At 49.6% G+C, this 70,783-nt stretch overlaps 3 protein-coding genes across 3 annotated transcripts; all 3 read left to right on the top strand.

Moving 5' to 3' along the window:
* Positions 1 to 6,245: 6,245 nt before the first annotated feature.
* CD5L (CD5 molecule like) lies at positions 6,246 to 15,653 on the top strand. The gene is made up of 6 exons (XM_080825062.1): positions 6,246 to 6,392; positions 8,627 to 8,653; positions 11,169 to 11,519; positions 12,573 to 12,890; positions 13,581 to 13,901; positions 15,007 to 15,653. The coding sequence occupies exons 1-6, from the start codon at positions 6,365 to 6,367 to the stop codon at positions 15,012 to 15,014; spliced, it is 1,053 nt and encodes a 350-aa protein (XP_080681188.1). The 5' UTR covers positions 6,246 to 6,364; the 3' UTR covers positions 15,015 to 15,653.
* A 13,211-nt stretch (positions 15,654 to 28,864) lies between these two features.
* LOC308355582 (Fc receptor-like protein 1) lies at positions 28,865 to 38,778 on the top strand (the record flags this gene model as incomplete). Its single annotated transcript, XM_080823900.1, is given in 12 exon segments — positions 28,865 to 28,891; positions 29,227 to 29,253; positions 30,094 to 30,288; positions 31,171 to 31,609; positions 32,078 to 32,128; positions 32,654 to 32,941; positions 33,100 to 33,378; positions 33,717 to 33,835; positions 35,835 to 35,916; positions 36,121 to 36,189; positions 36,738 to 36,769; positions 37,689 to 38,778. Coding segments are annotated over 12 exon segments (1,680 nt in total). The 3' UTR covers positions 37,761 to 38,778.
* Positions 38,779 to 47,212: 8,434 nt separating this feature from the next.
* LOC308355581 (Fc receptor-like protein 2) lies at positions 47,213 to 60,932 on the top strand (the record flags this gene model as incomplete). Its single annotated transcript, XM_080823899.1, has 11 exons — positions 47,213 to 47,218; positions 49,240 to 49,294; positions 49,430 to 49,696; positions 49,942 to 50,226; positions 51,499 to 51,786; positions 52,168 to 52,446; positions 52,753 to 52,869; positions 59,109 to 59,225; positions 59,476 to 59,541; positions 60,774 to 60,805; positions 60,894 to 60,932. 11 exons carry the CDS (start codon positions 47,213 to 47,215, stop codon positions 60,930 to 60,932), a joined length of 1,551 nt encoding a protein of 516 aa, XP_080680025.1.
* Between the last annotated feature and the right edge of the window lie 9,851 nt (positions 60,933 to 70,783).

Here is a 70,783-nt window from a genome sequence, read left to right as displayed (position 1 = left end):
TTAACATGGGAACGTCTGTCTTTCATAGGAACTAGGTTTAGGATCAGGGATGTTCAAGGAATGAGTTTTGGGTCAGAGGAGCTAATGAGGGCTACTTGGCACTAGGAGGCAAACTGGCCTTCCCTGAGGTGTAACTTCCTCTGAGGTGTAACCCCATAGACTACTTGCTTTGCTGTCGTTTTTTATTTCCCATTTAAAAGAGGAACTCGAAAGTGGATTAAGCAAGATTAAATTAAATATTAATTCAATAAAAGGCAGAAACGAAAGCGGATCATTCAAGCAAAAAAACGAAAATTAAAAAAAGGTCTAAATCCTTATCAAGAAAGCTACTTGCAAAGGGCCAAAGTATCTTGCCGGAGGTCACAGAGTTATTGACCAAGTACATTAGAACCCTTAGGAGTACTGTCTCTTGCTGGTTACATCCACATTACCTTGCACAGGCTGGGGGATAGGGGCCATGGGGTCTCCAGGAGGAAAAACTGGTGGGAAATAAGTATTCTGTCCATGTGGGGTTTGCATGATCAAAGGAAGATCTGAAGGGCTAACAGCATACTGAGGTCCACGTGCCTCCAAAGCACATGCTCTGAGCCTCTGCACTGTGATGCCTCTTTGTAAGGATGGTTCTGGGCAAGTGGAGAAGAGCATGGGCCCACATTCCAGGCAGAGCACACCAGAGACATCAGGACAGCCTGGGCCTGTTGTCTTGCCAGCAGGACATGGACAGCCAGGCAGGATACAGGGGAGGGGAGTGGCAGCCAGGTTTACAAGGCTTCCTCTCTGCGGGCCACAATCTTCTGACCACCACCCCCTGTCCTCCTCTCTCTTGGATTTCTCATTTCAGGTGCCTGAAGAATGAGAGGACTCTATGGCTTCTCTGTTCTCCTGTGGGAAGCTACAGCGCAGGTGTCCTGCCTGCCTCTCAGCATGCACACTGGCCCCCAGACTCACAGGTTGTTGCTTGTTTTCAAAGAAGTTTTTAGGAACTTTTTCCTGACACTGATGAGAATGTTTTTGTAGTCCTGAGACTTGGGGACAAAAAAAAATCATTAGTAATGATCAACAAACATTAATAATGGAGTATCTATTGACAGGCCATGCGACTAAATATCTACGATTATGGACAGCTCATGTTCTCTGGGATGATCTATTCTGTCTTTAGATTTTTTTCATGAATTGCAAACACATATTTTCCTATAGTTTCCATATATAGGTCTTCTTATCTCTTCAGGAATCTCATGGAATGATTTTATTTTAAATGACTGAAGACTGTGCTTACACCCCCTCAACCCCAAGTCTCAGATGTATTCCTTGTTTTGAGTTCCTTTTCAATCCTGGACACTATAGGGGGAGGGAGGCAGAGAAACATACTAGAGGAGCAGAAGGAGATCGGTGGCACTAGTTAACAGGTGTTGACCGTTATACAGAGGGAGGAGCGGCCAAACCCACCAGAAACCTGTGTCCTAGATCAATTACTTTTGGAAAACCAGCCCAAGAGCAACCTAGTCATTCTGGCAACCACCTCAGAATACTAGTTCTTGCCTTCTCCACCCAGAAAGTACACCCCAGTGACTCTCACCTGTGGGCTCAGTCCCACCTGTCCCAATGCCAGACCTATGTAAGATAGGTACACATTAAAGCCTTGTCTCCCAAAGAGTGACTGCAATGAGTCTCCTGGAGAAATAACGCAGCCATCATTATGGTGGTAGACTCCTGTAGACTTGGTATCCGGTTAGAGTTTCAGATCTTCCTTTGATTATGCAAACCCCACATGGACAAATTACTTATTTCCTGTCAGTTTTTCCTCCTGGAGACCCCATGACATTTATCCCCTAGCCCATACAAGGCAATGTGGGCATAGTGGGAAAGACATGATATTTCTCATGGTTCTAAAGACTCGGTGATGTTCTCTGGCTGCCAATAGTCATTCACTCATTCACAGAGCCAACAGTCATTTATTGCCTGCCAAGCTCTGGAAATATGAGTGGGGGACAACTCAAGTAGTTTCCTGCTCTCATAGAGATCACTAGTAATTGGCGTACTCATTACTATAGACAGGTTTCACCTTGGCACTAAGACCGCAGAACAGGTAGCTCATCCCTCAACAGAGTTCCCCAGAGAGCATCTTCTGTGCTCTGATGTATGTCATGGATCACCGTCCTCCAGACAATGATCCATTGTCATACAGCCTTGGGCTTCCCCACTCCTCACACCCCAACCCATCTCCCTATCTGGACAAGCCTCTTACTGATAGCCTCTTCTCAATCCCCCAAACTCCCAGCTCCTGAAACTCTCACCTGTGCTTCCTCCCAGTCCCCTGACCTGAGCCTTGTTATTGTCCAGAAGTGCTTCTCCTCTAAGACCTTAATCACCAAATCTCCCAGACTTTCCCATCTCCGTCCTTCCTTAGCGACATCCCTTTTCCCGTGGCTCGTTTCTCTTCTCACTTTTCCTCAGCCCATTTCCTGGCCTCCTCATGTCTCGCGCAGGCCCCTTAGTTTGCTCTCTGGGTCTGCACCCTAGCTTGATCGCCACCCAGCTTCCCTTAAGAGCCTCCAAGTCCAGATCTGTGAGGCCCACATCTCACCCCGACCCTGTGACTGCAGCTGGAGAGGGCATCATGGCCAGGTTTATGGTGCCCCTCACACAGGTGGGTTTCCAGCGCCCTGCTGAAAACAGTCACACTGATCGCCCTTACCTGTGTCCCCTTCTTCTCCATGACAGTGTCACCTTTCACCACTCTTCAGAGGCCCCTGTCCAATCCGGCCTCCCTGGCTCCCCAGTAGCAATGTATCCCCCCGGACACCCCCAGACACTGTGCCCATGACATCCAGTCCCCTACTTGCCACCGGTGGTTGCTGGCATTTACCTGTATGCTGTCACATTTTTCCCTTCTAGAAATCTGAGAATGACCTGAAACCACTAATTACCCTCATGTTCATATCCAAAGAGCAAAGTCTTCTCATGGATTCTACCATTAACTAGGTCTGGCAGCCCTCACCCCACCCTGAGAGCCCTCACTGGCTCCCCCAGACATGGTTTCTTCCCCAGCCTCCCTGGGGCCAGACCTCAAGCTCCCCTTGAAGCTGCAGTCAGAACTTGAGCTCCCTGTGGTCCCATCCCGCTGTGGCTCCCTATGCCTTTGGGGTAATGCTCTCTCCCTTCCTCGCTTCACACTCCTGACGTTGGTGGTAAAATATCATATTGGTGAGAAAGCTTTTGTCTTTATTTTTTTCTTCCTTTTCTTTCATCCAGTTTTCGCATGGGTGGGAGACATAAATCTGAACCTGGGGGCTGGATCTCCCTGCTGCTTGGTGGGCCAAGGGCCACAGGGAGTCCTTTCTCCTCCAAGTGCAAACTCAGTAGGGTGAGTCTGACTCCTATAGCTGAACATAAATGCACAGGATATGGGAATCTAGTCACAATCTAACCAAGATTCATCAACAGGAAAGCTGGTGTTTTGAGCCTTTTCTGCATTCTGAGTCTGTTACTGCATCATTTCAGAATGCAGAGAGTGAAGGTGTGAGGAATTAGTCTTTACAACTCATTTGTAATAGACCCTCCACTATGTGTACCTTTATTTATTTCGTTAGTTAGTTAAATTTCACCACCATACAGTACATCATTAGTTTTTGATGTAGTGTTCAGTGATTCATTAATTGGGTATAACACCCAGTGTTCACCATAACACCTCAAAACATCATGCCATCCTTAATACCCATCACCCTGTTACTCCCCCCACCCTCCTCCCCTCTGAGACCCTCAGTTTGTTTCCCAGGGCCCATAGTCCCTCATGGTCTGTCTACCTCTATGATTTCTCCCCCTTCGGATTTCCCTCCCTTCCCCTATGGTCCTCTGTGCTATTGCTTATGTCCCACATATGAGTGAAACTATATGAAAATTGTCTTTCTCTGCTTGACTTATTTCACTTCACATAATCCCCTCCAGTTCCATCCATGTCGATAGAAATGGTGGCTATTCATCCTTTCTGATGGCTGAGTAATATTCCATTGTCTACATGGACCACATCTTCTTTATCCATGTATCTGTTGAAGGGCATCTCAGCTCCTTCCACACTTTGGCTATTGTGGACATTGCTGCTATGAACATTGAGGTATGTGTGCCCCCCTTTTTTTTTCACTACATCTATATCCTTGGAATAAATATGTTGCCTGACTTCAAGCTATATTACAAAGCTATGATCACCAAGACAGCATGGTATTGGCACAAAAACAGACACATAGACCAATGGAACAGAATAAAGACTCCAGAAATGGACCTTCAACTCTGTGGTCAACTAATCTTTGACAAATCAGGAAAAAATATCCGATGGAAAAAAGACAAGTCTCTTCAATAAGTGGTGCTGGGAAAATTAGACAGCCACATATAGAAGAATGATACTGGACCATTCCCTTACACCATACACAAAGATAAACTCAAAATGGATGAAAGACCTCAATGTAATAAGGAATCCATCAAAATCCTAGAGGAGAACATAGGCACTAACCTCTTCAACATCCACCAGAGCAACTTCTTTCAAGACACATCCCTAAAGGCAAGGGAAACAAAAGTGAAACTGAACTTTTGGGACTTCATCAAGATAAAAAGCTTCTGCACAACAAAGGAAATAGTCAACAAAACAAAGCGGCAACCCACAGAATGGGAGAAGATATTTGCAAATGACACTACAGACAAAGGGCTGATATCAAAGATCTATAAAGAACTTCTCAAACTCAACACCCAAAAAACAAATAACCCCAGTCAAAAAATGAACAGAAGACATGAATAGACACTTCTCCAAAGAAGACATACAAATGGCTAACGGACACATGAAAAAGTGTTCAACATCATTAGCCATCAGGGAAATACAAATCAAAACCGCAATGAGATACCACCTTACACCTGTTAGAATGGCTAAAATTAACAAGACAGAAAGCAACAAATGATAGTGAGGATGTGGAGAAAGGGAACCCCTCTTACCCTGTCGGTTGGAATGCAAGCTAGTACAGTAACCCTCAAAAACAGTGGTTCCTCAAGATTTTAAAAATACTCTTTGACCCCGCAATTGTACTACTAGGTATGTGTACTTTAAGACACTGGTATCCCTGACACCTGACCACCAAGCAGGCTGAGACCCAGCCCTTCCAGACCAGCCTTCATCTCTGAGATGGATGACACCATTTTATTCATTTCCATCCTCAGAGCAAAACCTTTCCTGCTCCAAATCCCCAGGTCACTCACCCTTCACCTCCCGCTCACATGTCATCACTTCTGTAAAGTCCCTGATTAACCCCAAGTAGAAGTAACTATTTCCTCCACTGTGTTCCCAAAGTGTCATGTACTTTCCTCTCTCACAGCTGCCTCCCTGCGCTGACACAGCCATGGGACCACGTCCCATGGAGCTCCAACTCCTCCATTCATGGGTGTGTTCCCTGCACCCCTCACATTCCCCTAGCACTCAGGCTGCTCAGAACTCTTTCCTGAAAACAATAATAAGTAGGTGAAGAAAGACAGGACTCAACAGAGAGGTCTGTAATGAACCAATCTTTATGCAGAGTGACCTGAATACTACAGAGAAGTGAAAATGTGTAGTTGTGGAAGGAAAACTACCTTGTGGGGAGCAGCAGGAGCATTGTTAGTGGATAGAGTTGAGTATTCCCAGAGTCTACTGCTGAATAGCTCTTGAAACACAGTGGTGCTTAATAACTAGGTGGGAGGGGCTTGGGGGCTGGGAAAACTGGGGGTCTTACTGCTCAACCATTGTCCATCAGATTCTGGTTCTAAGAATGACTTGATTTCATTTCCACAGGAACATCTTTCCACTCAGCTTCCAAAGATGGGCATAAACCAGGACAAGGACAGGAGAAGAGCAGATCCATGGGCTAAGCCCTCTGCTTTGTACTAGAAAAGTTGATTTGAAGGAAAAGCCAGCCCTAGATGCAGAGATTGACACCTTGACTCTGGATTATGGTGCCTCCAAGGGCAAGCTAGATGTGTTCTACAGTCTCTGGCTTTTCTCTTGTCCAGAGGTGGATGGAGCTGGGGTACAGCAGAACCCGGGCAGAACAGCTTGGGGTTTTTTGTAGTTTCCTTTCTTTTTCTGTGTTTTTCTGCCCTTTCTGGCCACCTCCCTTCCTCTGGGGATATGCTGAACTCAGCAAGTCCAGCTCCACCAGCTCTGCCCCCTGTGCCCATTGGCTTCCGGTCATCTGGTCATCTGATAAGGCTTCTGATAATGCTTCTGCTGCAGACAGGATCTGCCTTGCTCTGTCCTGCCGGCACACTTGGAGGCCAAAGCTGACTACTGCTGCTCCAGGGCCTCCTCCCAGCCTCAGACTTCAGCTCAGCATCTCCAGCAGCCTGGCTCATGGCTCTGCTGTTCTCCTTGATCCTCGGTGAGTATCTCTGTCCCTGCTGGTCAAGACTTCAGAGACTCCCTGGAGCTCTGATCGGGAGTGTGCTCTCTCTGCCCAGTTGGTACGGATCCTGCTACCTTTCCAGGAGCGGCTTCACCTGCTCTCCTGCCTTCTCTGTGTCTGGCTAAGTTCTAAACTCAAGCCACTTAATCCATACCTGATCTATAATCCACTTTGATCACCAAAGCCTTTTCTGTTTCCCTTTATTTGCACTGACAAATTTATAATAGTTTATCCCATTTCCCTTTTTACATAAATTTCCGTAAACATTTTCTCTATAAGAAGACAACTGAACCGTGGGTGACAGCAGGTAGAGCAGGAAAAGGAAGAGAGCTGCAAGACAGACACTTTCACAGGTTATACTGCCCAGTTTCCCCTCAAAGGTGTTCCATATAATGTTTCTCTAGTGTCCCCCAGTTTCTCATTACCCAGATTAATGTACTGTAAATGGGGATTTTGGAGTCAAAGGGACCTGAGTTTCAATCCTTGTTCTGGAATTTCTTAGCTGTCTGAATTGTTAAATTACCCTCTCTCTCTGGTATCCTACCTTCATCTGTGAAGTGAAGGTAATAGTATGTTCTTTGGAGGTTTGTTAGGAGACTTTTCATGAGATAATGAACTTGGGGCATCTAACAATCCTACAATGTTTCTTCCCTAATCAATCACATTCATTTTACTGTCTTGATGATCCCATGCATCACCAAGGCTCACACTGGCATTTATGTGCTGTCTATAGGGTGCTGCCAAGTTCCCAAACACCAGTACATTCCCTGTATCACCTGACAGCTAGCTCTACCCTGTCAGGAGCATCCTATCACCTCCCCCCACTTTCCTTCAGCCCCATCTCCTTCATGAAGCCTCTCTGGTCTGGCTACCCATCATCACCCTGCTCCAGAATTTTTAAGTTCCTCTTGGGCTCTATCACTTTCAGAACCGCATACCAGGCATGACACATTTGGTTTCCATTGTGTATATGCAGACTTTGTGCTCTTTACTAGATATGTGGGGTGCAATATAATCTTGAGTTTTAGACAGTTACAGACAAGGTCATACTGAGTCTGAGAGAGGTCACATCCTGAAGATTAAGGGCTTAGAGTTACTTAGAAATTATTGGGAAATGAAGAAAATATTCCAGAATAAGACACTGAAATTTTTGTATCTGCCTGACAGGCTCTAGACCAAAGATATTAGCTCCTTCAGAAATATTTCATAACGTGCTGGGGGGAAAGGAGCATGACTGTTCTGCAGTTCAGAATGCCTAGGACCTTGGGGACCACTGATGGGCACAGGGCTCAGGACTCTCATTGGCATGAGAAGGGATCCTAACGCATAGAGGAGCCTGATCACCCAGGGGTCCTATAGGAAGAAATTATGACGTCCTTATGATGTGCTGATGCTTAAACTTTTGGGTTTGGAACCAAATTTAGAGCTGTTTTCTGACCTGTTGAACCCACAAACTAACAATGGTTTTCACGTTTTTAAACAATGGGGAAAATCAAAAGAAGAATACTATTTTGTGAAAGGGAAATCTAAATTTCAGTGTGTATAAACAAAGGTTTATTGTAGCTTGGCCATGCTCATTCATAACATACACACACATGTTTGCTCTCATGCTACTGTGACAGAGCTGTATGGTAGTAATAGACCAGGTAGCTACAAAGCCCAAATTGTTTGTGATCTGGCCCTTTACAGGAAAAGTGTGCTGGTGGTGGCCTGAGCACAGTGCCAGTGACACAGAAAAATCCTTCGCTGCCCCCATGGCATTGCTGTCTTCTTCATGAGAGCCTTCCCAGTGGCCTCCAGCATGCCTTGCTGGGGAGCCCAGAGGCTGCACACCACCTGTCCACTCCAGGCAGTAATCAGTTAACATAGCTGACTAGAATAGAAACTATTCTATTCACTAGACTATTCTATTCCCTAAACTATTCACTAGAAGTGCAACTATCCGTGCCTGGGGCAGAGCAACATCATGCGTACAGGGAACAGGTTGGGCTGTGGTAAAATTGGTCTCTGTGGTTCGCAGTCAGTGTCCGTGTCCTCTGGGGCTGGTCATTGCAGGAGAAGGTTTCTCTAGGACTGACTTTGGAAGCTCTGTACCCAGCACTCTAGCTGCCCCACAAAGTCTACCAAAGACTTTCTAGAGAGTTGTGTTATTTGAACAAAGCCTTGGGATTGACTATATGATCTCACTCGCTTCCTTCTTCTCTCCTCAGCCATTTGCACCGGACCTGGTCTCTTAGGTAAGGCTTTTTGGGCTCCTGAGAGGGCGGCCTCCAAGTTCTTGAGATGGAAATCTTGATGCTTGCTTGGGACTTGGATGGAGGCTCCAGTTCAAGAGAACCTCAGTAGATTTCCTCTCTGGGATCTCAATCCACCCACTCTGTCTGATGTGGATGGGTTTCCACCTCCAGAGCCTGGAAGGGACTTGGGTGGTGTTTCCTGCAAGGGGATTCCCCCCAACTTGGACTCTGTGGCCTAAAATTCTTGGCCACCTCCAAGTAACAGATGGCTTTGTTTGGGGGCTCAGAAAGTACCTCTCTCTTCCTGGCGTATCTGGGAGAGGAACTTCCTTTTGCCCTGCTGGGCTCTACCACTTCCAGGTCCCTGTGCCGACCTGCACAGCTCCTGTGAACTAGAAATGTATCTACTTGTGTCCAGCATGTGGTTTGGCCAGCAGCAAGCAGGCTAGACTTCAGCCTCCACTGGCCACCTGAGTAAGGAGTCCTTGGACCATGCATAAGCTGCACAGAGAATGGGTCTGTCAAGAGGAAGGCTGTGATCTCCAGACTCAAGGTGGTTGGTCGTGGACCATCAGCTTCCTATACATTATTCCATTGGTCTTTTTCTCTTGATGGTAGAGGCTTGACCAGAGAGGGACAGCCATAGACTCCGCAGTGGACCTGGGAGACCCCACACCAGCAGGATGTAATTCAATTCTTTCAACATTGCTGTCCTGGGTTGTCAGTGCATCAATCAGATTTCATGGTCTTTTTCCCGTGGTATCCAGGGTTGTCCTAGCTGTCGGTACAGGGACCACAGCTCTACAGCTTTCCCACGGCCCAGGTCACTGCTTCTCCACCCCCAGCCCTGCTCTCGAGCTGTCAACCAACAAAGTAGGCTGAAGACACTGCCCAGGAGGCAGCTGTCCCAATGACCCCTCTGCCCTTCTCTCTGGCTTTCAAATCTCTTCTCAGCTGGGTTTCTTTGACACTTAGGCTGTTTCTTTCTTATGTGTTTCTTCTTTCTAAGGAGGTCTTCTAATCCTACTTTCCCTGGAAAATAAAACTCATTCAAAGCCAGAATTTTACAATTCAAAACCAGATAACATGTGCATCATCATCATAGCTAGAGTTTCCTGGGGTACACAATAATGCCTGTCTAAACTCAAATCTTGCAATGACCCAAATGTTATTTCGGGATGATTCTTCTTGAGTTATATTTGTACCCTATAAATGTAGGTGTGCAAAAATGAAAACTTTTCTTAGTTTTTTTGTAGTTAAATTTTAAAATCTATTTCTAGGCTCCATTCCTCTCATTGCTTCCCTCAGAAAACATGGAAGAAAAGGTGACAGAAAAACAGATGAACAAACCAAATGTCAACTTCCAATGTACTCTAAAATCAACCAGCTCAGGGTTTTCTCACTCAGAAGCTTCTTCTGGGGTGGATTCCTGGTTCTAGGGTGTTTGTGCAGAGCTGAGGCAAGATAGATGGTGAAAGACTTGGTCCTCTAAATTCATGTTCCATTTGTGCAGGTGCCTGAGTCACCCACATGTCCTACGTGGTCATAGGTGACACTGCTCGAAATAGGGTAGGCCACAGACCAGCTGTCACATGCGGCCCCACCATGCGCCCCAGACTTGTCTATGTCAACTACCCCACTGCATGGAGCCGTGGACCATTCACCTCCTCTGTAACATGCTGTCACCCAGGGACAGCTGGAGTCCTTGTGGGTTTGCCCCAGACCTCTTAAATATAATGTCATGGAGGGCAGCACTGCTCTGAGGTCATAAACCAATACCTGGAATGTAGTATATACATGCTCAACAAAAGTGTGTTGCCTGCTAGGCTCTTTTCTGCTCTCCCACAGCCATCTCCACTCTATGTCTGTGTCTTGGTGGAAGAACGAAAAAGATTTCCATTAGCCTTTCCACCCTCAGAGTTACGGTTGGGAAGCAGAACCATGTCCTGGATTCCTCAGAACTTATCTGGAGGCTCTGGGGAGGCTGTCTTCTACCCTAAGCCCTAGAACCCTCTCGACTAATAATCTGACTGGTCAAGGCTCTGACCTTTCCTTCACCCACTGCTCTCTGCATTCCTCCGAGCTGGGCTCTTAGGCATGGGAAGATGTCATGAGAAGCGGCAAGGATGGGTAACAGGGGATCACGGACATTGGGAGAGAAAGAGAGTGAGGTTGTTCAGCCCAAATTATATCTAGAGAGCCTGCCTCAGTCTGGCTGCCATGGGGAGAGACAGAGTCAAGAAAAGACAACACAACAGATCACATCTCTACACTTATGTTCTGACCCGGGGCTCCCACTGCTTAGCAGTGTGAGCATATATACCTAGGTGACTTGAAGCGGAGGTTCTCAGCATGTAAGGTAGGCGTGGAGCAGAATCAGAACTTAGGGATGGGGTCCTGAAGATCCTCTCCCTCTGCTCCCCTTCCAAACCCTCCCTTTTCAGCCCCCAACATCCCACCCCTCTGGGAGTGATGGAAGTGTTCTGAGATGCCTGAGTCCTCTCTCATCCTCCAGATGCCCAGTCAAACTCTCATCCTTTCGGAGGGTCTTTGTCCAGAGTGCGGCTCGTGGGAGGTGACCACCGCTGTGAAGGGCGGGTGGAGGTACAGCGGGCTGGCGAGTGGGGCACGGTGTGTGATGACGGCTGGGACAAGGACGACGCAGCTGTAGTGTGCCGGGAGCTGGGTTGTGGAACGGTCAAGAAGGCAATCAGCGGTACTGCATATGGGCCACTGACACAAGAAGATCAAAAAATCTTCGTCCAAGAATTCAAATGCAATGGCATGGAAGAGAGCCTGTCTCAGTGTGAAAGGGAGGATTTTTTCAACTGCAACCACGAGGAGGACGCAGGAGCTGTATGTGGGTGTGAGTACCGTAGCCCCGCACCCTGTTCCACCCAACCCGTGGGCCACGCTCACCTGTCTTAACCTCCTGTGGACCTCACAGGTGGCTAACTAGCTCCTCACCCTTCACATCTCACCCTTCTCAACTGCAGGCCCTGCAGAGTCAGTATTTTTCCTGTTCTTTGACTGAGGTAATGAATTCAGCTTAGTCTCAACTACATGAGAGCCTGCTTCTCTCCTTCACACACACACAAACACACATACACACACAGGCACACCCAGACCCATCTACCACTAAGTGTTCGTTGAAGAACGTAGCCTGTGTTGGGAGCTTAGGGGAATGTGTGGGGAAGAAAAGAGCTGGCAATGTATGATATATGTTTCCTGGGTTTCACTCCTAAGAAAACCAAGGACAATGCACGCTTTTCCAGCTCTCAAAGATTCCACCAATGAAAAGAGTGGGCAAGAGATGCTTTTAGGAAACCAACACACTTTGCCTTCTGTGCATTAATAATCCCTTCTGTGCATGCGCTTCCCATTAGACTGTGATTTGCCTGAGGGGCTGCTCCCTGTCTTCTCTTTGTCACCAAGCAGACTGTTACCAGGGACACAGCCAACAAATCTTTGGACTTGATGCTGAGATCTCATTCCTGCTTGTTAGAGAGATTGAACGTTGGGAGCACTAAACCATGGTATTTGGGTGATAATGCTGAAAATGAACCAGAAAGTTTTGGGGTTCGGACACATTGTGTATGTCACTCTTGCATTTTATTTTTTAAAAATCTATGCAATCCATCTACTTGCCTCTTATGAGGAACAAATGAGAATATAAATGTGAAAATAATTTGAAAAACTAAAAATGTTACAGAAATAATTAATTCACTTGGAAGCGAAAAATGACATTCATTCTGTCGATTCACTCATCCAACCCTTTCAACAAGCACCTGCTGGACAATGCCAAGCGCTCTAGAACATTGGACTAGACACCAAGAGCAGAGGGATGTGCCCATGGGTCTCTATTCTGGGAAGGCCATGTTCTTGCTTGAACAGACACCTCCTCTTTCCTTTCCCACAGTCCCAGAGAATGTGCGGCTGGTCGATGGCCCCAAGCGCTGCCAGGGCCGGGTAGAGGTGAAGCACCAAGGGCAGTGGGGCACCGTGTGCAAAGCAAGCTGGAGCTTTGCAGCCACCAAGGTCGTGTGCCGGCAGCTGGGATGTGGACGGGCCATGCTGACCCGGAAATGCTGCAACAAAGCCACCCAGGGCCAAGGGCCCATCTGGCTGAGAAAGGCGTCATGCTCAGGAAAAGAAAACAGCCTTGACGAGTGCCCTGCTGGGGTCTGGGAGAAGAGCAACTGCACCCACGATGACGACATGTGGGTGGAATGTGAAGGTAAAACCCACAGGGTCGGACACTACATTCATCCCTGGGTTTGGCTACACTGGTTTCCATCTAACCAGCGTCCACGGAGAGCTAGTCACGAGTCAAGGGACAGGGACAGAGTCGCTTAGTTGTGCTGCTCGCTAGTTCTCACCTATTTATTTATTTTTAGGATTTTAATTTATTTATTTGAGAGAGAGAGAGAGAGAGAGCACACGTGGGAGGAGGGGGAGAGAGTCCCGAGGAGGCTCCACTCCGAGCGTGAAGTCGATGAAATCCAGAGTCGGGCACTTGACCGACTGAGCCACCCAGGCGTCCACTGGTGCTTTTACAGATGCTGACACGAAAGCCTCCCTTCGTACAGGAACGTGGTTTCGGCAGCAGTAAGCCCTAGAGTACTGTGGACTATTAGCACACTGAACTCTGCCTAACAGGACAGAGCATGCCCTCCGTTGTTGAGCTCTTTGGTTTTTAAAAGCGATCACAAATTCATTATAAATATTAGAGTTTTATAAATTAGACAGAGAAGTGGAAAATCCTGGTTAAGGAAGGGACCTGGGCCTCACGGTCAGGCTGGGAGAAGCGGATGTAGGCACGGGAGCTCGGCCGAGGGTCTCACGTGCCGGTGGGATCTGAATGTAGAGCAGTTCTTCTCTCTGTCCCCCTGCTTCCCTCCACCTTTCCTCCCTCCTGTACCTGCAGATCCCTTTGAGCTGCAGCTGGTAGGAGGAGACGGCCGCTGTGCCGGGAGGCTGGAGGTGCTGCACAAGGGCCAGTGGGGCACCGTCTGTGACGATGGCTGGGGAGAAGCCGCGGACCGAGTGGTATGCAGGCAGCTGGGCTGTGGGCAGCCCGTCTCTCCACATACTAAATTCCGGAGAAGATTTGGCCCCGGGGCCGGCCGCATCTGGCTGGACGACGTGGCTTGCTCAGGGAAGGAGAGGTCCCTGGAGGAGTGTCCACACAGGTTTTGGGGCCGACACAATTGCAACCATGCAGAGGACGTGGCTGTGGTCTGTGCAGGTAAGTCCTGGAGCAGAGTTCATGGGGACATCATGGGGGGAGGGGAGGGATGGCGGCCCCTGCTGCGGTGCTCACCTGCTCTACTTCAGGGGATACTAGTAAGGCATTTCAGCAATAATAGAAATAAGGAAGAAACTGATAATGAGCCCCATACCACAGACTTAACTGATGTGAGGGCAAGAGAGGTTTTAGAAACTACACCCTTAGATGAAAACATGAACAAAAGTGAGAATTAGAGAAAACAGACAATTTTCCAAAATCATAAAAAATTGCTTTGGAATGATAGAACATAACCAAAGTGACCAGTCCTGACTCTGAACTCAGGGGGTGTTCGTCCAGAAGAAACCAACCTTCTCACCCAGAGTTTAAACCACGGGAGACGGTCCCGCCTCATTCTACCTGACGTCTCTCCACGGATTTTACGTGAACCTGTGGGACTGCGGCTGGGGGGGAGGGGCTCTTTGGGAACGCCCAGGAGACAGTCTTTCCGGACAGTGGGAGGACTGTAGGCCTCTTCAGGGGACGAGAGGAGGAAGCCCTGCCCCAACTTGAGCCAGGAAATGTAAGCTCAGTCCCTGGGGGCGGAAGCCCAGCTCGGGGAGCGGGGTGGGAATGCAGGACTGCTTGGTTTAAGCACCCTGCTGCGGAGTCCGGTGAGGGCGGAGGCTGACCAAGGGCCGGATGAACAACCAGTGCCCAGGAGAGGAGGGGTTGAGGCATGGAAGGCTGCAGGTTGAGTGCTGATGCTGCCATCCTGAGGCTCTGTTAACTTAGACAGTCACTTAACTACTCAGGACCTCATTATTTTCATCTGTAAAATGGAAAGACCCTGGTCCCATTGATCGTGAAGAGTTCCGTGATCATGCGAGGGCGAGATGTGTTCACATGTGCGAACACCGTGGCCACTGGCTGAGTGAGCCCTGGGGAGCCTGCACCGGACTCCACCCCGGTTCACGTCTGTGCAGGACACATGTATGGTTAGGGTCTGGGAGGGCTTCTCTTTCCTATTCTGGGCCCAATATTCTTTCCTAGCCTCATTGAACTTGAATGAGATCATCCTTTCTGACATGTCCTGTCCTTACTATACATCCTTTTCTCTTTGCAGAACAGTAGCCTGGCCTACCTGATGGTCGACCAGAAGCCCACAGGTCCCAAGTGTCCCCTACTTCTCATGGACCCTGATTGGTCTGGCCTGAGCCCCGGGCTGCAGGCTGTACCTGCCTCCTGCTTTGCCCCCAGCATACATCTGAGCCCTGTGCCCTGCCTTGCTCTAGAGCCAAGCACTCCCATCGCCGCCTGGAGATAGGAGCTGTTGAATGCCCTCTGCCGGGAAGACAAGCTCACAGTCCCCCTCTCCTCACCGTGGACCCTCCACACTGGCTCTGGCCTGTGCTGCCTCCTCTCATCCCGCCTGGGATCCCCAGTCCTGTGCTCTGACCAGTATGGGCCACCGCTGGGCACCATCTGTGTCTGTAGAGAGCATGAAAGGAAGCAGACCACTACATGGAATTGGGGGAAAGCTGAGAGTCTTCTAGCCCTGTTTCTCATGCTTCAGGTGATCGCAACCACGGCTGGCACCTCTCTGCCCTCTGCTTCTTGGTGACAGCACGTTCTTCCGGGAGCAGGGCAGGGTCCTGGAGTTCCGGATGCTTCCATGGTACCTGGAAGCCACGGCACGCCCCCCTCCCAGTATCTGCAATAAAGCCCCTCTGGTGACTGTCTGCCACAGCCAGCCATCGGGGTTGCTCTTTACCAAGGAGAATGTCACAAGTGTTTTCTAAAAGATCCAGGGAAACGTGTGTTGGCAACGGGGCTGCCTCTGGAAGGAGGGGAGGCTGAGGCAGAAGGAGTTTGGGAGGGTGGGAGTCGGGCCCCCTGCCAATCAGATGATACCACTTTCACTGCATCCCCTCGGACACTGGCACTTGCAAGTGTGAGGCAAGGCACAGTGGTGCCACGCTCAGGACTTAAGTCTACAGCGCGGCAGCCTTGGACTCAGGCTAAGCTGAGCCCCTGCTGCAGGCCTGCGTCTCCGCTCCCTCATGAAGCAGACTCAGTCTCTGCGGCGGCTCCCGAGCTGTGTGCTTTCCCTGCCGCCGGGAAGCAGGTGTGTCAGCTCCTCCGCGACGGCCTCGGGGGCTCCGCTGGGCAGAAGAGAACCTGCCTGCTGACGGGACCAGGCGTGTTACAGAGCCTTCTCCTCCTGGCTCTTCCCTAGCGTGGGAACTAGAACCATCGGGCTCCCCAGTGGAGAAGAGAAGGCCTTGGGAAACATTTTGGGATCTACCCTATATCCGCGAAGAGATTCCGCCTTTATCTGATCAGCTCTCTTTATCTGATGAGTTCCTCCTGATTTTCCCTACAGATGGGGGTCCTGTTCCCTTCACCCCATAGTAGCTGGAACCTGGAGGGCCCCTGGGCGGCCAGAACCGAGTGCCTGAAAAGCCGTTTTATCCTCGGTAGAGTGGACAGGGTTGGAGTGTCACGACTTCAAATCTCCCTCAATTTCTGTATTAAAGTTTCATTTGCTTCCATTCCAACAAGTCCCCTGAGAACCAATCAGGCAAAAGGAAGAGCCCCTGGGAGAGACGGGGAGTCCGTCCCGGGAGCAAGAGCTGATGCAGTTTGAATAATGTCCCTGAAGGACAGCAAGCCGAGCAGCTGACCCCCGCCTGTTGTCAGGGCGGAGGGCACATCCGCGGCGGGCTCGGAGGAAACCGTGCATCGGAGCCCGGGCAGGCCAGCATGTGACCCTGGCGGCCAGCGCTCAGACACCGCTGCGTCCCCCCAGACACGCCCCTGTCTCCTCCAGCGGCCTCTTACCAGGAGGTATGCCAGCCCGCACCCCAGCCAGGCCCGGGCCAGTGGGGCGCTCACCTGGAGCTCTGCATTTGGGGGGGGTGGTTACATCCTGGGCAGGTCAGGGGTTGTGAGCTGGTTTACACCTTCTCCTGCAAGAGACCCCCCTGACACCCTTGCGAGGGTCCAGGTCCGTAGGCGCCCCACGCTCCTGGGCCCACACCTGTGCAGCGTGCACCCATTCCTCTGGCCTGGGGCTGACGGGGCCCTTATAGGCCTGTGGGGCTGAGGACTAGCCACGGCCTCCCGCAGATTCCCCAGTACACAGAGAGCCCCCACCCTGAAAACCCCCCGAGGAGCCACGACACGCTGGCCACAATCAGTGCCCACCTGGACTTGCTCTCTGGCAGGGTCCGGGGCCTCGCCAGCAGACAGGGCTCCCAGATCCGTCTTAGTAGAAGACGCTGTGGGCAACCCCCTCACTCTGTCATCAGTGGAATACTGTCCCCTGGGTAGGCAGGTAGGGCTTGCGAGCCGCATGTGCCTTGGGACCCTGCTTGTCCCGCCCCCATCACAGCACACACATCGTCCCGCAGCCTGGGGCAGCTGGGCGCCGTCCCCAGTAGAAGAGGACCAGCCCCTGAAGCCACCGTGAGGCCGCTAGAGTCGCCCCCCTCGGCCCCCACTGGCACCTGCTGCCTTACAGTGCCCAGCTCCTCCAAGCGTCCAGGGCTCCCAGAGGTCTCTCCCACGTAGACGGGGTCATGCGGCCAGTTCTCAGAATGGACGGGACACCTTCCCATCAAGGCCATTGACAGAGCTTGGCTCCCTCAATCTCTCTCTCCCCGTCTGCTGGCTCATCAGGGAAGACCCCAGCGACACAGGGGCTGGCGGGGCCCTCTGAATGACCGGCTAGGGGGCCCTCACCCCGTCTCCGCTGACTGTGAGACAGAGGAGACCTGTGTCAAGCCAGGGAGATGTTTGGAGGGCTTATTAAAAGCACACAGCTTACCCCAACTCACGCAGACATGAACAGGGTTTTTTCAAAATCAGTCCCATTCCTTCGGAACCCTCCGACAAGCGCCCGGATGCGCACTCTGCTTCCGTGGGCGCCTCTGACTGTCTCATATTTGGTGCTGATCAGGCGTTGGGCCACCTGTGCCACTCACAATTGTATTTTTCGTATGAAGGAATCATATTTTGTTTTCGACGGTCTCCCGAGCCTTTGTTTTTTAACTGTACCCAGCATGTCCGTTGTGGACATTGTGTGTGTGTGTTTTTGGACTTCTTTTTTTTTTTTTTTTTTTTTTTTTTTGAAGAGCAGTTTTAGGTTCCCAGCAAAATACAGAGGAAGACACAGAGAGTTCCCACACACCTGCTGCCTCCACACGTGCGCAGATCCCCCCATGGTCAACATTCCTCGCCGGGGAGTGCTTTAACGCATCATCACCCAAATTCCATAGTTTACACTGGAGTTCACTTTTGGTGTCGTTCTATGGGTTTGGGCAAATTTATAAACATGTATCCAGCATCATAATGTCACGCACAGTAAGTTTATTTCCCTAGAACTCGTCTAAAGTCCTCTGTGCTTGCCTGTTCCTTCCTCTCCCCCCCCAAAGTCCTGACAGTGCCGATCCTTCTACGGTCTCTCACCCTTTCTCCTTTTCCAGGACGTCACGGAATTGGAGTCAGCCGTACGTAGCCTTCACGGACTGGCTCCTTTCGCTCAGTGGTATGTGTTTACGTTTCCTCCGTGTCTTTTCATGGCTTGAAGGCTCGTTTCTTTTTAGCACCAAGCAGTATCCCACTGCCTGGACGGACCACAGTTTGTTTGCCCATTAACCTCTGGCAGAACATCTCGGTTGCTTCCCAGTTTTGAAAACCATGAGTGGACTTGCTATGAAGATCCATGCGCAGACTTTTGTGTGGACGTGTTCTCAACTCCTTTGGGTAAAAACTAAGGAGCATTTTTAAACAACACCGTCCTGCCCCCTCCTGGCCACAGTTAGCTGTACCGTGAGTAGGTCTCTCTCCCAAGCTGGGTGGGTCAGCCCTTCCCAGGAGGTGGGAACTGCGGCTGAGAGTCGCTGGACTTGCAGCAAGTTAGCCCAGGAGCGGCGGGTGGCCGTTTTCCACATACCGCGAGGATCAGAGAATGAGAAGCAGCCTTTCCACAGACACACACTGGAAGTATGAAACAGAGAGGAACAGAGACGAGAGATGGAGAATCCAGACAGCATCTTCTGGTTCTAGTTCTTGTCTCTTTCTCTTTTGTGTCCAACTGCATTCTTAGTTTTGGGTTCTGGGACACACGGTTGTATACTTTTAATATACATTTTATGTATAGATATATGCAAATAAACATATATAGATATATATGCAAATTTTTTCTTCCAAATTTTTATTTAAATTCTAGTTAGCTAACGTACAGGACAACATTGGTTTCAGGAGTAGAACCCAGTGATTCATCACGTACATACAAGACCCGGTGCTTGTCACAAGAAGTGCCCTCCTTAATGCCCCTCCCCCACCTAGCCCATCCCCCACCACCTCCCTCCGTCGTCCCTCAGTTTGTTCTCTGTCTTTAGGACTCTCTTGTGGTTTTCTATATGTATTATACATTTAAAATTTGGATTGAATTAGCTCACTGGTCTTGGTACTGCTAACCAAAATTACCCTAACCAAATTTCTGGTTTAAAATTAAGAGAGCGACAATTTATTCATCTTGTGTGAGGTTAGATTAGCCCGTTTATTAGTTATAAATCAGTTCTCACTGCACTTAGAGCATCAGGATATGGATCTGAAAAGGCGAGGGCCAGGACCTATAGGAGAGTCCCCACTACGACATGTAGTTGGCTGCATATCCCTGAATTCTAGTCCTTAGCCCAGCTCGAGGTCACGGCCTCTCTTAAATCATCAGAAGCTGATGGCCCTCCAGCCACGTCCTGTCCGGGCTGCTCTCTCAGCCTCTTTCCAGGACGTCTGAAGTTGATCTGCTCTTGACCGACTTCGCCTACCCAAGCCACACCAACATCCCTGGCGAGTGGACAATGCACAGTGACAGCCTGGAAAGCGGCTCGGTCTTGCTAACTCTGGGAAGGGAGAGGCAAACATCGGTCTCTGAGTGACCCTTCTGTTGGACTCCCTTTCTGTGAGAAATTCCTCAGGAATTGTGACCTGATGCATTTCATCGGTAGCAGTAACAAGACTTGCCCCCAGTGGTTATCCCAGAGACACAGGAGGGGAGCCCTGTCATGTCAGAAAAGCAGGAGGGGAAACACTGGGGGTGATCCTTGGTTATCTGAGGAGAGAGGGAAAGCCTGAAAGCATGAGTGTAGAGGAAGGCTTCCTGGTGAAGTCATAAAAAGCGTTGGTCCCTGTTTTCTTAGGACAGGAGGGTTGATGTCTGCTGAGGGCCAGCTAATCTGTTAGTAATTTTTAGTGGACATTTCCTCTCCCCAAAGTGTCCTGGTTTGGATGATAAAACTCTGTGTCCATTTTAGCACTGAGGGTTGGTTAATACTTGAGAACTGTATTTGGCAAGACGGAGATGTATGGAAAGTGGGATGCTGTTGCCCAGAGCCCAACAGTCTCTTCCCCAGAAGAGCAAACTCCCACGGGCCCGGGGGGCTGATTCCGGCCGCCTCCGCCAGCGTTTCTCCACCACTTGTTCAGCAGGACCAGCCAGTAGCCTGCTCTGGGGGAGGATGGCTGAGGCCACGCGCAGTCCGTAGGACGGGCCCACAGTGTGATCTGAAGTCATGGCGGCGCTCTGGAAATCGCAAGAATGTCCTCATCTCTGATCTGCTCCTGATGCGGGACCCCGGACCCAGCACGTTCCGTGGAGATGCTGCCATTTCTGCTCTTCCCCGAACTCAGACTTTCCCTCTCAGTGTTCTTCTTCTACTCTGACGTGGGGCATCCCATCAGGTGGGAGCTGGACACGGGCAATGGCCAAGGCCAGTGTTGCCTGCCTTCTGGCTGTGGGCTGAGTGAGAAATCCTCCTCCTGCCGGGCACCAGGGCTGAGCCGCTCCGTCCGGCAGACACGTAAGAGGGGCCGCACACAGAATGTAGACTTTGCTAGTAGCCATACTGGAAAAGAGTAAAAAGAAAAGGAAACAGGTGGAATTAATACTTTAGTTTTAACATTTTTAAACTTATTACATATAAAGTATTATCATTTAACATATAATTGATGAAAAATTATTAATGAGACACTTCAAGTTCTTTTGGGTTTTTTTTTCTCAAGTTTTTAAAACCTAGCGTGTGACCTGTGCTCACAGGGCCTCTCGGCTTGGACTGGCTCGGCTTCAAGTGCTCAGAGGCCACGTGTGGTCAGGGCTGTTGTCTCGGCCAGCGGACACAATCAAGGGTAAGGTGAAGTCAGGGGGTCACACAGCTATATTCTCACCACCGGTAAAACTTTGAAAATTGCCCAACATCTTTGAGTTGCAGATTCCTGATTTGTAAAGTGAGTAAACTTTCTACTTCAAAATGCGCAGACTCAGTATGTCTCCGGATTTTTCATCTTCTGTGTGGTTAGTTGTGTCTTCCCTTACGGTCCCACGTGCCAGCCAGGGCGGAGGTCGCACAGCTGTGGTGCTGTACAGAACTGCTTTGTTTTAAAACAATTTTTAAATAGTACTCTCAGGCATGTAGAAGTTAGTAGGTTTTACATAAAATCGCAAAATTCTGGCTTCAGGGAACGATCAGATGGTCAAACAGCGTGTCCTTCGAACCTCACAGCAATGGCCGAAGGCGGCCTCCGATGAGAGGTGCCTTCTCCAGCCCCTGGTCCCACTGGCCCCTCCCCCTCCCTGAAGAGCCCGCGTTAGTGCAGCGCACAGACCTGCGGTGGCTTCTCCTCCTCCCTCTGTCTCTTCAGCCTCCTGCTGTCGGTACCTCACATTTTGTTCCAATAACCAGGCTTCAACTACCCCAGCAAAACACCTCGCTGTTTCTTGACTTCAGGCCGCACGCCCTCTTGGCTCTGCCCAGGGCTTCCTTCCCCGCCTGCATGGCTGGCGGAGATCCCAGTCATCCCCGGAAATCACGCCCTCTGCAGACCCTCCCCTTTCCCGACACCCACTCTTGCCCCTCCACCAGGACTGGCTCAGTCATCACGATTTTCGCACTTCCCAGTGTTTGGCTCATACATCCTTCTCGCCTGCCGCACTGTGAATTCTCAGCACTTAGGGAACATGCACTTCTCACCTCCAGATCCTCAGACCGTAATCAGTGTGTGGCAGACGCTGCCACCTTCCGGGGACAGGTAACACCCCTCTCTTTCTCGCCCAGGCACAGGACGAGGGGAAGGTAATGGGTGTCATGCAGGAGGAGGCAAACTTCAGATTCCTTACCAGTAAAAACTACTTTGGAGGAAGTGGCTTAGCTGTGTGGCCTCCGTGGGTTCTCATAAGTCAGCACTACACAAGGCAGGTTTACCATCTGGCCAGGGCGACTGGTCAGCCCTGGGCCTCTGCAGCAGGGACGGACCCTGATATTGGAGGGTGACTGATGACATCATGGTGAGGCCTGTCTTCTCCAGGAGAAAACCCAGGTGGCATCAAGCCACTCTCGCTCAGTTGCTTCTCCTAAATTTATCAGTCAAAGAAGTCATATCCCCTTGATAATTTTCTTCCTGAGACACGGATAAGAAAATCTCTTCCGCCGTGGGAACAGGAGTAGTACTGGATGTGTACCTCTAACCGTCCATGGCAGAGGCCCTGTAAACGCACGGGTAATGTTAACTTGAAGGTGGAGTCAAAGTGATAATGCACGGGGCTGCCCAGCCACCAATCTGCGGAAAACGCTCTTTTCCCGTGGTTCTTACCACACCAATGTCTCCCGGCTCCCAGCAAACGTTCACCTCTCACCCAGGCTGACCGACGGCTGCAGGTCAGTTGAGGTTCTGCCGGGCGCGGCCGGGCTGGGCTCCAGGCTCTGGGCAGGGTTCGAGTCCCCTCTGTCTCCTCACTTTGGAAAGTAGATGGAACGGGCAGCCCAGCCTAACCATGCCGGCGCCGTGAGTGTCTGACAGCGGGCGGCGACGCCTCGTACGCCCGCCTCGCTGCCCGAAGTCCGTCGTGGAGCCGAGCCAGAGCCCGTGACTCAGGCACCTTCCCCCTCCCAAAAGATACTTGCGTGAGCGGCTTGGTCACGAGAGAACATTTCTGACTCCCTTACAGGAAGGGAGCCGAGAGCTGGAAGCAGCACTCCGACCTGTAAGAGGGACCTGAAACAGGTTTCTTCTCTGCGGGCCCCACTGGCTGCACCCGTAACACGTGGGGATGAAGAGTCCTCCTTCCACGCCCGTGGCTGGGGACCATGGCCTGGCCAAGCTGACCCAAAATTAACCACACCAGCCTCCCCTACAGAAAGGGAGGCCCTGCTCGCTCGATACAGCTGGTGAGCCCTGCGGATGCCCTCTCGGCCCCAAGCTCTGGCACTTCTGCGTCCTCGTCACGGCTGCGTGGACCCGAAGTACAGGTTTCCCAACAGAAGCACCAGACCCTCCTGGGAAAAGCCTTGTCCCGATTTTGGAACCCCGGTGACCCCCTCCGCGTCAGACCTCACCCCCACGCACCCCACCGGCATCTCCGCGCGTGGGCTCACGGGCTTGCATTGTATCAGACTGTCTCACAGATAACGCGCACGCCAGCTTTCTCAGCGTGCGTGTGCGTCAGGAGTGAACAGAAATAAAAGCGTGAGGGAGCTTGTCGAACACTGTGCAGCCTTTAAGCTAGAGCAGCAGGAGGGGAGAGGCCTTAACCTGAAAGAGCCGTGCAGGGGGCACATGAGCACGGACGGAGGGGGGACGCAGGGTGGACCCACCTGAAGCCTCAGTCCTGAAGTTTAAACGGGGCAAACCTTACACCAGTTAGAACGGCCAAAATTAGCAAGACAGGAAACAATGTGTGTTGGAGAGGATGTGGAGAAAGGGAACCCTCTTACACTGTTGGTGGGAATGCAAGTTGGTGCAGCCACTTTGGAAAACAGTGTGGAGATTCCTTAAGAATTAAAAATAGAGCTTCCCTATGACCCTGCAATTGCACTACTGGGTATTTACCCCAAAGATACAGATGTAGTGAAAAGAAGGGCCATCTGTACCCCAATGTTTATAGCAGCAATGGCCACGGTCACCAAACTGTGGAAAGAACCAAGATGCCCTTCAACGGATGAATGGATAAGGAAGATGTGGTCCATATACACTATGGAGTATGATGCCCCCATCAGAAAGGATGAACACCCAACTTTTGGAGCAACATGGACGGGACTGGAAGAGATTATGTTGAGTGAAATAAGTCAAGCAGAGAGAGGCAATTATCATATGGTTTCACTTATTTGTGGAGCATAACAAATAATATAGAGGACAAGGGTAGATGGATAGGAGAAGGGAGTTGAGGGAAATTGGAAGGGGAGGTGAACCATGAGAGACTATGGACTCTGAAAAACAACCTGAGGGTTTTGAAGGGGCGGGGGGGGTGGGAGGTTGGGGGAACCAGGTGGTGGGTATTGGGGAGGGCACGGATTGCATGGAGCACTGGGTGTGGTGCAAAAACAATGAATACTGTTACGCTGAAAATAAATAAAAAATTTTATTAAAAAAAAATTTAAAAAAATTAAAAAAAAAAAAACAGGGCAAACCTGCGCCCCTGCAGGCCTTCCTGAGCCCACTAACAAAGCCGGGAGCACTGCCTCGTCTTTGGGAACTCCCTGGGGCCTCCAGTCGGTCTCGGGCGCTGCTCCCTCCCCCCGCAGCTGGCTCAGCACTGGCCCTGCGTCCCGCGCCGTCTCTTCTCCTGCCTTCTCTTGGAACTCCACACCCGCACCAGGTTGTCACTACCGAATGGCGAATGGCGTCTTGCCGCGTCCCCTGTTTTTGCTCACACGCTTTGCTTCCGCAAGTTACCTGGTTCTTAACCCGACATCCTCAAAGACTCAGGAGGTGCTGGAACCTGAGATGGTTTATTCTTTCTGAGCACGGTCTGAATCACACACAGACTCCCCGTGCCAAGCACCAGGAGCCCCCGTGAGCTCCGGGGGGATGGAGTAGATGACACTCACCTGATGTGGGGGAGGGGAGGACCACCATCACACATGCCAGGTGATCATGGCCAACTGTCCCCAACACCCAGAAGCTAATTTACATAACCTTATTTCCTGTATTTCACTTACAAACATCCCCCCAGGCCATAATTTCCTGTGATTCTGTTTTTCATCTGTTTCTGCTTCACTGCCTGCTACCCCGTGAAAGTCTAAATATGGGCGGGAGCCAGTACCTTACAAACAGCTTGACCCTGAGCCCATCACAGTCCGTCGGGTCCTGCCCATAGCCCCGGTGAGAGCCATCAGGCCCCGGCCTGGCCGTTCATGCCCAGAGAGCGAGCGCGGAGCTGTGGAGAAGCCGGAGCACGTGTGGAGCGGATGCGGTGGGCAGGACGGACCTCCCCACGGGGAAAGCACCCACCACCCTCGGCAGGACCGCAGTCCGGGGAGCGTTCATCCACGTCAGAAATCGCCTTTGGGAACCGTCCTCGGAGACAGCCCTGAGCTCTTGAGGGGGCCCCGATGTGCTAACGTGCGCTCTGGTCAAGCTGTGCATGTGGAACGAAGCCACGAGAAGGAGCGTCCTTAGCTGTCTCGGGCACCTGCGGAGAGCAGACAGAGGGGGCCCCGGGAGGGCTCTCACTCTTCTAGTTCCCACCCCGGCTTCCTCAACCCTCCGTCAAGCTGGATTCCTCCTTCGCGGAGAAAGCGTCTCCAGGGACGGTCCCCAACCCAGTCCTCATGCTGCTGGGGTTTGTGCTGCTGATGTGCGGTGAGTAGGACACCCAGGCCGGACCTCCCAAGGTCTCCGCCTGCACCCACGGAGGCCAGGACCTCGGCCTCCAACCTGGGGATCAGAGTCGGGCAGCAGGTGGGAAAGATTGGAAAGCCAGGCCTTTGAAGAAAACTATCAATTCACTTTTTATCTCATGAGAAGTGTTGAGTGTCTGTTCTTCCTTCCGATGTGACTGTGTCTCTGTTCTCAGTGTTGTGGATAGCTACAGGGGTGGTTCACACAACAAACTGGGCTCTTTGTCCCTTGTCCTCACTGTCAACATCCTTTCCTTTGTCTTCTATCCTTGGACCCTCATCCCTACCTAGAATGTATCATCACCAACAACCGCTTGCTTTCAAATCACTATTTTTGGCACCCCACCCCTACCCCACCCTATGACCACATGGCATTTGCAACTTTCCTTCTCAACCCCATGGATTGGGGTTTTTCACTGTCTGTTCCTGTCCTCCGCGCCCCCCGCCTCTCAGCTCAGATGCTGGGGCTGGCCCAACACTCCCCTGTCTACACCCTCCGTCAGCACGCTTCTCCGTGTGCTGCACACCAGTGCCCAAGCAGCTGCATGTGACTTCACACAAAAGGCACCATCCTGTTGACTCACATCCATTTAAACGTGGGGCACACATCTCTGATGGCCCCTGCAGGGCTGGAGACCCTCCCACACCTTCCCACTCGGTGCCTCCCACTCGGGCCACTCAGACCACTATCTCCCACCTTCTCTGTCTCCTCAAACTCCTTCTTACTCTCAGTTTATAATCCTGCTACATGTCACTGAGGAAATGAAAGCCATCAGAAGACAATGTCCTCACCTTTCTACGGCCATGTTTGTGAACCTGCCGACCCCTGCCATTTGTCCCCGGTCAGGACAACACCGTCCCTCCTCCCATGCGGGACGGGACTCCTCCCTTATGCACTGGGTGCCCTAATGCTCTCGCTTTCTCAGAACCTTCCCTGTGCCATCACCACATTTCTTCATCCTGGGTTAGTCCGGTAAATACACAATCACGCTACCGTGTCTTTTCCCCTAAGACGATGGAAATGTGCCGTGACCGTGTTCTGCTCCCTTTCACAAAATTTCCAGAGAGCTGCTGGGCTTGCCTCATCGCCTCCCGCCCTTCCTGTTTTAAACTCATTTTTAACTTATATCACATTAACTTTCACTTTTATGATACAGCAGCTCTGATTTTCCGGAAGGATTTGCAGTCATGTGAGCTCCCACACCATCAAGATGCAGAACATTTCCATCTCCTCAAACACCCCCTCCTGGCCTCCATCCCTTCGGGGTCACACCCTCCTGGTTCCTAAGCCCTGGCGACCACTGGTTGGTTCTCGGTGCTAACGGGTCCTTCTCACCTTCGGCCATGGCTGTCCACCTTTCGTCCCCACCCCTGCCCCTGCTGGGACCACCAACCCCTTCCCTGTCACCCTAACCAGGGCTCTGTTTTCAGCTTCCTTTCACTTGGACTCTCCCAGGTGGTCCTTCACTCCATCTTCTGGAAGCACCTTTTCCCTCAGCTTCTGGAACAATACAGGCTACTGGGTTTCTTTCTAACTCAACACCTGTTGCTTCCCGACCACCAGAGGTTGGAGTTGTCCAAGGCTGGTGCCAGACCTCACGCCCCACCCATGTGCACGTCCCCGCCCGGTTCAGACACTTCCTGTGCTGCTCTGACCTTAAACTCAAGCTTACGTCCCCAGCTCCGGTCGCTCCTCTGAGCGCTTTGCATGCATTCAGCAGCCACTCAGCTGTTACACTCCACGCGGCCAAACGCGTGTCCTGATGTCCCGTGAGTTCCCCCAACTTCCCTGCTTCTCCGGGTGACCGCGCCATGCTCGCGGATGTCTCTTCCACTCTTGCAGCGGCTGCGACCAAGAATCTAGGACTTACACTCATTCCTCTCTCTCCTCTACGCTTGACCTCCAATCCATAAGTAAGTCTTGATTCTACTTTCACATTTATACTGGACTCTGGCCCTTCACGGTGGCCCTGCCTAGCCCGAGCTGGTGTCCTGTCTTCCAGACTAAACTGCCCCTAGTGTCCTCCCTGCTTCTCCTGCATGACGGTGGTCTGCCCTTCTCCCAGGATAAGAGTGATTTTAAAAACGTAAGTGGAGTCAGAACTGTCCACAGCTCCCCATCATACCTGGAATGAAATCCAGACCTGGTGCCAAGTCCAGGGAGCCCTCCGTGACTGACTCTGACCATCTCCACCACACCAGTGCCCATCGCTGCCCCTCTGTCAGCTCCAAGGGCACCACCTTCTCTTCCCCACCCCACCACAAGCTCATTCCTTCTCACGTCCTTTGCATTGGCTAGTTCTCTGTGGGGGGTGCTCATCCCCAAACACTCAGAAGGCAGCTGTCTACTTTCATTCTGTTTTCTACTCAGTTGACAGCTGTCCAAAGAGTCTAGACCATCCTAAGACCCTCGGACTTCTGTCTCAGCCTCATCCCTGCTGTAACACTGATCATTCTCTCAAGTCAGGCTCTATGCTGATTTTTCCATTGGCTCTCTCTCCCTAAATTCCCGGTCAGCAGAGCCTGCTGTTTTGCACCAGCTCTTGCAACCCCAGTCCGTGCATAGGCCCCGGCACGCCGCCATAAGAGCTTGAAACCGTTTGTAGTACGGACGGATAAAAAATGTGATTTTCACACTAGCCCCATCGATTTCATTCTCCTACCTGAGGCGCGCATTAGTCACACCAGCTTTTCAGCTCCAACGGCAGCTACACAAGCCCGACTAAACGTGGGCTCAAATAGGTACTAATAATGAGTCACGTTTGCTGAATGTTAAATAAATCCCAAGCACTATTCTAAGCATTTTATGGACGTGAACTTATTTAATCCTTGCAGAAACTCTGAGGGAGGTCTATGAGTACCTGCGTTTCACAGAAAAGGAAAGCAGAGCACAGAGAGGTGAAGCGTTGTCCCTGGGGTAGCACAGCTTGTAAAGGGAAGAGGCAGGCTTCAGGGCTCTGTCTTGGGGCTGCAGAGCCTGCATCTCCCCAGAATGTTCTGCTCTTGAACATTATGCTGCAATCCTACAGTCAGACCCTTGAGGTATGGGAGAATCTTGGGAGAAATCCGAATTCTTTCTGTGGACCTCTTCCACCGGGGCGTTGGTGAATGAAGGGCGTCGAGAGCAGGAGCCTGGCTGCTGTGACTGCGGTTGGCCAGCCTGGGCTGGGGTCACCTGGACATTTGAGAGGAGGGATGAGAGTTCAGGGCTTGAAGGGGCCACGGAATGAAGGCACCACCCTAACCACGGGTAGGAGCAGTGATGGGGAAGGAGTTCCTGATCACAAAAGGAACTGTGTGGAGATGGGGTATTCAGGAGACGGAACGGAGGTAAAGAAGGATGGAGGGAGGAGAGTAGTGGGCAGGGGTGAAGAGGGAGAGAGGGAAGAGGGAGGATGTGGAGGAGGAGGGAGAAGGGGAGGGAGGGAGGAAGGGGAAAGGGCGGAGGGAGAGAGGAGAAGGAGGGGAGGAGGATGGAGAAGGGAGGAGGTAGAGGAGGGGGGAGGCAGTAGAAGAGAAGGGAGGGGGGAGGAGGGGGAGGAGGAGGGAGGGAGAGGGCTGCGGGAGGGCACGTGGAGAACCGCGCTGGGGACGGTCAGCCAGGCTGCAGGGGCTGCCTGTTTGGAATCCGCACCGGTACTGACCTCTCCTGAATTCCCTCCCAGCTGCCCCCTGCGAACCCGCCGGTGAAGGTGAGTCGGACCTCCTTTTCCTCTCCACGGCCCAATCCGTGCGGCAGCCCGTGCGTGCTGTCTGCCATCCGGTGACAGCCGCTGAGGTCTGCCACGGCAGCAGCTCCCAGGGGACCAGGCTGCTTGTGTTCAGGTCGGTTTCTGCACCTGACACGGGGCCGCTCAGCTGGGGGAGCAGGTCTTCTTGAAAGCACAGTCCTTTCTGGCGGAAGTCGCAGCTCGGGAAGGGAGATGCTGTTTCACAGGAAGTCACGGAGTGTGGAAGACGGACGTTAGAAGACTCGTCCTCCCAGACTTGGGGGTGGCAAGGCCTTCGTGTCTTCCCCATGAGGTGCTCCCCCAGGAGCGACGGAGGAGACGCCACCATCACACATCCATAGAGAACGTGACAGTCGGTCCCCGGACCACAGGAAAGCCAAGTAGCTCTCTGTCCCCCTCCCATTTCTAGCCCTGCTCTGTGGCCACAGCTGTTACCCGTGCGACTTCTCTCACTCTGGTTGGCACAAACCCATCGCTCTGACCCTCATTCGAGGTCTTGCTTCTACCAGATGAAGAGCGGAGGAAGCGTCCTCCCAGAAGGAACCTTCCACTGAGGCGCATTTCAACCCAGGATACATCAGAACCGCTGTCTTACGCAGAAAACACTACCCGCGGGGCTCAAGGAGCTTCCTGCCCCATGAAGAACAGAGGCCGCGCACACGGCTGGGAGCACGGCTCCGCACAAATACTCGGGGCCAGCACAGGCTTCTGGGATGCTCTCCCAAAGTTCGTCCAAGTGGAACTCGGGCCGTGGGTTAATGCTGACACACTGTGTGCCTGATCCTGCTTCTACCCCTTGAGCGCCCTATCCGAGCCCAAGCGCAGATCCAAATCCACATCCAGAAGAAACAAAGCTTCCGCTACCAGGAACTTGCCAGGTTTGCCCGGGAGTCTGAAAATTCTCTGAAACAAGCTCGGAGCTACAAGACCAAGCTCCAGGCCTTGCAAACTCCCCTGTCCGGTGTCCCCTCCACGCCACCAGCCCCATTCAGAAGAGTGGGGAATGGGTGCCAAGATGCCTTTTTTATTCCTTTCTCTGTCCTCAGTGCTCTGGGGACTGCAGGATTCCCAGGAGAGAAGACCACCCCTGCCACGAATTCCAGGCCCCGGAGCGAGCCTTCTGGTACCAACATTGGAATAGAGTTTACAAAGTCCCAGGGTAAAGCATCCCAGTAACAAGGCTTGAGGCTGACAGGTGTGGCAGCAGCAGCCCCCTCTCGGGATCCAGAACACTCGGCATTTTTATCTGAGCAGAGGCTCTGATGCTGGGTAAACACATACTTCGAAAGCTGGTATCCTCCGGGATCCAACGTCTTGCCGGGCGCTGCGGCCAGGCAGACGGAGAGGAGGGGAGGCAGGACCCAGCTTTGCCCATCTGTAGTGCATCCATAGAAGAGCCCCCATGGCCAAAAAGGGAGACATCCCTGGGACTCAGGGTATGGAATGAAACTGCCCCTGACGGCCGTGGTTCACACGAGGTTTGCACAGAGTCCCAGAGTAGGGGAGCTGCGCGTGTGCGGGTGGCATTTCCAGGCAAGCGTACACCTGTTCCTTCCGTTGGGAGCAGCAGTAACGGGCAGGAGAGGTTCAGTAAAGAAGACATTAAATTCCTCTAATCTTTCCCTGACTGGCCGATCGTCCCATGTCACATTCTGTCCTTGAAAGACAGTGTGTGGCTCTGGGATGCCAGAGAGAGTGAGCAGAAGAGGATAACCGACATGGTTTACGACAAGAGTGAATGAAACACACTCACTTTTCCTGAAACCTCAGGCTTCACCATTTCCGGTAACAGTGGTTGGCACCCTGCCCTGTGTCCAGAAAAGGTGTTTTTAGTTTGTGGACGGAAATGTCAAAGAGTGGGAACCAAGCGGGAGGTAGAGGTTGCCTTGTGGGGGGTGGAGACATGGCACAGGATCAGGCCATGCTGGAGTGGGGGGCGGTCTCTGCACCCAGCTCGCCCTGTCCCAGACACTGAGTGCTCAGTGTGCCTCTGGCAGGAACTCTGAAGCCCATTGCCCTGGGATTTGTCTTTCGTCCCTCTCTCTAGCGCTGCTTCTGACAGCCAGGCCCTCTCGGCCCAAGGAAGGGGACTCGATGACCCTGACCTGTGAGATGCAGGCCACTTCTCAGAAGCTGGGTGCCCCAGTCCAGTTCTGCTTCTTCAGAGAGAACCAGGCCCTGGGGCAGGGCTGCAGCCACTCCCCAGAGCTCCAGCTCCCCACCGTGTCAAGGAAAGACTCGGGCTCCTACTGGTGTGAAGCAAAGACCTCGACGATCAGAGTCACTCGGAGCCTCGGGATCCAGATACAGGTGCAAGGTGAGCCCGGGGCCTGCACGGGGGACTAACACAGGGCCAGGGGCCCGAGGCTGCTCTCCCTTGGGGGGAAGGAACTGGTGGAGACATGTTGGAGCTTCTCTCCTTCTCAGAGTCCGTAAGGGCTCTGCTCCTATTCTCCCTAACCCTGCTCAAGTGCCCGGGAGAGTACTTAGGAGACCCTCACGGCATCCTCCCTGTGCTGGAGAACGGGAGCAAATCACTGCAAAATCCCGACCCCTGGCGGCACCCTCCCCAGGGGGGACGCGCGTGGCCGTGGTGGGGAGTCACGGGAGCTACAGAGAAGGGAGAACTCAGACCCGCACAGTAAGGGCCCGCTTTGGGCCCGAGGCTATGGGAGGCGAAGCTGGGGCTTGGTTTTGAAAGAAAGGAGGAGAAGGGGGCGTTCTGTGACCGACCCGTGTCACTCCATGTTCCGGGGGGCGCGCTAACGTCCTCCCCCATTCTCAGACAACGATGCGTCCATGGTGCCGGGAAGAGGATGTGGAATACCTCCAGAAGGTTGGCTTCCCCACCCTCGCTCAAAACTCAACACTGGTGAGGCCAGACAGGAGCTAAGAACCACCGGGCGGCCGGCCCGGCTCCAGGCCCCACGTGCACTAGGTCATGGGACCGTCCCAGCTGTAGGAGATAGCTAGTACCACGCCCCCCCCACCCCGCACCCATTGTACGGACAGGAGACTGAGTCTGAGAAGTGAAGCAGTCGGATCAAGCAGATGGCTCGATCGGCCATCTGTCCTGTGGCCGCCATAGTCCCATGCCCTGCAGAGCGTGGGCTGGAGAGGCCAGGGCCCTGGGACCCCCACTGCCCCGGGAAGGGAGGGGCGCTGCAGCTACCATGTAACAGTATGGCCTTCTCACCCCCACACTGTCCACCTGACCGAGGCCGCCCCCAGCCAGCAGCAAACCCCCCCCCCCCCACCAGAATACCACCCACCACCACGGAACAGCATCAATTATTGACTTGACCCAAGGCCTGTGCTTTCGGGACTGTCACATCCCCGGTGTCTCCTTGTGTTTGTGTAGGAGTCCCCGTCTGGAATGTGAGCTTGGAGACACAGCCTCCAGGGGGACAAGTGCAGAAGGGAAAGAAGCTGGTTCTCATCTGCTTGGCCACCCAGGGCACAGGAAACATCACCTTCTCCTGGTACAAAGGGGCCCTGGGTTTGAACCTGGAAACGAAGACCCAGAGCTCACTTAGCGCCAAGTTCGAGATCCCGGCAGTGACCGACAGTGACACAGAGAAATACTACTGCACGGCCGACAACGGCTACCGCCCCAGCATCAGCGAGCTGGTGAGCGTCACTGTCAGAAGTAAGTTCCAGAAGCTTCTGTCCCGCCAGCACCCCACTCACTGGGCTCCACGTTCCCCGGGGCACCGTGCGGATGACCAACGGGGCTGAGCCTCTGTGGGCAGGGATTACGAGTCTGTCACGGTATGGAGACCCTCTCCAACCCCCTGTCTCCCTCAGGTCCAGTGTCCCGCCCCGTCCTCACCCTCAGGGCGCCAGGGGCCCAGGCCTTCCCTGGGGACGTGGTGGAGCTTCACTGTGAGGCCCAGAGCGGCTCTCCCCCGATCCGGTACCGGTTTTACCTCGAGGACGTCATCCTGGGGAGCAGCTCGGCCCCCTCTGGAGGAGGAGCATCCTTCAACCTCTCTCTGACTGCAGAACGTTCTGGAAACTACTCCTGTGAGGCCGACAACGGCCTGGGGGCCCAGCGCAGCGAGGCAGTGATGCTCAGCGTCACAGGTATGGCTCAGGTCATTGAACTGTCTTGCCCAATGTCCCTCTGTGGTATCCTGGAGAGTTTTATGTACCTCACAGCATTTCTGGTGCTGTGTTACCTACAATGGAGCGTCTGAGGGTGGTGCTGCCCCGGGAGATGTGTCTGAGGGGCACAGAGGACGTGAATGCTGTGCCTCCCTCCTGCCATGAGGGTGATGAGCTGCAAATCACATAAGTCAGTCCCACTACCCCTGCCCTCACCCAGGAAGAGCAGACCTTGGCCTCAGCCCACCCCCGAGACGTCTGCTCTCCCAAGGCCAGCCCTGCTGCAGGCTGGCTCACAGGCAGACCTCTCCCCTCAGTGCCTACGGAGGACAGAAAGGAACTTCTCGCCTCGGGAGTCCTGGAGGGGCTGCTTGGCACCCTTGGTCCCACCATTATGGCCTTATCGCTCTGCTGCTGGCTCAAGAAAAGAATGGGTTAGTATTTATAGATAATGGTATTTTGTTACTGGGACCTTTGTTTTCCAGAAATAGGTGGGACTGGGGACAGACAGGAATTCTGTGGGGGAGGGATAAGTCCTGCCAGCCCCCAGCCTGCAGATCTGCTCCCAACCCCCAGCCCAGGAGCGGTACCTGAGTCTGTGGTCGAGTCCCCCAACCCCCGTGTGTGATCAGTCGGGGCTCAACTGATGTCCGGTGCTTCCAGGATCTAATTTTCACCCAAAATTTTGACTCTATTAAAAACAACAGGTCAGCTACTAGAAGAGAAACACAGTTAGCAATTCCAGCTCTGCCGACTACCCCCCAGTTAAACTCAGTGCCTCTGTTCTCATCCCCCCGGAGCACCGTCACGAGCTCTTCCCGCTTTCTGGAACGCTCATCTATGCACCTGCTTGTCTGCTCATGGCAGGATCTCTCCTACTTCTCAGCCTAACTGTCTTTTTCCCCCAGAGGCTTCAGCCAGCCACATAGCCTACAATTCTCTCATTTTATTCTTTCCTTGGAGCCCTAAGTTGTTTAGCTTCGCCCTGGCTCGCAGTTGGTAATTACATATTTATTCGGGTGTTTAATCCTGGACTCCTGTTCTCCCCTGAGCAAGATGGAGACCATGTGAGATTCTCACTGAAATTCTAAACTTGTCCTGCCTCTTGGGGCCCCTCACCTCACCTGTAATGTGGCTGTGCCTGTGGTGCTTCTGAGGGCTCTTGTCGTGACAAGAGTAGGTGGTGTGTTGTCAAAACCCAAAGCAGAAAAGATAATAGGTGTTCGGGTTCAGAGGCTCGGGCTCAGGTCCTTGCCGTGTGAACCGTCTGGAAGCTCGCCAACTGCTCTGCACTGAGTGTCTTCACCTGTGAGTAAAGGATCCGAGTAGACGACAGCCAGGACGCCCTCTGGCACGCGGTGACAGGCCTGGGGAGCAGCCCCCGCACAAGGGCATCTGATTCCCTTTTGACGTGTTTGCTCATCTGCTTGACTTGTAGGAAGACGACCGGCTGAGGACCAGTGCAGGTGAGGCTCTGCTCCCTCTGCGTGTGCTGATAATGCAGGAAAACCCACCTTCCCCGTTTCGAGTTGTCGTCTCTCATGTGCTTGTTGTGTATTTTATTATCTGGAGTTCTCCCACTGCTAACAGGGTCTGTTCACTCCTCCTCCTCATTTGTACATGGACTAATTAATTCAAATCCTTCTTCTGTCATTCTTCCTGATTTACCTCCCTCACTAAACTGACCCATTTCACACATTCACCAGTGAATTGATTTATACAATCAATTAACCAATACCTGAGCGTTTGTGAGTCGTTCTGATGAGGCAGGAAAACACGATCCCGAGATCCTGAAAGTATCTCAAAGGCATTAAGATACAAGCACATTTCTGTTATTCAGGCCAGAGAGTGATAACCATCTCAAAAACTTGCTGGCAAAGTTCTTTAGTTTAGAGGAGGAAAATATTTTTAAAACATCAAAGTTTAGTTGACATATTTTGGTACCATGTTGTTGTTTATGCCAACAAAAATCAGATTATTTTCCCAAATCAGAGTAGCGGACTTCCAGGGGTACAGAGCCCTGTACATGCAAGTTCATTTTCTTCTCTCCCTTCCTCAAGCTGCTTGTTCTGCCTAACAACCTGTTCTCCATTGGGGGGGCATCAATATTCTCACTTAGTATTCACTGAGCGCTTGTGATGGGAGGGGCCCTATTCTAGGTGTGGGCGACACCGCACTGAGCCCATTATGTAAGGACCTGCGCCCATGGGCTGTGCACTCCATGGCCGCTCTGCCGTGACTTGCTCAGCCCAGGTACAGAGTTTGTACCACACAGTGGAGCTCACTGCAGATCTTCCCGGAAGTCAGTATTCTGCTCAGGACCCTTGCTCACAGGCTTCTCTCCTTCAATGTCTTGCTCACAACCCTGGACAGTAACATCTGGGGTATCTGGGATGCTTTCCCACAGAGTTATCTTGTGTTTCTGTGTCTGCAGGAGCCCTCCCAGCCCCGTGTCACAGGTGTCCAACTACATCAACTCAGCTGCCCCACTGCAGGAACAGTTTGTATACGAAAATGGTGAGGTTTCCCAAAGGTTCTGGCCCAAGCAGCTAGAGGGGGCCAGGGAAGGGGTGGAGTCTGCTAGCCCACCCAGTGCCCGCTGTGCCCCAGCACCCCCAGCAGACAGCACATCTGTCTTCATGGTGACAGATGGTAGGCACGGAATGAGGTAAGTGGTAGGAAGAAAGGACTGTGTCACTATGCCTCCTTTCTTCTCTTCAGTGAATGTCGTAAGCGGGGACGAGGTCTACTCTTTGGTGTACCATAGGCAGCAAGAGCGGCAAGCAGCAGGTGAGATGTGAGGGAGTGAATGTGTCTCCGACTTTTATCTTTTCTGGAACCAGGTGGATAATCAGTGGCTGCAAACAGCATATGGAAGTATTCTTCTTCACTGCTGCTCTGCCTTGGAGTTTTCTGTGGGCTTTGGTCTACCTTCCTGAGCACTGGCCTTGGGTCTGGGACCCACCCCCAGGAGAGTCCAGTTCTGGTGCTAGCACAGCACAGCCTGGTCAGAGGAAGGTTGGGGTGGTGGTGTCTGCCTGCCCTCCTTGTGTGGCCCCACTTCCTGCTGTTGTCCCATCCATACCTCAAGGGTCCAGAAATGTGAAGAGTGTAAATGTCCGGAGGGACTTCTTACATATCCACCTCTAGGCTGCCCATTGTCCTCCGTACAGCAAGGAAATCATGTTTGTAAGAGACAAAAAAGCAAGACTGAAATTACTGACAGAAGTCAATACATGGGAAGTAGATAGGAGGAGAAGAAGCCTTTATTAGCATGACTTTAGGGAAGGACTTTAAGTAGAAGTGAAATCTTACAGCACACATCTTTTGTTCCACAGTAGACCCCCAAAGGACACATACCGCAGACCAGGTGAGTTAGAAGACTTACTGTCCTTTCCTGCTCTTCTTTCTTTCTTCTAGTGACTGGTTCTGAAACTCTTAAAACTATGGCCACTTAGGAAAAACAAAAGGTTCTCAGGGTCTATCTCTTCCCTTATCTTGCCACACAGCAGGAAAAACATTTGGTCGTAACAATAAAGCCTCACCATGCAAGGGAATGTGGGGGCCTTGCACAGATGTTTCCTTTAGCAACGACACATGATATCTGTAGGTACAGTGTAGCACACGGCAAGTTTAAAAATTCTATTCCTGTAAAATCTTTATCCTGAAATATTGTTGAACCACACACACACAAACGCGCACGCACACACACACACACCGCTTTGTACTGTGAGGTTAACCACACAATCTGTGGACAACTAAATTAATATTGAACAAAGCTAAACTAATAGCGATTTGTGTCAACTCAGTAATTTGTAAACCTTGAACAATCCAGGCGATCACTGGTAATACAAAGATACTTTCAGAAAATTACAGGAATTCCAGCTCTGCATGGGTGCAAGGATTGTAGGTGCTTTGTACGTTTGTCTAGTATGGAGGGGGGTAGTAGCCGGAGGTCTCAGGACAGAATTTGTGTTTAGTTTAATGTAGTTAATGAGTACAAAACTCTGACATCCTTAAGAAAAAAGGATAGCCTGTGGAACTGCCTAATGGGGGCCCATTAGAACGGGAGTTTGCACGTTTGGGTGAGCTTATGGCTCATCAGGAACACCTCTGCAGCCCCCCTGTGGGACACAGGCCTTTGAAAATGCTCACCTATGGTCAGTCTTCCAAGAGGCTCTACTTTCTGGGCTGTGTGGCATGCCATGATGGGACGCATCCAGGGTGGCTGGGGAAGAGATCCACGTGTCTTCCCTGCTCTGGGCCTATCCATGTGCCTTTGCTTTTAGGATGCCTCAGCCATCTATTTTAAGCTGAAGAAGGCAAGCCCTGTGGATGTGGACTATGAAGACGCCATGTAACGTCCTGGAAGATTCTGCTCTTTGGAAACCAGCCATGACCCCAAGCCTCAGAAGTGATACGTTCTTCAGAGATCCTGGGGTAGTCAGCTTTCCAGGACTTCTCGTTTAGGTGCTTCCCCCCACCCCCACCCCCACCAGAGACTATTCCTGCATCCGGCTAAGAGCCCCGAAGAAACCACCCAAAAGAACCAACATGAATGCAGGGGTGGGGCCTCCCTCCTACTGGTTCTTTTAGGCACAGGTCAGATTGTGCTCTAACTTCATTCTATAAGAGGAAACAGGGTGGGGGACCTTGGGGTGGAGGCACAGTGAAGCGCACTCGGGGTGCATGGACATGGGGTCAACAATTCTGCAGGCAGCTGTGCGGAGGTGAGGGCCATCCTCTTGTCCAAGTGCAGATGCCCTCTGTGCTGAACTCCAGAACAACCCGACACGTACGTGGCCCTTCCTGTTTCTGCATGAAATACGTGACCCGGTGCACGTGGAGTCGCGCTATCATTCCCCACAGTGACTAGGGTACATTCAATTTCAGTGACATGTTTTGTATGCACAGACTCATCTAGATGCCTCCATATCTATCATGACATAAATCTTTGTGTCACCACACCCAAAGTTCTGTATTTGCTGCACCTCTAGAAGCTTATGAATATAATTTTTCTTCTTTTATTCATGAACTTCAAAAAAATGTAACAATACAATTTGGAGTCCATGTTTTTATCTTAAAACAATTAATTATACGCCAACTCTTACAAATTAAAACAATTTAGACATATATATTATAAAATGTTGGAAACTTCCCTACATCTAACACCACAAGTGGTGCCCCTTTGTTTAATAACTGAGCATTGATGGGGTGCCTGGGTGGCTCAGTTGTTAAGCGTCTGCCTTCAGCTTCAGTTATGATCCCAGGGGCCTGGAATCAAGCCCTGCCTGGGTCTCCCTGCTCAGCGGGAAGCCTGCTTCTCCCTCTCCCACTCCCCCTGCTTGTGTTTCCTCTCTCGCTGTGTCTCTCTCTATCAAACAAATAAAATATTAACAAATAAACAAAAAACTTAGCATTGTTAATTAAAAAATAATCATAATATATTTTAATCTTTTATTTTTTTTACCATTATTAAGGAGTCTTTTATTTTAAATAAAACTGTAGTAAAAACCATAAGTAAACCCTGAGAATCCTATTCAATCGCTGATGCACATTAAGTGGATTCCAAAAATTTTCTATTACTAAAAAAATGCTAAAATGTCCTCACACAAACGTATTTCTGTGTTCCCTCTAATCCATCTGAAGGAATAATTTGTAAAGCAGGGACTCGGGCATTTTAGGTCACGCACATTCTGTGTTTCTGCTGAATACTCTTGAACGGCTCTCCTGTACCAGTGAACACATTACCAACGACACATGAGAGCACCGTCTGTGAGAAAAAAGTGTCATTGTTATTTCAATTAAAAATGTTACAACGACTCGTGCAGTTGAGCATTTTTCCCATAAATTGACTGTTCATTTGTAGTTCTTCCCCGTTTCCTGTGCTGGCCCTTTGGGCATTTTCTCAGTGTTCATTCACCTTCTTCTTACAGCTTTTGTAGGAACTCATAATTTATACCCAGTGAGGTGTGCATAATTTAGGTGTTCAGTTCCACTGGTCCGACAAATACACACACCCAAGTAACCCAAACTCTTGTTGGGATATAAAATTTCTCCCTCATTCCAGAAACTTCCCTCACATTCCCTCCATGTGATTCTGTTCTAAAAATGTTCTTGCACGTTCTTATAATGCTCTCATGATCTGGGTGTGTATTCACACAGGATATCCTATGTGCGTTTGGTGTGAGGTGAGAATCTGACTTCTCCTGTTTTGGAATTTTATATTTATATTATGACTTTACTTTTTGGAATAAAAAAATTTATGTGAGATAGAGATTGAAGTGTTTTTCTCAGACCGACATAAGTTATCGACTGCTGTTTATCAAGTAGTCTGTTCTTTTTTCTTGTAATTCCGTGCTACCTTATCTCATCCAAATAAAAACTTCCTGTTTAATACTTCTGCTTGACACTACCACCGTTTGAACATCTGTGCAGGACGACTTTTCCCATCGCTGGATTGGCTCCAGCCACATCCTCCCGGTGTTTTTCCTGCATGCCCTGCGGCCGGCCCGCTTCAGGAGCTCTGCATCCGTGCTCTCCCGTCCTGGGATGCTCTTCCTCCGGCACCCTCACTGGCTCTCCCCTCCTCAACTGCTTTCTCTCTTATGTTTCTGTTTCTGGCCCATGGATATATTTACCTTCTTCTTTCTTAGGACAAATGTAGATTTTTAAATTTTATGTTTTATCTGCCACTGTGAAGTGTTTGGACCTCAGGCAGGACTCCAGGAATGAAGTGGGAGCCCCAGGGGACCAGAAGCTTGAACTTTTTTCTGGATTTACACGTGTGTTCTGCCATTAACTAAATCTGCAGTTTTGATGGAATTGGTTAATTTCTGTGTGTTTCTTCATGCTTAAAACTGGGATAACAATTGTATCTAATATATTATGCTGTCTTGTTCATCATGTAAAATAATTTGTTTAAAGTGCTTCAAGATCAGCTGGTGCATCACTGAACTCTATCTCTGAAACTAATAATACACTCTATGCTAATTAATTGAATGTAAATAAAATTTTAAAAAAGGTTTAGCACATCTGAAAAAAAGTAAAATGCTTCAAGGTGTATGTGGCACACACTAAATGCTCAAAAAATTATTATGATTCCATTTCAAATTTCCTTCTTTGTTATTTATAGCATTTACTGTGATGGATGTAACACTTCATTTTATTATTTTATTATTTTTATTTTAACAACTTTAAAATATTTCAAATACATTTAATTTATTGTATTTCTTGGGTAGTTCTTCTGCCAGAAGTTTTAGGTGTTTAAGCCTGCATTTCTTACATATTTTGAATCTTGTTCATCATGATTTGCTGGGGTTTGTGACTGTTGATGGAGACAAGTCCTGTCCATGGTGAGTTTCATGACCTATGCTTCTGTCTGTGTCTCTCAAAAGCCACTCTGTATGTGCTACTTCTAAGTCCTGGGGATGTCACTGGCCCAGGACCAGTTTTTACGACAATTCCTTATCTGGGGCTTCCTGGGGCCCACCCACAGGAGTGGCACAGTCCTGGGGTTCTGATATCTCAGGAGAAACTCTATTTCCCCCAGAGTTCATAGAAAGACAAGGTTACTTGTCATCTCTGTGCTGGTGGATGAACGTTTTTCCCTACCAGGCCACTCTTTTCTTAAAAAGAAAGTCTTCTGATGGTCCAGATTTTGTGTCTTGGTTTCAACCTTCTATCATTTGCAGACACAGGGTTTTGCTTCTGAGTTCCAGAGGAACTAAATGCTGAGCTCATAAAAATCATCTAGTATAGTATTTTCTCCTCAGGGCACCAGTAATATCAATTTATACGTGTAACACTCTGTTTTCACTTCCTTTTTTTTTTTTCTTATCTGTAATGGTGGAAATTTCCCTTCTTTTTTTACCTGCTTAATTGTGCATTTAAAAAGTTATGTACTATTTACCCATCACTGAGTGAATGAATGCATGCCTCCTCTGGCTGGTGAATTACCACCTCCTGAACTAGGAAGGAGTCGTTAGCAGAGCAGGCTGGAAGAATGGGCAAATCCGTTGAAGGGAAATCAAAACCGAAAGCCAGAAGCACAGTGTGGATCTCAGTTCTTGGTCTTCTACCACCAACAGCCAATATTCTACTGCTGGGAAGATGCCCAAGGAAGCTGCCTTGGGTGGCTCTGCTAAGGGTCAGTGTTCTTAACGCCCCAAGGGTCCCCTCCACCCAGCTCACACATATACAATTAGAATGGAAACTAGAAAGCTTCAGATCGAATTGTGTTTGATCCCTTGGGGCCCCCCACCATGACTGCCATCCCCAGGGAGCCCGGCCTCTTGTCAGGAGGTTCTCACAGACCATGGGAGGTCTGCTTCCTGTTGTGGATCCTGCTCAGATATCTACCCAAAGCCTCATTAATCTCCCTGCACCCCTCCTCACCTCAGACTTCAAGACTGGGATCCCCTCTATCTCCCACCATGGGAATGGCAATGCCCTCTTCAAAAGGGATTAATAATAATTTCTAGTGACACTGAAGAAAGTGATCCTCCTCGTGAAGAAGAAAAATTTGAGATCTGTAAAACTCCAGGCTCCTAAAACCATCACTACCTGAGTCGAATCTTATTCCTATCCTTCTCAGATTGCCTGGAGTCGATGTGTGGATAATTCTTGGGGAAACTGGGTCTCTCAACCGTCTTCATCTTCACATCTACCAGGGAGGAAACGGACGGAAGTTTCCGAATATTCTTGGTCCAAATTCCCTGCCATGGTGTCTGGACTTTGGAGAGCCCATCAGAACTCTTGGAATTAATGAAATGCTCTGTAGAGAGTCTTCTGGGCAGAAGGTCTGGGCCTGCTTAAATAATACTTAGAGAGTGTCTATAGACACAACATCAAGATTCCTGCCACCCAGCTCTGCTCCAGCAAACATTAGCATCTCCAGAAGAATGTATTTCTCACCCTAGACATAAAATGTCATTTGTTGAATGTCTAGGTCAAACCTCATTCGACAAAGACCTACCATGTTGTTCAAGATAATTACAGCAACAACTGAAATTACTACCATAGCTGCTCCCCCACCAGGGCGGTGGTGGTGACTTAGGACCATATCCACAGCACGTATGCACCACTTCCTGTGGGAAGGGGCCGCACACATTATGACGTTTAATTCTGCCATTGCAGCCTTGCAGCCCCCAATTCAACCAAATACACCCGGAGATCTCTGAAGTTAACCAGCCTCATTTTCTTATTGTGACTTTCCTGGTAATCAACTTCCTCAAGTGGGAGATGGCATTTATTTTGTTGTGAGTTGTAGTTCACGAAGACTCTGTGTCTCCTAACCCTAACACACACACCCCTAGCCTTTCACCTTGTGTCCCTTCCAAGGCACCGAACGGAGTTGGCAGGACACTTGCCCCCGTGTCTGACAGGTACCCTTGTGGATGCTGCCACCTGCAGAGTCTCCGAGTCAAGGGTCTACTCGGTCTGTCCCAGAAGCTTTTGTGTCTACAGGTAACTCTGCTTCTTTCTGGCACCTGCCACTCCCTCCTGCTGGTGGCCCAAAATCCCAGCACACGTCTCTCACTTTGGCCAGTGCACCCCGCCCTACAGTTTCACTTCCACCACTGTAACCTTGAACATAAGTGACTTTGTCCTCCAATGAACCGCTGAGCTTCTGGTCTCTGGCCGTGGCCCCTACTTTGCATCCGCGTTTGTGGGCCTGCAAGTGGTGTCCGTCCACGTGTGAATGTCTGCCATCAGTCAAGTGTGACCAGCATCCAGATGGAGCATGCTGGTCACCTCAAGGACTCGCTGCCACCCCAGTGGCCCACCTACCCACCCTGTGGCCACTCATTTCTCTTCCCCTGCAGCACTCACTCTCACACAAACCACACCTCCCACCATTTGGTATTGCCGTGGGAAAAAGCTAATTCTCAACTCAAGAGCCACATGTCCGTACAGGACAGGATGAAACCACAAGTAGTTTGAAAAATCAGCTCAGGTATCTATGAAAAACCAACACCTACTACCAGCTCCCCGTCCACACTTTGCTTATGCCTTTTTCTGTATTTTCTCCCTAGACTCACTGCCCTCCATCAGAATCCTGTGCCATCGTGACTGGGGAGGAGGAGGAGGAGCCACGGGCCACCTAGAAGCCCTTCCAGAGTCAAGGGCTTGGAGAGAAGCTCAGTGGGCAGCTCTGGTCCCAGGGAGAGAAACACTCACCCTCTTCCAAACACAAATAGATCACTCGCCTGTGCAGAAAGGTAGAGTAGCATCGCTTGGTACACTTTGAGGAGAGAGAGGCTTAGAAAAAGCCAGGTCTTGTTTTTTATGAATCCTTTAGAAATACATAAATAGCATGTGTTTATTATAAGAATACTAGAACACACTGATAAGAAAAATGAGGAAAATAAAAATCACCTTTAATTACATTAGTCAGGGGGCGCCTGGATGGCTCAGTCGGTTAAAGCCTCTGCCTTCGACTCAGGTCATGATCCCAGGGTCCTGGGATCGAGCCCCATTTTGGGCTCCCTGCTCAGCAAGGAGTCTGCTTCTGCCTCTCCCACTCCCCCTGCTTGTGTTCCCTCTCTTGCTCTCGCTTTCTCTCTCTCTGTCAAGTAAATAAATAAAATCTTTTTAAAAAATTACATTAGTCAGATATAATCACACTAACACATTGGTGTTTATTGTCCCACACATTTTTCTTTAATTGGTCAGTTTTGGGGAAGATGGTGTGTGGCAGATAAATTGCTTTGAACAGCCCCTTTTTCCTTAACAGTATATCGTGAACAACTTCCATTGCTATTAAATATTCTACAGAATCATTTTAATGGCTGCTTGATAGTACACTGTTTGACACATAATTTATTTTTTAACCTGCTTTTTGGGGTATTTTTCGCACTTTCTTTTTACAGCACTCTAAGCAAGGCGTTGATGATACGACGTATGACATCACATATATACGTCGGCATTTCCCGAAGGAAAGCCATGTCTGTAGGGAGTGACGATGCTAAGTCCTCACCTGAACAGAAGACACCAAGCCTATGATTCAGTTCACTGCCAGTCAGTCCCCAGGTTACAAATGCCAGCGATTTTATGATTTACAGTTTCGTGCTCTGTCAGGTCCACAAAGAGACATGTATCTGCCTGTTCAGCCTGCCCCTGAGTGGACTGGGGCCCAGAACACTTACAGGAACCACATCTAATCGGAACGGGAGAGATAACAGGATCTGGGGATGTGTGCTCTGGAGGGCGTGGCCGCGCTGGGGGCAGACTGCCGTCAAAAGCAGCGTGGATTGGAACTACGCAAGAGGGCAACGTTTCCAACGATACAGAGCACTTGCTATGAATCGTAGCGACATCGTGTTCTAGAAGGCAAGCTATGGACTGAAGAAAAGATCACCCAGGAAGCCTGGGGGTTGCACCTCTGGTCCTGCTCTCCTGACGAACACTGAGAAGCATTATATATCACAGTAAGATCCGACAGCGTTTGAGGGTCAGACTGCGGAATGGGGCTGCCTGAGTTTGGCTCTTGGTTGTCCCCACTGGAAACGGACCATGATGATCTTGGTCCATTACTTGCCTTCCCTGCTGCCTGTTTCCCCAGCTGTGTAAGGGGATGGTGCGGACTCCAGAAGCTTGCTCGGGGCATCGAATGACCCCGTGAGTGTGAGGCACCTAGAACTGCGTCCAACTCATGAACAGTGTGTGTGTTAACCATCTTCAGCGTCGAGAGAAGGCGGTGCTCTGGCACCTAGAGGACCATCATCATTCTCACAGCACCTATAGGAAAGGAGATCGTGGCCGGACATTGACAAGCCCTTCCACTTCCTTTTTTTTTTTCTCTAATTGTACAAAACTTACTTTGAAAAGCAGTTTCCATTCCCTGCACACAGACCCCGGCCGGTGGCTGAAGGAACATCTCTTCTTTGAGAGCTGAACCAAGTCCTCATGCTTCTGTGGTCATTGCTGGTCATCTTTGGTGAGTCTGATAATTGAATTAGGACGGAGGTGGCAGCAGTTGGAAGTCTCCAGCTCCGGAAAGTCCTGAGGGTGTGTCAGAGCCCAGGACCAGTAGGAATGCTCGGGTGTCTGCTTCAAGCTCAGGGAGCAGAGTCTGAGGCACAGCAGTGAGCTCTGGGCAAGTCAGACTGCAGCGCATCCTTGTCCTTAATGGTCAAGGTCAACTACCTCGGTTGTCCCTGGGTTATAAGCTCCTGCTTTGATATCTTAGATAATTCATAGAGTAATATGTTCTCATAAATACAGTTTTAATAATTTCAACATTTGCTACTTCTCTGTGAGAACTATTTAGACAGTTATCTCCAAGATGGGGTTCAGAGATGCATGGACATCCTTCGCTCAGGCTCCTCTGTTGAGCCTTGGGCTACCAGGACAGGGGAGCTGCTGTAGGGAAACAAGGTTCCTTTCTCTACATTCAGGAGACCAGCCAACATTTGTTAATTAGTAAAAGGACTCTCACATAAAATATAACCAGAGAAAAGGAGTCCGTTCGAGGCAGGTTCAGCTTCCAAAACTGCTGTGCTGGTCTCAGGCCATCAATAAGCAAGGTTGTGCCAGAACGTGCCCTCGTGGGTCTTATCAGGACTGCAAGACATCCATCAGTATTAACCGTCAGGAAACTTCAGAGACCTAAAGGTTTATTACTAACAGAGCCTTGAAACTACACAGCACCTCCAGGATCACACAGCAAGGTCGTGGGGAGAGAAACACAGGGGTCTGGGGTTCTGCTCTTATTGGGGTGGAGACTGGGGACCCACACCTTCACGGGCTCACTCTTTGCTAGTGAATTAAAACAAATGAGTGGGAATTGAAAGCTTGAGAAGAGAATAAACCAAGTGGTCCACATGGTCAGTTATGGAAATCCACCAAGATCTCCAAAATGAAGAAACCTCAGCCTCAGAGCAGAGGAGGTGGCCCCGCTCTCTGTCTGGTCTGGTGGTTTCAGTGTGCTGGGGTCACAGTCTTCTGTGGATGCCTCGGCATCAAAGTTTAAGTCATGCACAAAACCGGGCCAAGAAAAAACCCCAGCTGTCAAGGTTTGCACTTCAAACTCTGCCTGGGTGTTTCCTGATGAACCCTTGGTGATGTGGGATATGATGGTGGATGCCCGGGTGTGCAGGAGGTTGGTGGGGAGAGGGAAAGGATGAGGAGATGAGAGAATCACGGAACATCTGGCTCCGTCCATGGGCGCGCCCCTGGTTCTGCCTTTGGAATCACCTGCCTTGTGACTGTAACAAGAGTGAGGGCCAGCTGGTGCTTGAGGGAGATCGTGTTGTTGGTGATGATGGAGTAGAGGAACAGAACAGGGGGTGATGGGGCGTTGGGGAGCAGTTTAGCAGAGTAATAGAAATGTCTAAATTATAAGGGCAAACGCTCTGGGCTAACCTCAGATTTTTGATTCCCTCACAGCTCCTCTCAGTGAAGAGGCAGGTGAGTCACCTACGTCCTTGTTGTTCTGGGGTCTGGTCTCTCCACCGCCTGGTTCCCGTGAGGTCCTTCAGAGAGGGACGAGTACAGGCTGTGAAGATGTCCTGGTGTCGCAGCTCCTCTGGTCCAACCCGCCTCAAGATGGGCCCCCTTGGATGGGTGAGGACGGCCTGCCCGGCCCGCCCAGGTAGAGTCCACCGCCTGGTCACCGCCCCAGCTGTAGGGGTTGTGGCATCTGGAAGAGGGATTGTAGGCCAGACAGCCGGCCCCCGGGCCCTTGGGGGAGGACGATTCTCCAGGCCCTGGGAACATATCTCCTCCATGAGGTCGGACTGAACGTCTTCACAGTTTTGAGAACAGCTGTTCTCTAAGACACACGGCCAAGAGCCTGTGTGCGGTGGCGATGGCGGTGGGTCATCGTTGCTCCGGCCCCGGGGGGTGGCGGGGGGGGGGGATTCAGTGCGTTGCCCTGCGAGAGTCAGAGAGCATCTCTGCAGCACCTGCTGCACGTGCTGGGCTGCCCTTGCTGCGGGAGAGCTGCTGGGGCCACGCTGCAGGCGGGGCACACTTTCTGTCCTGAGACAGGCAGGCGAGGGTCTCCCAGGCTGTGGTCCGCTGGCCCTGGCTCCGTGGCATCACTGAACTCTGCGTGCCATCGTACCCACGCTACCTTCCTAGCGCTGTGTGCCTACAGCTAATCTCACCTTGCTTTTCTTGATTTCAGCTGTGCTCACCAAAGGAAGCGTAGAAACAAGACTTTATTCTATACGTAGAGAGACTGGCCTGAAGCTAGAGTGAGGGAGGTTTGTTCCCGGGCCTCACCAATACCAGCCGCCAAGGGCACAGGGTTCTTAGGGCTCCAAGGCACTGTCTTGGGAGAGCAGACCCTCACCTCACCTTTCATGGCAAGAGAGGAATGGGATGGGGTGCCAGGGGCCGCTGCAGCAGCTCTGGCCCGGAGCCCGTTCAGCAGCAGGACTCCTCTGTTGCATGCATGCTGGGCCATGAAAGGTCCTCAGCAACCGACCACAGGCTCCCGTAGTCAGCTGCGGCCCCGGGCCCATGAGCTTGTCCATCATGCACCTTTTCCATGGCCTCTCTAACCATGACACAGAACGTCTGTCCCCTTCCCTGATAGCTTTCTCCCTGGACATTTTCCCAGGTTCTGGAGGAAGTCTGTCCTAGTGGTTTAAACATCAGCTTGATTGTACGTTCCACAGCCAAGTCCCCAGGGGATCCAGTCTCCATCAGTGAAGGAGAGCGCAATCTCAAATAAGCCGCAACCCCCCTTTTCCGCCTTTCCAGTTTCATTTTTGATAACCCAGAAGGTTCTCCTCATGTCCAACAGGCAAATCTGGTTCTCCTCCTGGAACCGTCAGTAGCATGTTTTCCAGAAATTATGATTCTAAATTTCACGAGCGTCCTGTGGCACGTTGGTCTGGGTCTGCAGGGGTATTTTATGAGGCACTCCCTCCTTTATACGGCTGACCTCCGCTTCCCTACAGTACACATCCAGCTTCTGGCCGCCATGCCGCCAGTGAACGGGGGCAGGAGATTTTTGTTTGGGGTATAACTTAGTTCTTCACCTCAAGGTCAAAATCCTCAACTGCAGCCCTGAAAGGTAATGCAAATGTCCCAGACACAGAAGGTGGTCTGGTACCGTAAATACACAGTCACAAGGCAGGGTCGGAGACAGGCAGTCCCAGGGGAGGACGCTTACTTTCGGCAATGACTCTTTTCACTACGGTCAGTCCCCTAAGACCTGAACTTTGAATGAAAGCTCCCTTCCACTAATTACTCATGGACTGGGTGGGGATGTGTTTGGAAACTAGTCAGGTGGGAAGTCCTGAGGTTTGAGGTATGGGGTCTTATTCCAGTAACCAGATACCCAGGCCCCCTTGGTGGTTTCCTCTGGCCAGACAAGAAGAAGACGGAGACCACGAACTTAGAGCACAGTGTGGTGCCTTCAAAGGCTGGATCAGAGCTGAGGAGGTAGGAAAGCAGCGTGTCCCCTGAGGACCGAGGTCCCCCGTGTGAGATCCCCAGTAGAGAGGGCTAACCGGGAGGAACTTCGCTCTCATATCTCTGTGAAAAATTAGGTTTACTTTGACATTTGTGTCGTCACCCCCAGACTCAGACTCCTGTGTTGAAACCCTAATCCCAGGAGGATGGTAGCTGGGGGTGGGGCCCTTGGTAAGTATAAGGTCATGGAGGTGGCATCCTCAGGATGAGAGTAGAGCCCTTAGAAAACGAGGCCAGAGAGCTAGAAAGTGAAAACACACAAGACGCCTGCCGTCTTCAGCCCGGAAGAGCGGCCTCACCAGAACCTGACCGTGCCCGCACCTCGATCTTAGACTTTCAGCCTCCAGAACCCTGAGAAATAAATGTCTGTTGTGAATAAGATACCTGGCTTACGGTGTTTTGTTACAGCAGCTCATGCTGACTCAGATACCCCACAGAAAAAACGAGGACGTGGTGGCCCCAAGTAGGTAAGGCGGGGGTTGGAACGTCCATCCCGCCTGAAGGGAAGGAACCGCGTTGTCCAAGAGCACAGGAAGAGGTCAGGCATCTGGCCCCAGCAGAAACGGCAAATCCAGCCCCCTCACACCCTCTCTTGCAGACTGGCTGACCCTCGAGGCTCCCTCCGTCGTCTTTGAAGGAGACAGCATAGATCTGATGTGCCAGAAGAAAAAGGACTGGTGGACAATCCAGACCGTGGTGTATTACAAGGATGGAAAACAGTTACAGTTTCCAGACAAAGTCTCCAGCGTTTCTATCCCACGTGCAGCACTGAGTGACAGTGGCCAGTATTCCTGTTCTGCTACCGTCAAAACATACTTCCGTTCGAAATCAGACTCTTCAAGAAGCGTCGGGATTGAAGTACTAGGTAAAAGCTTCCCTCCTGTGGGAGCCGGGCTGGATGAGACCAGAGCAGAGTGGGCGGGTCCCTGGAGGGGACACCTGCCCCCACAGCAGATGTGAACCAGAGTCCCGCGGTTAGACCGCAGGAGGGAGCGGGTGAGGCAACCTGTCTGGTCTGAAGGTCATTGTCTGGTCTGAAGGTCATGTCGGCTGGGGTTGCTTTTGAGCACCCAACTTCCTGCTCAGGACGCTTGTGATCCTTCTCTCCAGAGCTGTTTCCACGCCCGGTGCTCACCGTCAGCTCCTACTGGCCCACTGAGGGGAGCCCCGTGACCCTGACCTGTGAGACCCGGCCTTCTCCACAGAGGTCAAACGTTCAGCTCCGATTTTGCTTCTTCAGAGACGGCAAAGCCCTGGGGTCCGGCTGGAGCAGCTCCCCAGAGCTCCGGGTCCCCGCCGTGTGGACGGAGGACTCAGGGTCCTACTGGTGCCAGGCGGAGACAGCAACTCTCATGGTCAGAAAACAGAGCCTCCAATCCCAGATTCACGTGCAGAGTAAGTACCCGTGGGTCTCAGCGTGGGGAGTCAGGCAGCTTCACTCCTGGACCCTCGTCTTTTGGGTTCTTTTGCAATTCCTGTCCTTGTGGAAAGTGGGATGTGAGCTAGAGAATGGGCGTTTCATAAAAATAGCAAATGGACAAGCTCCTGTTAAAACCAGAACCCTGTGGAGTGAAAGTGGAGACCGGATTGACCTTGTTGGGCGTTTGTGAGTCAGCAGGATCCCAGCCGGCAGAGAGGTGCTCAGGGGGGTTGTAGGAAATGCAAGTACTTATAGGCTTGAGGTGGGGGAAGGGGTTCTTAGCAAAATAAAAGAGAGGATTTCCTCAGGCCAGGACATCTTTGGGGGAGGAGGAAACTGCCAGGTTTTGTTGTTGTTGTTGTTGTTGTTGTTGTTTTTTGGTCACAGATGACCTCTTTAGTGCAGATCAGGAAATTGCAGACTGACTTTTAGGAGGTCGTGTTCCCAGGATGGGCTGAAACTGTGATTAAGTCTTGGCGTACTGTCTATGGGCACCAATACTGCATTTGCAGCTTTTTTTTCCTTCTGTTTTAAACACTCCTTATAACCTTTCTCTTCTTTATTGAAGCCATATCCATCAGCCATAGCTACACTGATCCCTTCCTGCCGTGGTGGTGTTTAGGAGTGAGCTGGGACTTCACCCAGCAAGGCACCGGCTCCCCAGGGGCTCTGCACATCCCTCCCACCCCACCCCCACCCGGCCACTAGCTTGCAACACAAGTTGGTTTGTTAGAAGGCACCACAGTGCTCCAGAGTCGGGGACACATGAAGCATCGGACAAAAGCAGAAATCTATGTGAACCAAGTGGCCAGAGGAGGGGTTGTAATTCGTGTGGACCCTTGAAACTGAGAGTAATGCAGAAATTGTCATTGATGTTGTTAGTGGGAACGGTGCCTTTCCTGAGGTAGGACTGATGCTACCAGAGACGCCTTCACTCCGTGCAGAAGGCCCCACTTGGCACAGCGACTCCTCCCCCCAGAAATGTTCTCCTGTCCTTGGAGCAGATGACCCATCACACATTCGTTAGTGATCCCATGATATTAGGCAGGAGGGGGGGGGGTGGGACATGCAATGTAAACACTCATATTCTTCAAGAGTCATCACTGTGGACTCCCTTCGTGCACTTACAATGGGTCACATGAGCCCCGCCCTTACTCCCACTTCAAGCATTAGCGTGAAGAAAGGCCCAGCCTGGTTCCAGAGTCCTCCCAAGTCCAGCTCCTCACCCGTCATCTTCGTCTGTCTAGGAGTGCCCGTCTCTAACGTAACCTTAGAGATCTGGGCCCCCAGGGGTCCGGTGATCGAAGGAGGGAACCTGGTCCTCCTCTGCTCTGTGGCCAAAGGCACAGGAAACATCACGTTCTCCTGGCACAGAGAGGCCACAAGAACCAGTGTGGGAAGGAAGACCCAGCGTTCCCTGTCAGCGGAGCTGGAGGTCCCAGCTGTGCAGGAGGGCGATGCCGGCCGCTACTACTGCAGAGCTGACAACGGCCATGACCCCATCCAAAGCCAGCTGCTGAGCGTCCGAGTGAGAAGTGAGTTGCACTCTGAGTCCGCCCAGACAGAAACCCCAGAGCCAAGGCCGCGGTACCAGGAGTCACATGCCAGGGGTCAGCGGCAACTGGAGGGTGGGTCACCCCTGCAAGTTAGACAGCAGACATCCTTCTTTCCATGCAAGAGAACATAAAGGGGACTGGATTGGCATTAGAAAAACACAAGCTGATAATGACAAGGGACCGTGTCTTTAGGCAGTAGCCCAGACTTGACATTCCCCCAAATACTCAAGACGTTGTTAAGAATCTTGGAGACACGCAATGACCAAGGGGCCAGGCCCGTCACTGAGGTCCTAGTCTGGGGGGTCTGTGTGTCTGCTATGGCCTCACAAATCCTCTCCACCGGCCCCTTGTCTCCCTCAGGTCCAGCGTCCCGCCCCGTCCTCACCCTCAGGGAGCTGGGGCCTCAGGCCGTGGTGGGGAGCATGGTGGAGCTTCACTGTGAGGCCCAGAGGGGCTCTCCCCCGATCCTGTACCGGTTTTACCATGAGAATGTCACCCTGGGGAACATTTCGGCCCCCTCTGGAGGAGGAGCATCCTTCAACCTCTCTCTGACAACGGAACATTCTGGAAACTACTCCTGTGAGGCCGACAACGGCCTGGGGGCCCAGCGCAGCGAGGTGGTGCCACTCAATGTCACAGGTGGGTTGATGGTCCCTGGACACAGGAGTGTTATGAACAATGGCTCTGCCCCAGTCGTCGGCACGGGTACCATATCGGGCTTTTGGAAGGTAGGCGGAGGTCCAAGTGATGTGTACTGTGTGTGGGAGTTTGGAGAAGGTGATCTCAGGCCTGGCTGCTTCTCTTCTCTCCACAGCAACCGGGAAAGTACACATCATGCTCAGATAACGTGTGAAATTGTATTAACCATTCCTGCACAGTACTGCACAAGGATTCCAGGATGCAAGACTTGACCCTCTAAGCCTGACGCACTGTGTCTTCCTGCAGGGACCAGTGGCTGCAGAAGAGACCATGTCACAGCCAGAGTTCTCAGGACGCTGTGTGGTGGCCTCGGTTTTCTAGCTGCTGCTCTGCTCTGTTATTACTGGTCCCACAAGATCGCAGGTTGGTTATCTACCATCTGTTTTGATTGTCTTTCATTGTTGTGAACTTTTCCATTACTGAGACAGATTGGATTTGAAAAAAGGAAGAAAGAAAACCTCCCCAAATCTGATGAATTATTTTTACACTTCATGACTTTCTAAGGTTTCATGCAGTGGGCAATGCTGCCATATTACTCATTTTAGAATACGTCATGTTCCCCTGTGTGGAGATTAAAACCATTAACACAGTCCTTCATGCTTGCCTTTTAAATAAAAATGTCCAATTGTTAAATCATTTAATAATCTTCAATAGACATTATCAGTTTATGTGCAGTGGAGTAAAACATAAGTAACTGGATTTAAAGAAAGGAAAACAATTTGGTACACTTTTCTCCTTTATTTATTTTCTTATGTTATGTCACCATACAGTACATCATTAACTTTTGATGCAGTGTTCCATGATTCGTTGTTTGCATATAACACCCAGTGCTCCCTGCGATACATGCCCTCCTTGATACCCATCACTGGGCTCACCTATCCCCCACACTCACCCCTCTAAAACCCTCAGTTTGTTTCTAGAATCCACAGTCTCTCATGGTTTGTCTCCCCCTCCAATTTCCCCCAATTCACTTTTCCTTTCCTTCTCCTACTGTCCTCCATGTTATTCCTTATGCTCCAAAAGTAAGTGAGACCATATGGTAATTGATTTTCTCTGCTTGACTTATTTCACTCAGCATAGTCTCTTCCAGTCCCTTCCATGTCGATGCAAATGTTGGGTATTCATCCTTTCTGATGGCTGATTAATACTCCATTGAGTATATGGACCATATTTTCCTTATCCACTCATTTGTCGAAGGGCACCTTCGACAACTCTTTCCACAAACTCTTTCCACAGTTTGGTTATTATGGCCATTGCTGCTATGAACACTGGGGTACAGATGGACCTTCTTTTCATACATCTGTATCTTTGGGATAAATACCCAGTAGTGCAATTGGCGGTTTGTAGGGTAGCTCTATTGTTAATTTTTTGAGGAAACTCCCTACTGTTTTCCAAAGTGGTTTTACCAACCTGCATTCCTACCTATAGTGTAAGAAGATTCCCCTTTCTCCACAACTTCTCCAACATTTGCTGTTTCTTGCCCTGTCAATTTTTGAAATTCTAACTGGTATAAGGAGGTACCTCAGTGTGGTTTTGATTTGAATTTCCCTAATGGCTAATGACAATGAACATTTTTTCAAGTGTCTGTTAGCCATTTGTATGTCTTCTTTGTAGAAGTGTCTGTTCCTGTCTTCTGCCCTTTTCTTCACTTGATTATTTGTTTTTGGGGTGTTGAGTTTGAGAAGTTCTTTCTAGGTCTTGGATAGATCTTGAATATTTATTGATTTCTTATTAGTTACCCATGGCAAGAGCAGTGACTCCTCTTTCAATTCTTGGATGTCTCATATGGGTCACATGGGACATCTTCATGCACACGTTGTGGCTGGCGATGGCTGGAGGGTGGGACCTCGACTGAGACTCTCAGCTAGAACACAGGCACAACCTCTCAGTGTGGCCTGGACCCTTTGCAGCATGATGCTGCAGGGCAGTCAAACATGTTACATGCTGGCTTCCCTTTCAAAAGTAGGTGTGATAGTGAATGTGCAACGTGTTTTTCCAACTAATTTCAGATGACTTGGTTTCACTGGGTCCCTGAGAAACTTGTCCGATGCAAGGAGAAGGAGCCCAGTCCCCACCCCCAAATGGAGGTCTCGGTGTTAAAGAATTTGCATATTTTTTAAATTTCCACACAAACCTCTACACATTCCAGTCCGTGCCTCCCCACCCCACCAGACATCCTGAAGCTCCAGCCCTAGGCTGCCCTGTCTGGCCTTGATAAATCCCCCACAGGACCAGCGGTTCCAGAGCTAGCCCTCCTTCCCAGAGCCTCATAGTTCTTCTCTATCTTATCACCTCTTCAACACTATAAATAGACTTCCACCAGTATTTTGTCCGATATTTCCAGTTCTCAGAAGAAAGGTCTGTTCAATTTCTTCTTCTGTCTGGAAGCATCAAAACACCAGCTTTACTAACCAACACTCCCACAAAGCTGCTGTGTTTTCCTCATAACTGCATCTCTGCTCTATTTGTAGGACCAGGAATTTTGAGGACTCCTCTAAGTGACATCCCATTCTGACTCCTACTAGTATTCTGCTAGCCAAGACATGTTGTCTATGACCAATTATTGCCTCTGTTGGGTATGGCAGGCTTACACATATTATCTGTAATTATAAGAAATGATTTTTAAGTGTGTATTATGGTCCAGGTTTAACAATCTTGGGGAAGTTAAGTGGGCAGCCTTGTTCACACAGCCACTAGAAGGCAGAACTAAGACTGGGTCCACACTGGCCTGGGCACAAAGCCTCAACCCTGCCTGTAGAAACTCATGACCTTAACGATCCTCCTCCTGCTTGTTTCCTGGTTTCCCCCATCTCCCCTCTTCAGTGAGTGTCATCTATTAATCTCTAAGATACAGGACAAGCATGGGGCACAACAGAAATGCAAGATAAACTTTAAACTTGCAAAATGCTTCCTTAGACCCATCAGCTACCATGGGATGAAAGAAATTTTGGAAACTCATCAGATAGTGCAAATGTAATTCAGTTTTTTCAAGTCCAATGGAAGCTATATTTTTTAAATAGACCATTCAAGACTAAGGAACTGTGATTTTTTTTCTTTCGTTATAGTTTTTAATTGATAAAAATATGAAGCTATGGAGAGGTGGTTTGTTAACATAAAATGATTTCTCATTCATCCATACTGATGAATTCTCTCACTTTTCATCTATATACCAATATACTATTGATTCTTTCAAATATAGAAACATTCTACAAAGCAAAAAAAATTTATCTTCTCCTTTTCAATTTTTATGCAAATTATATTTTCATGTCTAATTATATGCTCAAGGACCTCTGGTATCTTATGTGGATAAGCTTGTCGGGTTCCTGTTTTTGAGGGAAATTTTCTAGTATTTCTCTGTTATGTAGTGTACATACCTCTTTTAATTAAGTTCCAATTCTTTTAATTAAAATACCTCTTTTAATTAACTTCCAGCATTCTTATTTTATTAAGACAATTTCTCAGAAACTACTTTTAATTTTTGCTAATACTTCATTGGTATCTGTGATGATAATCATATATTTCTCTTTTTCAGGTATTAAATCAACTAATTTTATATTATACCAGAATACCTAATATTGACTGATCTTTGCATTCTTCATAAAAATCCAATTTTAGCGATGCAGTTTTGATATAACTAGCAATCTTTTGAAGGGCTTTTTTTTTCCCCATTAATAGTAATGTTGACACTTGCCAGATTTGTTGTTATTGTGATCTTTTCTGGGTTTTGTACTCACCGTTACAAAGGAAGCTCAACATTTTCCTTCTTTTTGTGTGTCTTATGTGTTCTGGAATAGTTTACGGGGTAATATAATGACCTGTTTTCTCAAGATTTTGTGGGGCTCCCCTGTGGAAACTGTGCCTGGTGGGTTTTGGGGTAACAGGTCTTTGACAGCTGTTGCCGTCTCTGCTCTTGTAACTAATCTTGTGAGAAGTGCTGCTAGTGCTCACCAACACCCAGCCCTCCCTTACCTCTGGGCACATGGACAGCTGCATTTCTCTGTCTCCTTGAAGCAAGGTGTGGCCAGTGAAATGGGGGCAGAAGCCGCTTGCACTGTTTCCTGTCAGAAGCATCTACCAGCGAGATGCTGATGTCCCGTTGTCCTTCCCATGCGCTGGTGCTCATGCAAATGCATGTAAGGTTAACAGTGTCTCTAGATGGTATGGCCTCCAGCAGCCTCGGCCCCTGAGGGACTCCGTCCCTGAGTGACTGAACCCCCAGCAGATTTTTGACAAGTCTGCGGCATGAGTGGGAAATTTACAAACCTTCGCTGCTATAAACCCCTGCAAACCGAGGTTGGTTTGTTCGTGTAGCAGAACACGCTCCATCCTGACCGACCACCACACTCTGCTCACAGTTTCCTTATCTTCTAGGGAATTTCCCTAGAAAATTGTCTGTTTTATCTAGGGTCGCCAATTTGCTTACTTAGAATTGAGTGAAGTGGTGCCCTACGGTTCTTCTAGGTTCCCCGTGGCGGCACTTACCCTCCGTGCCTTCTCCTTTCACATTCTTGAGTGGCGTAGAAAAGGAATATCCCCCCTTTTGATTAAAAAGTGAAGCTGCTAGAATGATCTATTTGATCTGTCCATTTGCTTTCTAATTCTGAAATTTCTGCTTTTATCTTCGTTAAGTGACTGCATTCTGTTCTTGTTAGTCTCTTTAGAACAAATTAGACATTTAATTAGACATTTAAAAGATTTGCTTTCCCTTGTCTTATATATTTATATATGTATTTAGTAGCTTAAGACTTAATTCCCTAAAATGTATATGTTACAGATATATCCAGATTTCTTCACAGTTGTTATGAATTTCCAGTCACACTAAGATCAGAGATCGTTTATACCATATTCATTTTTTAGAATATTTTTGAAGTTTCCTTTGGGAGCCAAGATATCATCAAGTTTTGTTTTTGTTCAAAAGTGCTTTGAAAGTAGACCAAAGTCCACTTCAAAAATAATTTACTCAGGAAGGAGGTGTTAGAATCACATATACCGATTTCATACTGTTTGAAGATGCCATCCCTCGCCTTATGGTGGAATGACTTTTGGCTTGGTAGAAAATCCTGAGATCCTTCTTCCTTTCCTTGAAGAAAATAAGGTAGTTCTTCCTTCTCTAACACTGTATCCAAAAACCCTGGTCAAGCTGGAGAGCTGGCTATATTACTATCTTCCATGATTGCTGAGCCGTCTCTAAACTAGAAGGGCTCTGAGTAGGCTCATGCTCGGTGAGAAGCACAAATGAGCACATCCCCAAATGCAACATGACTCTCGAGACTGATTATGTCCCTCGTAGTGGTCTCTGCTCCAGCCATGTGCACTGGTCCTCTGAGCTGTGAGTTGAAGGACCAGGAAAGAGCTCCTTGACCACTGGTGACGCAGCTGACACGTCCAAGCTGCTCTGCTGTGTTTCTCGTTCTGCATCTCTCTGTAAAGCTAGAGGGTGAGAAGGAGGTCCCAATGGGTCTTACGAAGGTCAACATCAAGCCCTATCCCTAGACCATGCTTCAGAATGGGGGTTGCAGTATCAAAACATTTAGAAAGTGAGAATGTTCCACCTGAACAAGGAGGCCAGTAAAAGTCATCAGCAGTTAACATATATTTTGCAATAATTGAAAGAGCAATAAAAAATCCAGAAAGAGTGACCCATGCCTGTGGGGTTCGCCATTGGGAGTGGCATGTTAGACCAGTGGGATTGTCCAGCCAACAGTGCTGGAGAAAACAAGGAGTCCTTAGGATGCAATGCAAGTGGATCCCTACTGTGAATCTTATACCCACCAGGACCACATGTGGTTAAGTCAGGGGAAAGTTTCAAGAGATAAAGAGGTCTTCCCTAAAACGAATGTTCCTTCATCTGCTTTTCAGGAAGACGCTCTGCCCCGCATGCACCCAGGTGAGAACTTTTCCTATTCAGAATGGGAACTCTAGAGAACGCCTCCCTTCATGATTTTCCATCGTGAATCATGCTCCTGCTGCTTGCCCAAGTCACACGGTATCTTTCCGTGACACTCAGCCATGTCTGTGTTCATTACATTTGTGGATCAGGGTGCTGTCTCGTGGTAGCCCATGTGACAAGGTGCTGTCCTGTGTGGGAGTCAAGATTTCTAAATTACTTTACTAATTCACATATTCAAGATTATTTACGGCGTACTTACAATGTATGAGTAAGTTCTTGTCAGACTTTGAAAGGTGTGAAAACATGCATAAAATGGAGTTTATTTCCAGAGGGGACGTATTGTCTTATGAAGGATATATGATACACACAGTATACAAAGGAGAGAGAGAGAATGATGAAAAAGAAGCAGATGAAGTTCCAGGAGACCTTATGAGAGAAAAAATTAAAGCTGAGGCAATATAGTTCTCTTGTTTGTAACTTTTGAAAAAGTTAAAGATGAGGAATAGAACATTTTTGCCAGATCAGAGTGGCCATCCTTTAAAAAAATACTCTGCGATTCTGTGGCCTGTCTCTGGCTGCCCACCTAAAAGACCACACCTTGAGAGGCTAGACTAAGAGCCATCAAATCACCCGAGCCAAGTGCCACATCGGCCTGGCTTCTCCCACATTCTCCCCAGCCTGCCTCCTCTGTGTTCTCGCCCTTGCCCTGGAGACTACCATGTAGTTCGTTTGCTTTTTCTCAGAGACGCTTCCAATGCAAACCCTCAAGAGTCCACACACGCCAGCTCACTCCCAGACATAGAGGAGCTGCAGCCAGACTATGTCAATGGTGAGTTTCCGCTGGAAGGGGCTCCAGGGCTGCATCGGGGAGGGAAGAGGAAAGCAGGTAAAAAACATGAGGAGGTCTGCACGCCCTGACGCCCCGAGTCCCGATCTCAATCAGTAAATGACCCTCGATCAATAAATGACCCTCATGTTGGGGTTGGGAGGACAGTCACAAAGCAGGGGTCTGGGACGGCACATATAAAGTTTGAACCCTTGTCCATGGACATCTTTGAACCAATGTCTTTTCCCCGCAGTGGGCCCTGTAGATGTGGATGTGGTTTATTCCCAGGTCTGGAGCATCCACCCACCAGAAGACTCAGGTGAGAAACTACAAAATTGTTCTTGTTAGATGCATCTCGCCAAGAAAGGGGCACCATGCGCGCAACTGAGGCATGCTTACGTCATCTGACCTTGATCTGAAACCTGTGGACCCAAGAGGGAGCAAGAGGTATTTGCAGGCAGGTTCTCAGGGAGGAACTGAATTACAAAACAAAACAAAACAAAAACAGATGGTCAGTTGAGAACCGACAATTAGCGAGAATCTGGGATATACGGCAAAGGAATAAAACAAATCAGGAAAGAGTGAGAATATCTGAAGTACGGTATGTAAAGTCCAGGAGGAATCGTCCCAGTTGAGGGGCGTCAGGACCAGGCTCCTTTGAAAGGGCCTGCAGTCTGGAGACACGATGGAAGGGATCACTGAACACATCAGCCTAATCTGGAGACTTGTGCTTTGATGTGTAGTCTTCCGAGAATTGAGTCAGTAGTTCTTTGGAAGTGCAGAGTCATGTCCTTCAAGTCACTGCTCCACTGCCCTTAAAGCTGCAGCCTTTAGCCATGTCCTTTGCTCTGTACTCCTGGCTGCTTCTGTTGAAGCCAGGGGCTGCTGGCCGCTTGGCAGGTGTCCCAGGAAAGGGTCACTCAGCTGTGCTCCTCTGAACCACGGAAGCTGGGTCCTCGGCCAGGCTTGCTTCCAGCTGTACCAAAGCAGCCTGCAGAGAGCCCATGACCCTGTCATTCTCCTTCCCTGCCTGGGACCAGCCCAGCAAAACTGAAAAGGCACAGTCCTGCCCACTGCATGCGTATCCTCCAGGCCCTCCAGGGGTTGATGTGTTGCCAAGGGCAGGAGGGGGATTGAATTCCACTCTGCCCACCTGGAATGAAGGGAGAAGGAAGCAGCCTCCACACCCCCAAGTGGTAGTGTGATTCAGGTCTCCCTTCCCTTATCTCTGTGTCCCATCTCCCTCTACGTAGTGCATGAACACCTGCGGTTTTATCTGAAGGACATAAAGGGATAACAGGAGAAGGAGCTCTGACAGAATTGTCAATGATCTGCAGAAATTGTATCAAAGAGAGGAAAGGTTTTGTTTAACAAGGGTTGGCAGAAGGCTTAGAGCTTGGGTGGTCTTCAAAGGACTGCAGAGTGGACAATATTAAGGCATGGATTTTACAGAGGAACAGGAGAAGCTGGAAACCACACGTTAAGCATTGACATCCTGTGCTCTGGAGCACTGTCTGAGGATGAAGTCCAAGTGTTTTCTTTTCTCCACAGCAAACACCAGAAGGACCATTCTGGAGAACAAGGTGAGCTGGCCTCCTGGAGAGTTCATTCCCCATGTAGCCCCCCACCAGCCCGAGTCCTTTTCTTCCTTCACCTGTGCATCTCTTCCAGGACTCCCATGTCATCTACTCTGACGTGAAGGAGACATAACCCTTGGAGAAACTGGGGGGGCAGAACCCCAACAAGGATGGAACAGCACTAAGGGCCACAAAAAAACTTTATAAAAATGCCAAACTTCATGACGTCTCACAGACAGAATGTGCTGCAAGTGCTGAGAAGGCCAGCTGGGTCATCGTTCCGGTTCTCATCAAGTTCTCTCTCAATGTGTGCTTCCATTTAGCCAATATTTACTGAACTGCTATTGAGTCCCAGAAGCTGTGGGGGATGGTTATCTTTGTTATCGTCTCTCTTTTTAAAATTTTTAATTTAAATTCAATTTAGTTAACATAGAGAGTCTTATTAGTTTCAGAGGTGTAGTGATTCATCAGCTGCATATAACACCCAGTGCTCATTACATCAAGTGGCCTCCTTAATGCCCATTGCCCACTTACCCCATCCCCCCCCCACCCTTCCTGCCAGCAACCCTCCGTTTGTTTCCTAGAGTGAAGGGTCTCTTACGGTTTGTCTCCCTCTCTGTTTTTATCTTATTTTATTTTTCCTTCTCTTCCCCCATGTTCATCTATTTTGTTTCTTAAATTCTACATATGAGTGAAATCATATGGTATTTGCCTCAAAGTTCAAAGAGTTGAGGAAAAACAATGAGCACGAGAAATGAGGCTTCATCTACATCTGCTCTGAGGTGATGTGAACAGAATCCATTTCTGGGCTTCTCTTCGTCTTCCAAACTGGGAATTCATTGTCTTCTGTTTCCAAAGACAGACATCTCAAGTTTTAAATACATCCTCCCCTGCTCTTGTGAGAACGTTAGGGTTGAGTTTGTGGGAAGGAGTAGCAGCTTGGGCCATATTTGTCCACTTTTGAATGCTTGGTTTGTACATTGATTCACATTGATTTAAAAGTAACAAGGGTATTTATGTCTTCTTGAAATGCTAAATATTTTACATCCATTGGTACAATCATGCAAGGAGTAAGATCATAACCTCTGGGAACCCCTGCCTAGGGTGGGGTCCCAACCCCATCGCCCACTAATTGTGTAGTCTTGAACAAACTACTTAACCTCCATGTGCCTCAGTTTCTTCACCTTTAAATGGGGAAAACCATTTGTTAAATATTCATAAATCACATAGAACAATGTCTGGCATTAAGTAGCTCCAAATGAGTTTTCATTAAACAAAATACGCATAATTTTCACTTAGCCCCAAACTTAGTACAAAAATGTTTTACAAGTTGGGTAACAAGAATCTCCAGCAAAATGACTATCAAATGCAACTATCAGATTTTTAATGCTTTGATTAATATCTTCTATAATCCACTCCCCTGCTAAAGATAGGTCAACAATGGGAAGGACAGAGGTGACTGCAGGCTTGGGTTTGGTCATTAATCTACACAGAGATAATCTGGAATATTTTAGAAACTATACACAACAAATTTGATGTTTATCAGAAAGAAATAATTAAAAATGGTTATAATTCTGATGGCTAAGTAGCCAGGGGCCCCTCTGATCCATAGAGGCGGACCGTCTAAGAGCTGACACTTAACGCTCCTCTTGTCCACACACTTCGCGTGCATGTGTATGACCCCAGTATTCTGCAGTCTGAGGGCTACCACCTGGACATGACTGAAGTCACAAAACCCGTGGGTTTTTGTATATAAAATACGGTGTCTTCATTGTAGAAAATTTAGGAATACAGACAGTGAAAGAGACTATTAACTCACTCATACTTTCATCACTCTGACAATTGTTATTATTTCAATAGCCATCAGCCAGAGTATTTTCCATGAATGTGCTCTCGAGCTCATAAATATGTGATTTTAAAGAAATAATAACTGTAACCTGTTTTTATTCATGCCATTAAATGTTCGAAGATCTTTGTAGTTTGCTTGGTATGTTTGGATACATAGTAACTTGTTTTGTAAGTTACTTATTTGGGGACCGTTATCATATTGACAATTACTCACCGTGATGAACCGTATTGGAGTGAATATCTTTGCTTCTAAGTCAATATTTTGGGGTGTATTACAGTTTGGAGAGATTAAACGTATTACTTTATTCAGAGTCAGACAATAACTTGGCAGGATTTCTCCCGAGGAACCTGAGTACTTGTGGGGAGAGTCCCTCAGCTTACCGTTACTGTCACAACTCAGAAGTGAAGGAGAGAACAACAGTTTCCATGGCCCCCGCCTTCTAAGTGAGCAACAGATCAAAGCCTGGAGGAGTCTCTTGCTTCCTTGCTCTCTTTTCATACAAAACATCCTGAAGAGCAGCTTCTAGCTCCTGCCTCCTGTGACTCTTGCCAGACCCCCCTGGGACAGCTGCTGAGAGTCTCTTCTCCAAAGGCAGAGTGAGGAGGACCTGGTGCTGCTGTAGGGGTGCTCGGTGCTGCAGGCATGTGGGGACTGGGACAAGAGGAATGAGACAGGGAAGCAAGAGGATGGAGACCCAGCATGAGGGATCCCTGGGGCTCTCGTGGGGTCCAAACCTCCGGCCAATGCCTAGAAGCCATCTGAGCCCACAGCCAGTCCAGTCTCCGGAGATCGTCGAGAAGACCCTAGTTTCCAAGCGTGCGTAGACGTGGCGCCTCTCCATTTCTATCAGGGAAAATGATAGTCCCTCTTTGTCATAAATTTCTATTCTGTTTATTTGGGAAACTTTGTAAATGTTGTAATTGGGATTTTTTTTTTTTTCAGTACTAGACCCTCCTTTCTTCCTTTGTGAGTGTGAAGTGGAGAAGGAGATGCCGAGCAGTGGGGAAGGTGCCGTCGGTGGGGAGACGTGGAGAGCAGGAGGTCAGAGAGGACAGGGAGGGGGAAGAGGGGCAGAGTGGATGGCGCAGAGGCCTGGGCACCACGGAGGAGCAGAGCCTGGGCCCTGGCCCCTGGGCCCCGCCCTGCTGCCCTGGGCGATGAGCACCAGGTAGGCTCCCCCTGCTCCACCTCGCGGGTGCTGAGAAGTGCTGTCCTTCTGCCCGGTTCAGGAAACACACGGACTCCGCCCCAGACACCTGAGGTCGAGGCCTGCTCCCCGTGCGGGCCCCAGGCTGCTGCTGGCATACGGCATCTGTGGAGCGGACAGAGGCCGACCGGCTGTCTGAAACTCTTTGGTTATTGACCCTTTCTCTCGGGGACTCATCACGGGTGCTCTCTGGCCTGGCTCTAGCTCACACACCTCTTTGTTTCACTAGCATTTGGTGTTTTTTTTTCCCCATTAAAAACTTTCCATTTGTGGACAAGACGGCTCCAGGCTGGTCCGCATACTCTACGCCTTGGAAATCCGTGAACATCAGGAAAGTGGGAGCCTATCAGAGCCTCACACGGACCGCCCCAAGTGCGGGGCACAGAGATGCGAGGAAGCAGGAGCTGCTCGCAGAGGCAGAGGCGGACGGGGGGTGGAGTGCTCTCTGGATGAGACTTTGCTCCCCAACATTGTTCGGAAGGGGTTCCCTGCCGGACCCTCTGGGGCCCTTGTCCCGCCAGCAGGGTCTGGGCTCCGCAGGACCCCAGCCGTCGTGGGCCCCATATTCAACAGCAGGTTGAGGTGGGCTGCTGGTCCCCTGAGAATTCCCGTCTCCCACCTCCACCCACAGCGCAAGGGTTGTGACCATCCCTGAGGGACAGAGACGTGCTTGGGACAGAACAGGGACCACGGCAGAAGCACAGAGACATGCGCCGGGGTGGGTGAGCAGGGGGAAGCACACGGTGGGCGTCCTCCCCTCCACGCCACCTGAACCCACCAAACCGTGCACAGCTTAAGAATAGCCACGTCAAGACCATAAACATGGAAATCGTGAAAGTCAGAATAAGTAACCGGCAGGTGGACGAGCTCACACGTGGATTGATACTGAGGAACCAGGGAGTAACCTGCAAGGTCAGAAAATCTCCCCCAGAAATACCAAAATGGGGTAGAGAAACGGAAAGTCAAAGGAAGGCAGTGCGGGCGCTGGCTGTGCAGGCGTCCCTGTGCGTCACCTCCGTGCTATAGGCACAGGTAAAAGAGAAGGAGGGTCTGTGGGGAAATCACCCAGGATCTTACATGAGCAGAGAAAAGAAAGATCTCACATGGGAAGTGTCCTAATTTGCTGAGCTGAGTAGATCGTGAGAGCTGAACATCACAGTTCGGCAGATGAGTGTCAGAGACCAAGGGACAATTCCGAAATAGTCAAGACAGTAAAACACTGTAGGTTGCAGCCATTAGGTGAACTTCCAGCTTCCTACAATAACAATCAACATGAGACGTCAATGGAAAATAGCATTTTCAAAGTGGAAATTATAAAATTTCATACCTAGCAGCCCTTTCCTTTATCTCTGAGGATGAATGTGGTCTTCTCGGGTATAACAGGTCTCAGTATTTTATACACACACCAGACACCATACACCACACACACACACAGACACACACACCCCACACGCAGCACACACCCCACAGACGCTCCACACACTAGACACACACCACATACACACAGACAAACACAGAGACGCACACAAACACACACACACCTGAAGACATTCTTAGAGAAAGTGCTCTATTGAGCTGAAAAATATACTCAGAGGTATGCCAGGAGATACGGAAAGTAAGTTTGAGCAATTAAATGTAAAATTTTGTTGTTTGTTTATTTTTTATTAATTCAAAGTGCATTTATTAAATGCTTACTGTGTGCCAGGCCCTAGGAGTGTGAAGGTTACTAAAACAGTCTCTAACCTCAGGTCTACTGGGGAAGACAGAAGTTTTTAAAAATTATAAAACCCACAGGAGAAACAAACACGCCTGTCGTGTGTTTGTCCCCATGACAGGGAAATAGATAGAAGAGATTTTATTCTGCGTCCCAAACCAGGAATAAGCTCTCTCCTCTGATCCCAAGCACTTTCATTCCTCTCCTAAAAACACTTGTGTCAGGGAAGTTTCACCTGTGACACGGAGGATGGGCACAGGACAGTCAGGGATTCGCCAACTGAACAAAGAAAGGGCAGGTGTTTCAGGCAAAGGCAAGTGCAAAGGAACTGGGGCCAGAAAGAGTCCTTCCAGTACAAACATTTTTCCCCATCACTAGAGAGCTATGTACGAGAACAGGAGGAACCAGGGGGTGTAAAGTTTCTGTTTTTAAGTAGCAGGCTTCAAAGGCAAGGTCCTTACCCTTAAAACGCATCTGTTTAAGACAGAGCCCAATTATGAGTACTCAGCTTTCTCTGAACCTAATACAGCAGATAACCTATTGTTTATTTTTAAAATTATTTTTTTCTTGGTGATCTAGAGGACTATTTTCAAACTTCTTTAAATATTTCATAAGTAATATCTGGCAGTTTCCTAACCAATTGAGTATATTTTTTTGCAAAATAAACCATTTCTCATCTTTCAGCAAGAAAAAAAGAAAATCCCACTAAATTTGAATAAAGACATCACCCAATGAGTTAGGACACAACCAAAGTTTGTTTTAACTATTTCTTTGGGGGAGGGGACACCACACTTCTACTCAACTAAGAGGAACAGTTTTATAGTCTTGAGGTTTCGTGGGGTTTTTTGTTTTTGGGTTTTTTTTTTTTTTCACTCATCATGCCATGAACCCACAGGGAATGGGTTCCCAGGGCTCAGGCTCCTTTCTGTGGTTCCCGCAGGGTACGTCTCTGGGTGGGACAAGCAGTGGGACCCGAGCACCTCTCTCTTCGGCTTCCTTCTCTTTCTGATCACTTTCCTTCACGCGCTTCAGGAAGTCAGCTTGGCCCTTTGAGTGCGTACTACACACACTGTGCACATTAATTCTCTTGGCACGAATCTGGCCCTTGTGTGTTCATAGCAATGCCCACAGCCTGCTGGGTGACATGAGAGTCTCCCAGATCTGTCACAGTGTCACCTTTCTTGTGGATTTGCACGTACGTGGTCAAAGGGACCACTCCACATGTTCTGAGAGGCTTAGGGAGGCTTTTGCTGGTGCCTCTCCTCTTTCCCTTTGTGTTGGTCATTTTGGCGAACTACTAGAAGATGGTGGTTCTGGCTGAAATTTTGTTGCTTAAATAAGCAGTTGTTAAATGTTGGAAAGAAAAATAAAATAAATTTTTAATTTCTATGACTTAAACCCTAGACTCTGATAGCACCATGGAAGGGTGGGGAGGAATTATTTCAAAAAATACAAATGAGTGTTGTTACTCATCTTAGTAGTCACGGACTCCAGGAAATAGAGTGTGTGACTTTCAGAGCAGCCCGTCGTCCCCGGGCCACGGCCACCACAGAGTGCATGGCCGTGCCCCCATATGTGCTGGATTGGGCAAAGCCACCAGGGTGTCTTCACCAAGGGCTGTAAGTAAAAGGGCTATTCATAAAATTTGGTTTGGAAACAAAATCTTAGAATGGACTGAAATTTACCAGCCCAGGCTCGGCCAACACTGAGACCGCTGCAGAGAAGGACAGCGTGCTTGGAAGGAAGCACAGGGGGGGCAGGTGCGCTCTGACGTTTGGGGAGAAGCAGACACCACAGCACTCGGCACGGAGGCTGTCGGGGAAGGCGAGCTGGCAAGTGCACGGGAGACGACTTTCGATTCATGCTTCTCGGCTCCCACTGGGGTGGTGCAGACAGCTAAACTCAAGTCAGGGAACCAGCAGGAGCACATCGGCCCGGGCTGTGATGAGAATCCTGACATCACTGGGTTCTGGGGGGCTCAGTGCTGAGTTAGCAGGGCTGGTTGGGTGGCTGACAAATGAATTCTGAAATTGCGAAATCCAGAGTAACCCAGAGAACCTGTTGGCTTCAAGACTCGTCAAGGCCAACTTCACACAGAAGTGAAAGTGGGGCAGAGTTTGGCTCCATTTACCAGAAGGTGAACAGAATTTTGGTCTCCGGGTTAAAGATGCTGCATCTCAGTGGTGTCACCCTTTCAGAGGTACAATTCCAAAAAATTCCAATTCAATAAATAAATAAATAAATAAAAGTCCTTTCAACTAGCTATGAGGATCTGGGATAAAGATCAGAATGCAAACAGGTCTGGAGGCCATTATGCCCTGTGGCCATATGGGGAGGGGGTGGAAAGCCCGTGTGAAAATGTTGGGAAGGGACTGAGCTGAGAATGAGGTAGCCCTGTAAGGCTGTCAACAAAACCCAAAATCTGGTGTCTGTGAAGCTCTGGGAACAACCCTCCTTTTAGGGTTGGGACCTCAAAGGTCCCCACTGCCCATGTAATGGTGAATTGGAAGTAAGCTAGCCTGCATGGCTTCAACTCATTTGGTGGCTGGAAGACTGCCATGCTTGGATGTGGGTTAAAATGATCTTGTCCTGGGACACCTGGGTGGCTCAGTGGGTTAAGCATCTGCCTTCGGCTCAGGTGGTGATCCTGGGATCCTGGGATTGAGCCCCCGAGTTGGGCTCCCAGCTCCCTTTGTCCCTGCCTCCTTTTCCCCTGCTCATGCTTGCTCGCTCACTCTCTCTCTCAAATAAATTCATAAAATCTTGAAAGAAAGAAAGAAAGAAAAAGGAAGGAAGGAAGGAAGAAAGGAAGAAAGAAAAGAAAGGAAGGAAGGAAGAAAGGAAGAAAGAAAGAAAAAAAGAAGAAAGAAAGAAAGAGAGGTGATCTTGTACTGCTAGTGCTTCCAGATCCCCAACTTTTCCAAAATGAATTTTAGCAATTAAATATTCTTGGGAAAGAAATAATTCAACTTAGGCTTCAAATTAATTCTATAAGTTAATTTCCAAATGCAATGAGCGCATAAGACAGGCCCATAAGGAAACGAATCACCATGAGTCACCATCAGAAGAAGTAGAGAGGCAGGTCACACCCGCAGTCGGCTGATCAAGACAAAAGAAGAGAGAAAACACCAAGAACCAGTGTCTGCAATGAAGAACATGCCATGACCATATATTCTGAACTTATTAAAAATTAAAACAAGACGATAACACTTCATTTTAGTAAAAATGAAAATTAGATGAAATAGACAGTTCCTGGGAAAATTCAAACTTTTTTCCAGGAGGAAATAGTGAAAAATACACTGAAGAAGACACCAGGAGAGAAACAACACCTGACCAGTGCTGCAGTGATGGAATAAATTGAACCAATGGTTTAAAACTTGCAACAAAGAAAACTTCAGGCCCAGAGAGCATCCCTGGCAATTCTACCAAGTGTTCTGAAAGACATGATGCCAATGGACCCAAACGCCTGCAAATATTTGAAAAAGGTAATGCATTTTTTGAGTGATTTTATGAAGCAAGCACAGTTTTTATCACACTTGTTGCCCTTTTGCTGTAAAAACTCATGTAATGCTTTGCAGGGTTTAGAGATCCTGTCTCATTTCTCTTTGTGTCTCCAATAGCAGCTATGGGATATCCCTGGAGGTTGGTGGCCACACTCACAGATGGTTTACCAGAACCAGCTCTGCTCCAGTGCGTATCCTCCTGGCACCACCGGGCAGGTCCCAGGCACTCTGGGCAGTGCTGGGCAACTGCCCCCAAGACACAGGGGGAAAATGTTAATTAAATAACACCAATGTCATTTGGCATCCCAGGGTGAAAATTTGCTTCTAATTATGATTTCCATCCCACTTCCAGTCCAAAAGGCTGTTCAGACGCTCTACGATGAGATTTAAGAGTATCCTAAGGTCCTCTAATAGTAAAATTACAACAGCCAGATGCCATAAATTGTACTCTAAACCCCTTCTCTTGTCAATTTCCCCTGGAAGAAAGTGAGGTTCAAAGATCTGATCCCCAGGTCAAAAAAATTCCAGACACATTAAAAATCAAAATAAACCAAACCCTGACATCATATTCTCTTTTGTGAGTCAAAATTCTAAAGAAATGAAAATCACCCTTTACCCTGATTTCTCTTCTGACTCGATCTCCACTAAGAAGCGGTTCTCAGTGTCTCGGTGGAGCTGTGGCTGGTGGAGCAGGGCTGTTCCCGGAGAACCAAACACTTCCTTCCAGGACTGTAGAAATTGGATTAATGCGGTGCCAAGATTCTCATGAGCCACACTTGGTTTTAATGATTTCAAAGTATTAACAGGATTCAGAGATGACCCCAGCACAAGCCCCCGGCCCTGCACCCCCTGGATTTTAAGAGGCCAGCCCCAGCCTGGAGCACATACACCGAGCAGACTCACACCCCAGAGACGGTGGGTAAGGTCTCCAAAGGCCCTAACAGAGGCCCGATCACATATGAGGAAAGGAGGGGAAGTGAGTCCTCTGTTTGGCCTCAGTAGGGTGTAAGTTAGTTGGTGTCGGTTAACATACACTCAGCTGTGAGACACCCTTCCAGCAAAGGTTAATGCTGGCACCCAACATTTGCTATCTTGGGGGTGGGTGGAAACCACCTATTTTGTACCTTCTCTTAGCTTTCACTTCCCCTCTGAGTGAGGTGCATGACGCTGCGGTTCTGGACGGAGTGGGGTCCCGTGTGACACGGCGTCTACAGCAAGCAGGCAGGCTGCTACTTCCTGAGAACGGCTCTGGCCTGACAAGCCAGATTCACCAGGTCCCAACCTTATTCCAGGCAGAAGAGGTATCTCAGCGGATTCTGGAAATGGAACGGCTCTGTGCGTATCTGAAACTTACACCTCAAGCAGTCAGTCCAGGAAGACTCGACTCTTCCCCCCCGTGCACCCCAAGAACCTGACCTTCTCCCCACTTTCAATTTCCTGAATTTGTCAGTCACATTCTTGGAGGGCACGGGCAAGAATTAATATGGCTATGAGAATGAGAGGTCCAACAAAGAAACCTTTAATATTTGACCATAATTCTCCCCCAAACCAGGCACCTAACAAATTGTTAAAAACAAAGGGAAGGATCTTGTAGACCCTCAACTTGAGTATTTACATTTTTTAGCAGTCCTGTGACAGTTTTATGGTTATCTGGGATGTATACGCTGCATTCTGTTTTTAATAATGGCACAAGCACCTCTTGTGCTTCTGT

This window comes from Martes martes (assembly GCF_963455335.1).
Source record: "Martes martes genome assembly, chromosome: 15".
NCBI lineage: Eukaryota > Metazoa > Chordata > Mammalia > Carnivora > Mustelidae > Martes > Martes martes.
The sequence above is the reverse complement of the archived record's forward strand: the minus strand, read 5'-3'. Positions and strand labels throughout refer to the sequence as shown.

Bases quoted from the DNA above. Each gene is read 5' to 3' on its own strand.
- CD5L (XM_080825062.1), top strand. From the start codon at position 6,365: ATGGCTCTGCTGTTCTCCTTGATCCTCG. The intron at 6,393-8,626 runs GTGAGTATCTCT...TTCTCTCCTCAG, and splicing joins GCTGTTCTCCTTGATCCTCG to CCATTTGCACCGGACCTGGT. The intron at 8,654-11,168 runs GTAAGGCTTTTT...CTCATCCTCCAG, and splicing joins CACCGGACCTGGTCTCTTAG to ATGCCCAGTCAAACTCTCAT.